Source organism: Piliocolobus tephrosceles, chromosome 9 (genome assembly GCF_002776525.5).
Source record: "Piliocolobus tephrosceles isolate RC106 chromosome 9, ASM277652v3, whole genome shotgun sequence".
In the NCBI taxonomy this organism is placed as follows: domain Eukaryota; kingdom Metazoa; phylum Chordata; class Mammalia; order Primates; family Cercopithecidae; genus Piliocolobus; species Piliocolobus tephrosceles.
Genome location: NC_045442.1, coordinates 103944798 through 104016886, shown reverse-complemented (window position 1 = coordinate 104016886; position 72089 = coordinate 103944798). Strand labels below are relative to the sequence as shown.

The following is a 72089-nucleotide window of genomic DNA, read 5'->3' as shown; positions in this document are numbered from 1 at the left end:
TTAAGCACTTTGGGTGGTTCTAATGTACAGCCAGCATTGAGAACCACTAGGTTGGAGAATGACAAAACACGCTATTTTGGGTGGGAAGGTAGACTGGGTAACATGAGGAGAGGTATGAATGAAGAGAGAGAATGAGCTAAGAGCATATCCCAAGTGCATTCAGCTAGGTGGACCGCACAGACAAGTCCTAGAGTGAGTGGATGCTTGGATTGCCCTGGGAAGAGGAGGGAGGTAAGTTTGGGTAGTGCAGAATGAGTGAGGGAAAGAATGATGTAGCATTAGATTGGAGAGATAGACAAAGGCCAGGTCATTTAGAACGCTGGAAGGCATGGAAAGAACTCAGGTTTATTCTAATGTGAAAGAAGACATAGGGGGATTTTGAGCTGGGCGGTGAAATAATCTAATCTATATTTTGAAAAATTACCCTGACAGATGTATGGAATATAGACTAAATATCAGGTGCAAGAGCAGAAGTAGGAGATCAGTTAGGAACTTACTGCTGTGAATCAGGCTGGAAAGATCAGTGGTTTAGACTACAAGTGTTAGCAAATCAAAGTGTGAAGTGGTTGGATTGGAGAGAATTGGAGGAGGCAGAGCTAAAGGCATTTGCTCTTAAATTGGATGTTGGATATGGGAGAAATAAAGGAGAGGGCTGACTTCTAAGGCTTTGTCTTGAGCAAATATTTTTTGGTAAATGGTGGGTGCCATTTATTAAGTTGGATGACATCAGTGAAAAGGTTTGTGTTGGCAGGAGGGGATCAAGGATTTAGTGTTTTTACGTGTTGATGTTTGAGGTGAAATGATACTGGGTAGTAAATTGTAGATTTTTGTTGTCGTTTTAAATATCTTAAATTAACAAACAGTTGGTAAGGTTGGTCTCTTAATTTTAAAAGTTTTAGTGTTCTGTAAATATTTTAAGACAGTAGCTTTGTGCTATAGAGCATAATCAGGCAATGTATTCATGTTTATAGAAATCTCCTGGTAAAACTTGTCTAAAATACATTGGAGCATTTCCAGCTTTAAGAAATTAATGATCTTTCTTTGACTACACAATTGAAGTCAAGTGTTCTTGGTTTTATTATTTCCCTGAAGTATCTACATTACAGCAAAATCAAAACATTAATATTAGATTTGGGGGATTTACGTAGAAATAAATTCATTAGAGTGACTGGACCTTTTAGTTTCACGCCATTGTCTGTATGTAAAATTAAGGTAACTATGACATTATGAGATAGCTGTGTCCAACGTAAGGTCTCAGAAGATGAAAATCAAGAATTTATGTAAACTAGGGAAAAAAAAAAACCTTCTCTTTCAGCACAGTGGGTGATACCAGAATATAATGAGCTATAAATACTCAGAGATGTTGTTAATATTTAGTAAAGTCATATTGAATGTCTGAAATTTCTCCTGTTATTTGGCCAAAGGAACAATAAAATAATTGCCTATGATGTCAGCGGGCATATTGTGAATTTGAAAGCTTGTGAGCTGGGTTCCCCTGTGGCTCTGAATGTCTGCACAAGGATCAGAATCCAAACTATGCATTACATCATCTTCCAAATGGCAGTGAAATGAAGACTCTTTTCATGTTTCTCTGGAGATAGAAGCAAGAAACTAATTACATTCTTCTTACAGAAAAAAAGAAAGCAGAAAAAGGGAAAATTAAAATTTCCAAGAATCTGGATCTCCTTCACTGAAGCTAATTTCTTAATATCCAATTATCTTGTTTACTGTCACTGGGTATACAGGTCTCTATCTTGAAAATGTACTTGGCAAAATTGTGAAAGCAATAAAAACCACCATTTGGGGACAGAAACCACATTTTGTAATTTCATTTATTGCTAATTTATTTGAAATGAAATTGCAGCTCAGTGTCATATGGACACCAATGAGATTAAAAGCATGCTCAAGTTGTGCCTATTTGAGTCAATGTTTTGGGTTATTTCAAGGATCTCTTCATAAATATAAATACTGTGTAAGTAGCCATGCATTAGTGAAGTCTCTATAATATTTTTTACATCCATAATTTGGTTTTTGATGGATTTCTTTTTGTGGATTTATGACATGTGTTTTCAAAGCAAAGCTCTGTATATTTGTTGAGGAACGTTAGAAAAACACACAAAGCCTGCTCCAAAGAGGCCTCCTAAAGGTGCCTAGTCTGATAAAATCACCTTGAGTGGTGATGGGATCTGAAAAAGACATTGGGAGTGACAATTCCCAGGGATTTCGTTCTTTCTCTGCTGCTTTTTTTTTTTGAGATGAAGTCTTGCTCTGTCACCCAAGCTAGAGTACAGTGATATGTTCTTGGCTCACTGCAACCTCTGCCTCCCGGGTTCAAGCAATTCTCCTGCAGCCTCCTGAGTAACTGGTACTACAGGTGTCTGCCACCACGCCCGGCTAATTTTTGTATTTTTAGTAGAGATGGAGTTTCACCATGTTGCCCAGGCTGGTCTCCAACTCCTGACCTCAAGTGATCTGCCTGCCTTGGCCTCCCAAAGTGCTGGGATTACAAACATGAGCCACTGTGCCTGGCCAGTTCGCTGCTTCTTTTTTTGTGATCTTTTCACAATCATGAGAGAAGTTTAAAAACATGATTTTCCTGACTCAAGCTGGCAATGAAATCCTGCTGGCAAAAGAAAAATAGGTCTTAATGGAGTTACATGAGTCATATACAGACACACAGACGTGCACACACACGTCTGATAAAAATGGCTGACATGTTTAGCATTTACTTTGCTCTCTTTATTTTTAGCATTTAATCCTAAAAATGGCTCTATGATATAGGCATTACTATTAGCCCCATTTTGCAGATGAGGAAGTGGGCCTTAGAGATTAAGTAACTTGTCCCAATCTATCCAGCCACTAAGTGGGGCAGGTGGAAACTCTGTCATAGTTCTCCCAATAGTCACATCTATAAAACCTCCCAAGAGCAGCCAACATAGTCTCCCAGGCTTCTGGGTTCATGAGTCAACCCAGAAAGGTGTACAACACCAACACCTCCTCTTCATCAACTTTAGGAGACCTACCACAGTGCTAGGCCCTTGGGTAGAGAATAATTAATATCTGTTCTTAATAAGCAGTATCCCAGAGGCTTGAGAGTTAAAGATAATTAAAGCTAGAAAGACTCAGCCAACTAACACCATTTACTTACTTGGCAAAATCTGGTCGATGGGGAAAAGGAAAGAACAATAATTGTCTAATAAAACTACTCTTCCTTTTACTGAAAATTAATTTGGAAAATGATTGAACCTACATTTGAAAGGGCTCTCTAGAATCAACAACAGATCAATTCTGGTTTCTTTTTGTTTTAAGTACATTCTTGAACCCGAGTCTATGTTTTAACATTTTACATATTGTCAAGTTTCATCATAGCAAAATCTGGCTTGCTTTCAGGTCTTAAGCTTCTCCAGTAGGAAAAGTGTTGTCTTGAAAGCATTTCTAGCTAAAAGACTTCAGCAAGCTTTGGCAACAGTTTGGAATCATGAGCAACCTTGTTCTTTCTCAAACTGTTCCAATCAAAAGTCATTTCTGCTACTCCTTGCCAAATGGCTGGGCTACTCTAAACGCTGCTGCCTCCCAGAATTCATCTCCAGTCAAATTTGCCTTGTCACCTCTCCCGATTAATCTCGGTTCTCTACACCTGAGAAGGGGACAGATCCAGAGGCTGGAAATATGCTTAGGCAGTATTTTCCCTTTGGACTGCCAGCCTGAGGCAGGCCCAGGTGGGTGGTGATTCAAGTTGAAACTCACTTTGGCTTGGTCCAAGCTTTTGGTTTTGATTTGTAGGAAAACTTCTTTGTAATGCGTGCCAGAGAAATGCAATTAAAAAATAATAGTAATAACAATATGCGGGGAATTGTCGTATAGAAGTAAGATTGCTTTGTGGTCCTTTGGCTGGGATGTTTCAAACGCTATTATAAAGGAAATAATGTAAAGTTTAGGAACATTACATCCAAGGTTTTGCTAACACATACCCTTCTTAAGAAGGCCGGGAATTAAGCAGGCCTTTTAAAGAACTTTGAGGCCATCCTTGGGCTTCGCAAGAAGTAAGTCCATTTGCTGCTGCTACTGTTGTTTTCTCTCAGGTCATGAAAGGACTGGAAAATGACGAATCACAAACCAAGAAGAATCTTCTGATTATTGTCTTCATCATCTGCCATGAGACTATGTGACTATATAGTATCCTTAAAAATTATCAGCCAGGTGCGGTGGTTCATGCCTATAATCCTAGCATTTTGGGAGGCCGAGACGGGTGGATTGCCTGAGCTCAGGAGTTTGAGACCAGCCTGGGCAACACGGTGAAACCCCGTATCTACTAAAATTAAAAAAAAAAAAAAAAATTAAACAGGCATGGTGGTGTGCACCTATAATCCCACTTACTTGGGAGGCTGAGACAGGAAAATCACTTGAACCTGGAAGGCAGAGGTTGCAGTGAGCCGAGATTGTGCCATTGCACTCCAGCCTGGGCGACAGGGTGAGACTCTTGTCTGTAAAAAAAAAAAAAAAAAAATCTACAAAAGAAGATTCCGTGAATTTCAAGACTGATTTATATTTTACCTTTTTTTTTTTTCTTTTTTTTGAGATGGGGTCTTGCTCTGTCACCCAGGCTGGAGTGCAGTGGCATGATCACAGCTCATTGCAGGCTCGACCTCCTGGGATCAATCAATCCTTCCACCTCAGCCTCCTGAGAAGCTGGGATCACAGGTACATGCCACCACGCCTGACTAATTTTTGTGTTTTTTTTAGATACAAGGTTTCACCATGTTGCCCAGGCTGGGCTGGTCTCAAACTCTTGGGCTCAAGCAGTCCTCTTGCCTTGGCCTCCCAAAGTGCTGGGATTACAGGTGTGAGCCACTACAGCTGGTTGATTTTTAGGTGAATTTTTACAGGAAACAATATGTGCCCAAATTAATATTGGGATCACTTTATTTCTCTTTTCAACTCTTATGACCAGTTTTTATCTATGGAACGAGGTGGGTAGTTGTAAAAAATTATTAAACTAACCATCACAAAAATTTTTTAAACAGAAGTTATTAAAATGATTGCTTCAACTCTCTACTTATTAATATAATGCATTTGTAGTGCAATGACATATACATATACATATACATATAAGGCATTTGTAGCTCAATGACATATACTCCAGTTCTTGTTTCTCTAGTTAATTTTTTATAATTAATATTTTAAAGTCTAGCTAAGGCTTATAAGTCCTGAGAATGTGCATGATGAGAATCTGCTTGAATTAAAGTAAAATTTATTATAAAGCAGGTATACAAGTTAAAATTTATTGTTAATAAGTTAAAATAATACTTTAGGTAGAATTATTTGGTGGGTATATGGATGTTCCCTGTAAAATTCTTCCCACTTCCCTGTCTACATGAAAATTTAAATAATAAAAAGTTGTGACGAAAACCAGGCTAGATGTGCCTGATGGAACCTCTCCAACTTTCGCATTAGCTTACCCACGAAGATACACAAAAGGGCAAAAACTGGAAACAAAACTGGAAACTAAGGGAGAGAAAATTCTGCAAAATTGAAGAGAGTTCCCACATTTTCCACTATGCTATAATTGGAAGGGGGGAAAGGGACATGTTCTGGGACTATATGTGCTGTGAACTGTAAACTAGAGCAGCAGGAGTAACAGGGATAAAGAAAGAAAAAGGCCTTGACTCACCTCAGCTGGCTGCACAGAACAAGGAGCTCTCTTGACCTACAGCCTCAAAGAGGCATTTGGCCATCTCCTTGCCGTATATGGCTCTGTTATAAGCTGGCTAGAGTCATGCCCCCTCTCCACTGATCCAACCTTGGCCTTTCCATAACTGCTCTTCTCTGTGTCTATTCCAATTCTAAAACTCCTGATATGCCCAGGTGCAGTGGCTCACGCCTGTAATCCCAGCACTTTGGGAGGCTGAAGGGGGCAGATCACTTGAGGTCAGGAGTTCAAGAACAGCCTGGCCATGTGTGAAACCCCATCTCTACTAAAAGTACAAGAATTAGCTGGACGTCGTGGCACATGCTTATAATCTCAGCTACTTGGGAGGCTGAGGCAGGAGAATTGCTTGAAACCAGGAGACAGAGGTTGTAGTGAGCTAAGATCACACCACTGCACTCCAGCCTGGGTGACAGAGTGAGACTCTGTCTCAAAAAAAAGAAAAAAGAAAAAGAAAGAAATTTCTCAACCATTATTTCTTCCAATTTTTCCCATGTTCCACTCTCTCTCTTTTCCTCCTGGAACTCTAATGACATGTACAATGTTAGGCCACTATTGTTATTGTCCCACAGAACTCAGACTGTTTTTTTTAAACCTTCTTTCCCCACCTCCACTCCTGTTTAGGTTTATCTGGATAATTTCAATTGACTTGTCTGCAAGCTCACCAACTTTTTTTTCTTCTGTTATGTCCAGTCTGCTAAGACCACTGAATGATTCGCATGTCTGTTGTTGTACTTATTATTTCTACATTTTAATTTTTTTATTATTTCCAGCTCTCTTTGGATATTACTCACCTGTTTTATGTCTGTTGTCCATTTTTACTAACTAGATCCTTTAATATATTTATTATAGTTATTTTAAAGTCCCTGTCTGATAAACTCAGTATCTGAGCCATCTCTAGGTTTGCTTTTATAGACTGTTTCTGTTCAACCATAGGCCACATTTCATTACTTTTTACCTTGAAATTAATAATTTCTAAATACATCATAAAATAAGTGAAAACATAGACTAAGTATTGGAGAAGACATCTTCAACTGTATAACCAACAGAGGAGTGGTATTCAGAACATTTAGAGAACATCTATGATGGAAAAAACATAGAGAATGCTAAAAATGGGCAAAAGACCCTGAACAGGCACTTGTCCCAAAAGGGGAAATCTAAATGACCACTAGACATGAAAGGGACTCATTAGCGATCTCATCAGTGATCAGAGAAATGCAAATTAAAATCACTATGAGATACTCCTACAACATCATCATATAGGTGACTTTTGAACTTCACTGCTTATTAGTTTGGCATCTTTTAAATATCTAGACATTTGGTATGTGGAGCTCCACTTGTTGAAAATGGTAGCAGAGATTGACCATCAAAGAGATTTTGATAAATAATTTTGTATTGACAGAAAAGTTGTAAGAATGCTACCTTTCTTTAAACTATTTGATTACAAAAAATTTAATATCTCACCATATCAAGAGTTGGCCAGAATGTGGAACTGCAAGAACTCACATGTAAAATGGATAAGAGTTTAAACTGGTACAAATACTTTGGGAGATGGTTTAACACTGTATGGTAATGTTCAAGATATGCCTACCCTATGACTCAGAAGCTTCACTCCAAGGTATACCCGAGATACATGTACAAGCATGTTCACAGTAGTGTTGATAAAATTGCCCCAAACTGGAAACAACCCACATGGTATATCAGCAGAAAGGACAACTTGTGGTATTTTTATAAAGTAGAATCTAATACAGCAATGAACTTGGATGAATTAAATTTGCACACAATATGGATGCATCTTATTAAAAATTTTAGAAAACAGCTGGGCGTGGTGGCTCACACCTGTAATCCCAGCACTTTGGGAGGCCAAGGTGGGCAGATCATGAGGTCAGGAGATCGAGACCAGCATGATGACCAATGTGGTGAAACCCCCTCTCTACTAAAAATACAAAAATTAGCTGGGTGTGGTGGTGCACACCTGTAGTTCCAGCTACTCAGGAGGTTAAGGCAGGAGAATCGCTTGAACCTGGGAGGCGGAGGTTGCAGTGAGCCAAGATCGTGCCACTGCACTGCAGTGTGGTGACAGAGTGAGACTCTATCTCAAAAAAAAATTTTTAGAAAACAAAGTACATATGATAAAACTATACTTTTAAAAATAAAAGCAGGAAATGATTAGTATAAGTTGGGATAGCAGTGATCTTGAATGGGTAGATGAGTTGGGAGTAGGAAGGACTGCACTGATCAATTGCTGCAGTGCTAGAAAATTTCCAGTTTGTGACCTACATGGTGGTTGCACCAGTGTATGTTTCTTCAACTAACTGTTGAACTATACACGTACATTTTATATGTGAATAATATTTGACAATAAAAAAATGTATGTTTGTGCGTGATTGAAAGAGACTGATTTTTGGTTTGGCATATGTGGTCTCAGTAAACTTGTTCACTGAAGCAGGAATTGCTAACAACAATAAAGTTTTTACTGCTTAAAGAAAAGGAAGTAGGACTACAGGCACACACCACCACGACACCACGACCAGCTAATTTTTGTATTTTTAGTAGAGATGGGGTTTCACCATGTTGGCCAGGATGGTCTTGATTTATCGACCTCATGATCCACCCGCCTTGGCCTCCCAAAGTGCTGGGATTACAGCTTGGGAGGCTGAGGCAGGAGAATCGCTTGAACCCAGAAGGCGAAGGTTGCAGTGAGCCAAGATCACACCACTGCACCACAGCCTGGGCGACAGAGTGAGACTCCGCCTCAAAAAAAAAAGAAAAGAAATTGAAGATGAGAAACTCAACATTCAGTTACAAGAAGAGAAGTCATGATGGTATAGTTCAAAGGTAGACAAGGATTGCAATAGCAAAGGGGTGGTGAGCTCAAGCACTGTCTGTCTCCTCCAGTGACATCCTCACCCTTCTTTATCAGTGCTGAATTTTCCTACGTTCATAGTGACTGCAAAATATAATTAAAAAGTTTTCTCCTAGAGGTAGAAGATACCAGAACAGAATATTTCTGTTTTCGCAGCTGAAGCCTCCCTCGTTATGGAGAAGTGAATGAATCACATCTGTTCACTCATAGTTTTATTCTGCCTTTGAAGTTATGAATTTTCAAAGTACAGTAGCAAAAAGGAATAACAGTATAATTTTGGATTATGTTTACAGAAGTTAGAAGGTATGTATTCTGAATTCAGGGCCCACACACTGCTATAGGAATACTACATTCTTGGTTTTGTTCTTCACGGTTCTAGAGACAAGCTACAATTTTGTGGCTATATATAAAAATTTCTAAGTTTTAATAATATTAAGAGCTGATTGTGAAATTTTTAACTCCTCCAAGAATAAAAAGTAATAATAAAATTATCTCCCTACATTCACACACCTAAAACCCTCATTAAAACTTCCTATAACTGGAACAGGGTGGCTGTACCTTCTCAGAAAGGAAAAAAAACATCCTTATGTTCTGTATGAACACAATTACAGTGAGTATTCAAATAAGAGGAAGTTAAGGGAACTGAAAGATCCTTTCAAGGAAGAATGAATAGCTAAGAGAGTTAATGAAGGGAATAAGTACATTCATTCAGGTCGTAACATTGCTAATTTGGAACAAGCCGTCTTCAAATGTTTTAAGTAATAATCCTGAAGAAAAGCACATTAAGTCACAGTAATATGGTTTAAATTACAGTAATAGGTGAAATTAGGCAAGAACAAATAATGGCTAATTTTGAAAAATCTGTCCAGGATGATTAATTACGTTATGAAAATGAGTTTTTAGGAAATGAATGATTTCCCATAGGCATTTTTGCAGGGCAGATACTTTCTGATTTGGAGAATACCACAGGCTAAGTCAGGGATTTCTGCACCTTTTCTGGAGTCTGCAGGCCAGGTTACAACGGGTCAGTGTCTCCGGTTTTCTTTTGCACTCCTACAGCAGAGAAAAGGGAAGTAAATGCAGACAACTGGAAGGAAAGGAGCACAGACTTTATTTTTGTGTACTCTAAGTGTAAAGAACTCTTAGGAGCTGGAAGGTGTATTAGTCAGGGTTCTCTAAGGGGACAGAACTAATAGGATATACGTATGTATGAAAGGGAGTTTATTCAGGAGAGTTGACTCACGTGATCACAAGGTAAAGTCCCACGATAGGCCGTCTGTAAGTTGAAGAGCAAGGAAGCCAGTGGTGGATCAGTCCACGTCCCAAAACCTCAAAAGTAGAGAAGCAGACAGTGCAGCCTTCAGTCTGTGGCCAAAACCCCGAGAGCCCCTGGCAAACCACTGATGTAAGTCCAAGAGTCTGAAAGCTGAAGAACTTGGAGTCTGGTGTTTGAGGGCAGGAAGCATCCAGCGTAGGAGAAAGATGAAGGCCAGAAGGCTCAGCAAGAAGTCTGCTCTTCTATCTTCTGTCTGCCTACTTTATTCTAGCCATGCTGGCAGCTGATCAGATGGTGCCCACCCAGATTGAGGGTAGGTTTGCCTCTCCTAGTCCTCTGACTGAAATGTTAGTCTCCTTTGGCAACACCCTCACAGATACACTGAGGAACAATACTTGGTATCATTCGTTCCAAACAAGTTGACACTCAATATTTCACAGATACACTGAGGAAAAATACTTGGTATCATTCGTTCCAAACAAGTTGACACTCAATATTAACCATCACAGAAGGCTTGGATCCTAGATGCTTTTTTTTTTTTTTGAGACAGAGTCTTGTTCTATTGCCCAACCTGGAGAGCAGTGGTGCAATCATATAGCTCATGGCAGCCTCGAACTCCAGGGCTCAAGCCACATTTCCATCTCAGCCTCTGAGTAGCTGGAACCAGCTAGTCAAAATTTTTTTTTTTTAATTTTTTTTTTTTTTTTTTTGGTAAAGACAGGGTCTTGCTGTGTTGCTCAGGCTGGTCTTGAACTCCTGGGCTCAAGTGATCCTCCCACCTTGGCCTCCCAAAGAGCTGAGATTACAGGTATGAGCCACTGTACGTGGCTCTCTAGATACTTAATAGTTGTAGGATTTAAGATAAAACATTTACCCTTTATAGGGTTTTTTTTTTTTTTTCTTTTAATCTGGAAAGTAGGGTTAAAGATACTTATTTTATTTACATCATTGGGTTGTTGGAAGGATCAAATAAGTTATATTTTGGGCTGGATGCGTTGTCTCATGTCTATAATCCCAGCACTTTGGGAGGCCGAGGCAAGGGGATCACCTGAGGTCAGGCGTTCAAGAGCGATCAGCCTGGGCAACGTGGTGAAAGCCTGCCTCTACTAAAAATAGAAAAATTAGCCGTTTTGGTGGTGCATGCCTGTAGTCCCAGCTACTAGGGAGGCTGAGGCAGGAGAATTGCTGGAACACGGGAGGCAGAGGTTGCACTGAGCCTAGAACATGTCATTACACTCCAGTCTGGGCCATGGAGTGAGACTCTGTCTCAAAAGTAAAAACAAACAAACAAAAAAAGTAATGTGTTGTGAAAATACAAAGTAAATTATAGAATAATTATTACTGCATTCTAGAACAACTCCATTGCATGTTGCACACAGCTTTCCCAGCATCCTTTGCCCCTGACCCAGCTCTGACTTCGTTGTAGGACCTCTGGCTGCTCTCATGGAGCCAGGGATAAGACGTCAGCAGTAGTAGCAGGGACGGTGGGAGAGGAAGAAGCTGAACAGCACAATATCAATAGCTCCATTGCCCCAGGTTACTAGCTCCACCCTCTGTTAGATTCATAGCCGGGAAGAACATTTACTTAGCAATAACAGAAGTGTTTCTGAACAATCTTTTCACTAGCTGTGAATTATCTCATTCTGATTTCTAAAATTAAGATTCAGGATTGCTATGAAGTCAGGTTCTTACTCTGAAGCAATCATCTTTGCTACCGGAAAGAGCTCCATCCTCATTGTTGAATCATGAAATGTGCTGAGTACCATGGAATTTGATTTACTAAGTATTGCTTGAGACAGGCAGGACTGTACAGGTTTTTTAAAGTGGTGACACTGTACAAAATATAATGCACCTTTTAATGGGATGTGGAGGAGAGTGTCTAGTGAGAGAGTTCTCTAGACTTTTCTGGGGCAGAACACAAGCTTTGCATTGATATTACAGGCTCATGGTTTATATGCCTGAACGTCTAAGAACAGGGTCACCTTAGAAGTGAATTTTCTCATTCCTTTTGAGGGTTCACACGCGAAGAAGGGGATACTTTAAGGTTAAAAGATGTTGATGTGTGTGTGGGCACTCAATACAATTGACATGAAGACAAACCGGACTAACTTGCTTTGCCACCAAAACTGTTTTTCAACAGTGGAGACATTCACATTTTGAGCTGGATAATTCTTTGTTGTGGGAGCCTGTCCTATGCATTGTAAGATATTTAACAGCGTCTCTGGCCTGTCCTCCTTAGATACCAGTAGCATTTCCCTAGCTGTGATGATTGAAAATGTCCCCAGACATTGCCAAATGACCCTCAGGAAGCCAAATTGCTCCCAGTTGAAAATCACTGTATTAAAATCATTCATTGAATTTATGGTATGAAAATACTCTACTTCTTGAAATTAATTGTTAGGAAGGAATATCTTTGCAAATAATCAGTCAACAAATTTTAGTTATCACTAATTTTTTAAACAATTATTGTATGGCACTTTGTAATTTATAAAATATTTCTATATACCATATTATGGATGAACAAAAAGGAAAGGAGTTAATATTTATTGAGTATTTACTATATGCTATCTGGTAAGGGATTTGCTTCAAATACATCCTTTCATTTAGGTCTCACAGAATCTCTGCGTGAGTTATTTTCTCCCATTTTATACAAGAGAAAACAAGCTTAGAAATGTTAAGCAACTGGCTGAGCACGGTGGCTCACGCCTGTCATCCCAACACATTGGGAGGCCGAGGTGGACTGATCACTTGAGGTCAGGAGATCAAGACTAGCCTGGTCAACAAGGCGAAACCCTGTCTCTACTAAAAATATTTTAAAAATTAGCCAGATATGGTGGTGGGTACCTGTAATCCCAGCTACTCGGGAGGTTGAGGCAGGAGAATCGCTTTGACCTGGGAGGTAGAGGTTTCAATGAGCCAAGATCGAGCTACTACACTCCAGTCTGGGCAAGAGAGCGAGACTCCATCTCAAATAATAATAATAATAATAATAATAATAATAATAATAATAAATAAAGAAATGTTAAGTAGCTTTCCCGAAGAATACAACTTATCATCTGACTTCAAGTTTTACCACTCTTTAACCCACATCGCAGCTGGGGCAAGTAGCAATTATGATCTGTGTGTCAGAATTAGCTATATCAGAAGGGCCGAGGTCGTTTTTTCATGGGGGTGTCACATATTTTCATTTTACAATTTAAAGGTCTGGCCCCAAATCAGTAAGTTTCAGGCATGTATCATCGTTAAAAGAAAATTGAGCTAAAATAAACAAATTAACTCAGTCTCTTTGGCTCACTAAGCTACAGTATCCTTCCATCTGTCTGGTTTGTACCTAGGAATATTATAAAGCATGTGGGGGCTGGGCACAGTGGCTCATGCTTGTAATCCCAGCACTTTGGGAGGCTGAGGTGAGTGGATCACCTGAGGTCAGGAGTTCGAGACCTGCCTGGGCAACACAGTGAAACCCTGTCTGTACTAAAAATGCAAAAATTAGCCTGGCGTGGTGATGTCCTCCTATAATCCCAGCTACTCGGGGGGCCAAGGCAGGAGTATCGCTTGAACCCGGGAGGCAGAGGCTTCAGTGAGCCAAGATCACACCACTGCACTCCAGCCTAGGAGACAGAGTGAGATCCTGTCTCTAAATAAACAAATAAAACAAAACAGGTGGGTAGTAGGGTGGCTAAGGTAGCAGATGTTACCAAGGGTCTGAATCAATGGATGAGGTTTTCATTGCAGCCACGTAAACAAATTTGAAATTAAATAATAGATTTCTCTTTTCTTAAGAGTCCTTTAACCATCGCATCTTCAGAATGCATTCCCACTCTGTGTGGGCATCTTTTCCCAAGCTGCAATCTGCCATCACACAGCCTAAGCAATCCTCTCTCTCAGGTATCCCCCTTATTCCCTGATTCCCCAGGTCCCTTCACCTTTAGCTCTCCCCTAAATTAAAATCTATTTAATAACAGGACAGAGCAATGGGCTCTCTGCTTCTTCCTCATGTTGAGGTCTGTTCACCTTCTGCATGTTTGAAAACACATTCATCACTTTGCTAAACAAAAGACCACCTGTTCACCCCTGGGTAGCACTGAAGAACCGGCAAACACTTTGCAATTTCCATCTTTCTTCTGTAACCCTTTCCCTGTGTAACTCCTCCCAAGCTCTGTAAGTGGAAGAATTCAGTGTGGACATTTATTTTTCCCCATTGATAAGAATTATCTAGCATACTCCATATGCATGCTGAAAGGAAGCAGCGGTTAGTCAGTTTTTAATATTTGCTATATACTGTACTGAAGTGTAAAATACACATTGAAAAGTACACAGTTCGTAAGTGTACATACCTATTTTTATAAACTGAACATACCCGTGTCACCAGCATCCAGAACAAGAAACAGAACAGTACAAGCATTCCAGAACCCTCTGTTCCCTCTACCCATCAGTATAATATTTTCTAATGAAAAAGAGTTTGTATATGCCAGCCTTTGCTCTCTGAACAAGAGCTTCACAATGAGTGACTGGTTTTATTACTGTGTTGTATCCAATCAGAAGTGCCTACATGAGGCACAATTGCTTATATTAGTTTGTATACAAGTCATTGAAAATGCAGCGATTGTGCTAATCTTGTGGTGTAAGTTTCACAAGGGAAAGAGAGAAACTTCGCAGGTCCTTGTCCTGGGGTTCCTCAGAGTCCATCAGTCATTCTTAGGTAGGGTTCTCTCCTTATCACCTGAGAACTCCTGATTTTCCTTGGGTACCATGGATATGATTTATTCTAGTAAGTGATGACAGCTCTGCCAGCAGAGCTCACACTAACTGCATGTGATACTTATTGCTCCCAGAATCACCAACACCACCATTTTATACTGTAGTTGTTCCTGTACATATGGGACCCAAAGTCGTGGAATTCTCTACCCAATGGATCTCATCTCTGGCAGCATGTTGGAATTATCTGAATAATTTTTTTAAAGCTCATGCCCCACCCTAACCTAAGGCATGGGACTTTCTTGAGGGATGGCATCCAACATCAATAGCTTTAACTTCCAGGTGTTTCTAAAGTGTGACTCAGGTTGAAAGGCAGTGCAACTTCTCACCCTCTCCATGAAGCTGCCTTCTATCTCAATGTTAGACATATCAGCAACTCTGAGAGAACTACATTCTCAAGATCATCAAATTTAGCTCAAGCTTGATTCTCTACCTCTTAAACATTGGATAGGGCACCATTTTATTTTTTTCACATTAAGAGACTATCCTTAAGTTGTTAGAAACTGGCAGAACCCTTCTATTATATTCCAATTTACTTCTGTTGAGCACTGGGCAGGAATGATCAGGTCACCTTGGATGGAGATCTGATCATTAGAATCCACTCCCAGTCTTCTCCAGCACTAAATTGTGCCTTCTTTGGGTCACCTTTGGTAGAAGAAAAAATATATTTTCTGATAAACCTCTCACCTTTAAACCCTGGCTTTGAACCCAGGTTCTCAAGTCAGCCCTTCATAGTACAACCCCTGGGGGAAATCACTGTCATTGATGTAACTATTATCGATGGGACTGGCTAAATTAATGATAATGATAATAACCATTATCTATTGAAGATGTGCTAGTTTCCAGACATTATGTATTCACTGTGTTAAATAATGCAATGCAATCAACCCTTAAAGGTAGGTATAATTCATTCCATTTTACACGTGAAGAAATCAAGGCTCAAAAACTGGAATGACTTGCCTCAAGATCATACAGACAGCAAATGACTGAATGAAGCTTTGAAATTAAGTCTGTCCGATTAGATGCTGCTACCTTTAATAAACAAAGCTGATATTTCATGTCTCGCCTCTAAGGCAAAAACCATTAACTCTTCGTAAGCGTTTGGTGCTCTTATCTCAACCCTGGATTCCCCAAGTCTTCCCCAGTTACAACAAAGCTCAGGGCTGTCCTCCTCCTTCAAAGTCTCGTATGAAAGTAGCAGCGACTCACGACTGTAATCCCAGCACTTTGGGAGGCTGAGGCAGGCGGATCACGAGGTCAGGAGTTTGAGACAAGCCTGATCAACATGGCGAAACATCGTCTCTACTAAAAATACAAAAATTAGCCAGATGTGGTGGCACGTGCCTGTAATCCCAACTACTCAGGAGGCTGAGGCAGGAGAATCGCTTGAACCTGGGAGGTGGAGGTTGCAGTGAGCCAAGATTGTGCCACTGCACTCCAGCCTGGGTGAAAGAGTGAGACTCTGTCTCCAAAAAAAAAAAAAAAAAGTAGTTACCTATTGTTCTTCACCCAGGGCCCTGTCTTCTTTTAGGAGATAGCTGCCTGGCTCCTAAATAGCAACAGTTCTATGCTCTGTGCAAAATTTGATGAGTTCATCTTTGGTTCTTCCTGGATCATACCTTCACTCTATGAGAGTTTTCCAAATACAGTGCCTCAGCCAGGATTGACTCTAATGTCAAGGATTTTAGGCTCCTTGAAGGGAGAGTAATATTGGGAGTTTTTAGGGATTTTCTGAATGGGCCAGTCAGCACTCTTTGGTTGGCAAGTAAGGGGAACCCAAATGTAATCTGGCTTAAAAGATAAGAGAGTATACTGTCAAAACATTGGAAATGTAGGGGAGGAAGAAAACCTTAATTTTCTTTATCTTCCTAAATTCTCTAACTGGGGACCTGTGAATTAGACTGATGAAAGACAGATGACCAAGAGGAAAACATAGTTTATTACCATATGCAGCATGCAAACATGCAAGAGAAACCCAGTGATAAGTAATTCAAAGGGGTGGTTAGAATCTGGGGTTATATAACAAAGGCAATAAATTTATGCCTTTGCTATATTCTTAACAAAGGGCAATAAATTTATGGAGAAAACAAAGGAAGAGGCTTTAGGCTTTCAAGGTCTGAAAATTGGCCTGGCGCGGTGGCTCAAGCCTGTAATCCCAGCACTTTGGGAGGCCAAGACGGGCGGATCACGAGGTCAGGAGTTCGAGACCATCCTGGCTAACACGGTGAAACCCCGTCTCTACTAAAAAATACAAAAAGCTAGCCGGGCGAGGTGGCTGGCGCCTGTAGTCCCAGCTACTCGGGAGGCTGAGGCAGGAGAATGGCGTAAACCCGGGAGGTGGAGCTTGCAGTGAGCTGAGATCCGGCCACTGCACTCCAGCCCAGGCGACAGAGCAAGACTCTGTCTCAAAAAAAAAAAAAAAAAAAAAAAGTCTGAAAATTATGGAAAGGTAAATATATGGGGGAAGCAAATGGAACAGGATTTGTTTGTGAAGGTCCGTCTTGACACCCACTTTTGATCTTCTTCATGGCGATAAAACTTCTCCAGGAAAGGGGACTTATGGCAATCTTCATTTCTAAAAAGCTTCTGCTTTTAGCTCTGGGAAGGATTCTTTCTGCATCTGTTGCATCTCAAATACTTTCAGCTCAAAATAATCCATATGCCAAAGTGATATATTTTGGGGTTGCGTATTTTGATCACCTACAGAAACACCAGAGAGTGAAAGAACTGATGAATACATAGCTTAATGGAATATAGAATACAGCACTTTATTTTTATTATTTTTATTTTTGTATTTTTAAATTTCCCATAGGTTATTGGGGAACAAGTGGTGTTTGGTTACATGAGTAAGTTCTTTAGTGGTGATTTGTGAGATTTTGGTGTGCTCATCACCTGAGCAGTATACGTTGCACCCTACTTGTAGTCTTTTGTTCCTCAACCCCTTCCCACTCTTTCCCCCTGAGTCCCCAAAGTCATTCTTAAGGCTTTACACCCTCATAGCTTAGCTCCCACTTATGAGTGAGAACATATGATGTTTGATTTTCCATTCCTGAGTTACTCCACTTGGAATAATGGTTTCCAATCTTATCCAGGTCACTGTGAATGCCATTAATTCATTCATTTTTATGACTGAGTAGTATTCCATCATATATATATATATATATATATGCCACAGTTTTCTTATCCACTAGTTGATTGATGGGCACTTGGGTTGGTTCCACATTTTTGCAATTGCAAATTGTCCTGCTATAAACATGTGTGTGCAAGTATCTTTTTCGTATAATTTCTTTTCCTCTAGGTGGATACCCAGTAGTGAGATTGCTGGATCAAATGGTAGTTCTACTTTTAGTTCTTTAAGGAATCTCCACACTGATTTCCATAGTGGTTGTACTAGTTTACATTCCAGCAGTGTAGAAGTGTTCCCTGTTCACCGCATCCATGCCAACATCTACTATTTTTTTAAATTTTTTTTTATTATGGCCATAGAATACAGCACTTTAAATGAACTACAGCTACATCTCTCAACATAGTTAAACCCCCAAAACATAGTTAAACCCCCTGGATGAAAAAGGCAAATTGCAGAAGTATTTGTATAATTTGATAAAACAATAAAATATTAAATTCTGTTAAGTTTGAGGATGCATAAATAAGTAGGTAAAAAATAACATGTATAGGCATGACAAACACTGAATTTATGACAATAATTATTGTATTAGTCCGTTTTCACGCTGAAGACATACCCAAAACTGAGAGGAAAAAGAGGTTTAATTGGACTTACAGCTCCACATGGCTGGGGAGACCTCAGAATCATGGCGAGAGGCTGCCATCGTGATAGCAAGAGAAAATGAGGGAGAAGCAAAAGTGGAAACCCCTGATAAACCCGTCAGATCTTGTGAGACTTATTCACTGTCATGAGAATAACATGGGAAAGACTTGACCCCATGATTCAATTACCTTCCCCTGGGTCCCTCCCATGACACTTTGGAATTCTGGGAGATACAATTCAAGTTGAGATTTGAATGGGGACACAGCCAAACCATATCAATTTTCATATCATATCATATTTTCCTCTGGGTGAGAGGAAAAGAATAGATTGTATCAGGGAGGAGCACACAGGGGGGTCTTGAAATTGTCTTTAATGTTTAGTGCTTCATGTTAATAACATAATGTTTGATGCTTAATACATTTGGTAAAACTGGTTATTCATATTATTCTCTATAGATGTATATGTTTAAAATATTTCATAATTTTCTTTAAAAAGGGAATCCATTGGCTCCTGTCACAGAAAGATCTATGAGTATCTGGCTGTGAGTCTGACTCAATCCAGAGGATCCAGTGGTGGTACCAGGAGCTGTCTCCAGCTTTTGGAGTTACTTTCTTTTCTCTGGGTGCTATTCTTTTTTAGGGTTTTCATTCTCAGTAGCTAGAGGGCTCCTAATACCTCTGGGCCCTATCTTAACCTGTTGGCATCTCTTGCAAAATGGACTTCTCTTTTCTCAAAGTTTCTGCAAGAGTCCTAGAATTTCACCCCATTGAGTAATGTACCCATCCTTGAATTACATCATTTTCATGCGTGGACTGAGCTGATTAGCTGGACCTTTTTAATGGGCACCATCTGGAATTGGTGAGATAGGAGATCAGCTTCTTTCAAAGGACATTAAGTGAGAGGTTTCTCAAGGAAAATACGAGTGTGTTAACTGAATCAGGAGAAACAGATCTGGGGTAATAAGAAACAGTAGATATCTAGTCTTCCATAAAGAATTGCGTGTACACTATATCAATGATTATCTTAGAACAGTGCCTGCTGTGCTCTCCCATACCTAAGTGACAGTAAGTTAAAGGGAAACATGAATTATTGTTACTTGGAAATATGCCTACATATGCAAACTCATAAATGAAATGTCAGAAAATGTAATTGAACAGTATATAAAGGAATAACTTACCAAGATGAATCAAGATGAATCTTAGGATAAAATAATACAACAAAATCCATTACAAGATCCAACATAATACATTGCATTAATAAGTTATGAGAAATGACAAACCATAGGTGAAGCTCTACAGATATTCCCATTAAAATGAAAAATAAGAAAAAAAGTGATGCATGTTATTGTCACTATTATTTTATTTTTTCTAAAATGGTAGTCAATGCATTAAAATAAAAAGCAGATATAAAAAGTATAGTAAATAGAAAGTGGGAGAATTGTCCTATCAACAAAAGATCAAAACTAACAGACATGGACAGATTCAGTTCACTTTATCAGCAAGGAGAACCTAATCTAAAAGACAAACACAAAAGCATGATTTGGAACAGTAGCAGTGGGAGTATTAGACACAGAGCCAGGTTGTTCTAAGAATTATCCCAAAACTAGAGAAAAAGAACAGGACACAGCCCCCAGGCAATGGGGCTGGCAGGAATGAGGCCGGAAGCAGATTCTAGCCAGCTGGCCTGATTCATAGATCAGATTCCAGCCAGCTGGCACTGTCAGTAGAGAAGCTCTGACTCTCCAAGTGCTGTAGGTAGGAGAGTTAGGTAGGGGCCTAGACTTTCCATGGTGTGTATTTGCCAACACCTACTGGTGTTGCACTGGAGCTATAGGCATACTTGCCATGAGTACTCTCACATGAGAACAGCAGGGCAAGAGATTTTGATATGGTGCTGGGCTCGCTCATTGTTCGTTTGGTGGAGAGGCAGTCTATTTCTAAATGGATACTCCTTTGACAATATAATTGGGTTGATGGCAGAGGGCAGAAGGCCACAGTATTACAGCCTTCTTTGTACCTGTATTTATTGGGTACTGAGTTCTTGTCCCATGTCCAAGAAGAATGAGGCTACTTGGACAATCTAAGGGTGAGGAGGGTGGAGAAGAATTTTATTGAGCAATGAAACAGCTCTCAGCAGATGGGGGATGTGAGGGTGATCCTTCACCTGAAGTTTGGCGGTCTCTCAGTGTGACTAGATCTGGGGCTTTTATGGGCTCAGAATGGGGAATGCGTGCTGATTGGTTTGTGAGTATGCAAAAAATAAGGCTAAAACAAAGGCACCACTCAAAGGTGGGCACAACAGTTCAGAAAATCAATTAGGAAAGGGTTGGTATATGTAAAATAGGTGAAGGGTGGGAATCAATCAGAGGAAAGCATGCCAAATGGGAAGAGAGGTTCTCAATCTGGTGCAAGGATTTACACAGGACTGTCTTTGACTTGAAGGTAGGGTTTCATTGGGACCTGCCTCTGTCTGCCATGGATTTGTCTGCCTCCTGCCTCTATCATGACCATGGACATGGGCTCAGTTATGAACATTCATGGCATGGCAAGGGTAACGATCCTGGACTAATTACCAAGATCACAAAATTGGGTCTGATCCTATTCAGCATACCAAAGATGACTGCTCTTATGCCAAATTGGCCATTGGGTAGTGCATACATTGAACAGATCCAATAGCCGTGCAAAATTGTTGGAAATTGAAGAAGGTAGGTTGAAATTTGTTTCCTGAACCCAATGAGGTAGGCTCCTTGCTTAAACAAAATGTAAACATTCTACATAGGATTTAAATAAGATTCAAAGTTTCATAATATAACATGTAAACTGTTCAGAATATAATCCAAAATTATTCAGTTTACAAAGAATCAGGGACAACTCAAAAAGACAATAAGCAGATTCCAGTACTGAGATGATGCAGATTTTGAAATATCAAAGAACAAAAGTAGGACAAGTTTAAATATTTCAATTAGCTTCATTGCAATTATAGAATAGGGCAAAACTTCATTCCATAAAACAGAATAAATGCTCTGATGAGCTGAGCAGAAGAGGTTGACTTTATAGACAGAGAAGAGCTGCAGAAAGCAGAAACAAAGAACACAAAGCATATTAGTAATTTCAAAGCTATTTTTTTCTTGTAAGGCTGGGACAGGGAGAAAGAACAATAGAAAAATAACTGATTAGTTAATATCAGTTTACTTCAGGCTACTTTGTGTGTTTTAATTTTTTTATTGATATATAATATTCACATGTATTTATTGGGTATATGTAATATTTTGTTACATGCATAGAATGTGTGATAATCGAATCAAGATATTTCAGGTGTCCATCACTTTGAATAATTATCATTTCTATATTTTGAGAACATTTCAAATTGTCTCTTCTAGCTATTTTGAAATATATGATACGTTGTTAACTATACTCACCCTACTCCACTATCAATCATTAGACCTTATTCCTTCTATTTAAATGTATGTTTGTTCCATTAACCAATCTGTGTTCATTCCCTTACTCCCAGCACATAGCCTTCCCTGCCTCTGGTATCTATCATTCTACTCTCCCTCCTTGGGATCAACTTTTTTAGCTCCCACATATGGGTGAGAACATTTGATATTTGTCTTTCTGTGCCTGGTGTATTTCACTTAACATCATGACCTCCAGTTCCATCCATGCTGCTGAAAATGACAGGATTTCATTCTTTTTTATAGCTGGTAGTATTCTATTGTGTACATGTACCATGTTTCTTTATTCATTTATCTGTCAAAGGACACTTAATTTGATTCTGTATCTTTGCTATTGTGAATAGTGCTGCAGTAAATACAAGAGTGAAAGCATCCCTTTGATACACTGATTTCTTTTCCTTTGAATAAATACCCAGTAATGGGATTGCAGGAGCATAAAGAAGTTTGATTTTTAGTTTTTCCACTCAAAACTCTGATATCTGACAAAAAAAAAAATTCACTAAAGGTACAGGTTAAAAAATCAACATATACAAATCAGTAGCATTTCTACACACCAATTATGAACTAAGAAAGCAATCAAGAAAACAATCTCGTTTCCAATAGCTACAGAATAAAATAAAACAAAATACTTAGGAATAAATTTAACCAAGGAAGTGAAAGAGCTCTAAAGACAAACTGCAAAACACTGATGACGGAAATTTGAGAGGACACAGACAAGACATCCCATGCTCATGGGATCCATCTTGAGTTGATTTTTGTATATGATGAGAGATGGGTCCAGTTTCATTCCTCTGCATATGGATATACAATTTTCCTAGCACCATTTACTGAAGAGGATGTCTTTTCCATAATGTATGTTTATTTTATTTTATTTTATTTATTTTATTCTGTAGCAATCTACAGATTCAATGCATTCCCTATCAAAATACCAATATCATTTTTCACAGAAATAAAAAAATCTTAAAGTTCATGTCAAGCCAAAAAAAAGCCTGAATAATCAAAACTTTCTTGAGCAAAAAGAACAAAGCTAAAAGCACACTACCTGACTTCAAAATATATTATAAGGTTATAGTAACCAAAACAGCATGGTATTGGTATAAAAACAGACAGTTAGACCAATGGAACAAAATGGAGAACCCAGAAATAAATCCATGTATTTACAGCCAAACTGAATTTTAACATAAGTGCCAAGAACATACATTTATTGAAAAGACACCATTTTCAATAAATAGTGTTAGGAAAATTGTATATCCATAGCAGAGGAATGAAACTGGACCCATCTCTCACTATATACATAAATCAACTCAAGATGAATTAAAGACTAATGCAAGACCCAAAACTATGAAGCTACTAGAAGAAAACATGGGAGAAATAATGCAGGACACTGGTGTAGGGAAAGATATTATGGCTAAGACCTCAAAAGCACAGGCAAAAAACCAAAAATAAACAAATAGGATGATATTAAACTAAAAAGTTTCTGCACAGCAAAGGAAACAATCAACAGAATGAAGAGACAACCTGTTGAATGAAAGAAAATATTCACAAACTACTCCTCCCATGAGGGACTAATACCCAGAATGTACAAGGAACTCAGATAACTCAATAGTAAAAAATCAAATAAGCAAGTGAGAAAAAGACATGAATGGTATTTCTCAAAAGCAGGCATACAAATGACCAACAGGTACATGAAAAAATGCTCAACATCACAAATCATTAGGGAAATGTAAATCAAAACCACAATGAGATATTATCTTACCCCAGTTAAATGGCTATTATTAAGACATACACACACACACAAAACAAAATAAAACAAAACAAACAAACAAAAAACCAGCGACAACAAAACCCAGATACTGGCAAGGATGTGGAGGAAAGGGAAACTAGCAAGGATGTGGTGAAGAAAAGGGAACTCTTATTGTTGGTGGGAAAATAAATTAGCACAGCCACTTTATGGACACAGATATTGCCCACGAAAACACTATCGAGATTTCTTAGGCTACTTCTTTTGTGTAAGGATTTAAGCAGAGGAAACTTCATTATCATATGGATCGAAGGTTGGACTGAAGGTTGCTGTTACGTCTCTCGCGATTTCTCTGAAGGTCAGGTAACAACTTAGTTTGGGTTTGGTGACATGAAACTGTAGCATGGATGACTCCATTTTGACTTTTAGTCTGGTCTTTTGGGGCCTAGAGGAAGAGCTTAGTCCAAAAAAGTGACCTTCTACAGTTTTTCAAGTTTTTATTTAACAGAAATTATTGCTAGGCATGGTGGCAGATGCCTGTAGTCTCAGCTACCCTGGAGGCTGAGGCAGGAGGATTGCTTGGACTCAGGAGTTTGAGGCTGTAGTGTGCGATAATCATGCCTGTGAATAGCTACTGCATTCCAGCCATAAAAACTGAATAGAAATTTAGAACTGAAAAACACAGTAATTGAAACTAAAAAAACCAAAACCAAAAACAAAAACAACTCACTGTATGGGCTTAATGGCAAAATAGAGATGTCAGAGGAAAGACCCAGTATATGTGAACAAAGTTCAATAGAAATGACCTAATCTGAGTAACAGAGAAAAAGATATGAAAACACCCACATGGACTCAGGGACCTGTGGGGCAATAACAAAATACTTAACCTTTATGTCACCGGAAAGAGAGAAGAAAAAGTGGTGCCAAAAAAACTATTTAAAAAATTGGCTAAAAATCCTGAAATCTGGCAGACAACATAAACCTATGGATTTAAGAAAATCAGCAAACCTTGAATAGGATAAAACCAAGGAAACCCATTCCAAGACACATATAACCACGAACTAAAGACAAATAAAAAGTCTTGAAAGCCATCAGACACAAATAGCTCATTACTTATATAGAGAGAATGATGCAAATGACTGTGGAGTTCTCCTCAGAAACCACAGGGGCCAGAAAAAAGTGAGACAGTTTTCAAGTGATGAAAGAAAATAACTGTTAATTCGTAATTGTATGTCTGGTAAAAAATAATATGTTTCAGGAATAAAAGTGGAAGACATTCTTAGATTAAGTATACTTGGAAAACTATTAATTAAGGACAACCAACAGAAATGATAGGTATATAGGCATATATAATAGACTATTATTTTTTCTTTAGTCCTTTAAATATGTTTGAAAGCAAAAATTTTAATAATGTTGAAACTGCCTTTGCAAAATTATGACTGAGACAGTGAAACAGAGCTAATGTAACCTACTCTATCTTGGTTCTAACCTTTAAACTGTCCTTGTTACTTTCTGGGCATAGGCTGAACTAACTTTGGGGGAACTTAGTTTACAGTTTATAGTTTAAAACAAAGTCGATAACAGCCCTTTCCCAAAACAAACCTTCTTCTTGCCTAGGGACTACACTGCCTTTGTAGGACTAACCAATTAACCACAAGATTAGAAATTATGGTTTAGGAGTCATGCAGCTGGAGGCTGCAAGACTCTGACCCTCCCTAAACTGCTCCTAAGATCAGTGCTTGAGATATTTTGCAGACCCTGCACTTGTTGGATCAGCTGGTACCACCCAGATTGATACACCAATCAGCACTCCTGGCTCACTGGCTTCCCCCCACCCACTAAGTTGTCCTTAAAAACTCTGATCCCTGAGTGCTGCTTGGGAAGACTGATTTGATTAATAATAAAACTCTGGTCTCCTGCACAGCTGGCTCTGTGTAAATTACTCTTTCTCTCTTGCAATTCCCCTGTCTTGATAAATTGGATCTGTCTAGGCAGCGGGCAAGGTGAACCCACTGGGTGGTTACAATGTCTGGTGAGGATTTCAATGAATGTAGATGTAATGTACAAGATAGCCATAACAGAAGAGGGGGAAGTTACAGGAATCTATGAAATAAATGAAAATATATAATATTTAAATTTGTAGGATGCAGCTAAATCTGTGCTTAGTGGAAATTTTCTGCCATTAAATACTTTGTTAGAAGAAGGATCTCAAATCAATAACCAAACTTCCTTATGTAAAACTGGAGAAACAAGAACAAAAATCAAGCAGTAAGAAGGAAATAAGAAAGATAAGAATATCAATGAAATTGAAAACAGAAACATGAGAAAAGTCAATAAAACTAAAAGTTGGTTCTTTGAAAAGATCAATAAATTGGATAAATCTCTAGCAAGAGTGACACACACAAAAAGTGTAAAGTCCAAATTACCAATATCAGGAAAGAAATAGGGGAAATCACTATATACCCTGCATACTTTAAAAAGATAATAAACAACTTCCCTCACATAAATTTGACAGCTTAGTTGAACCGGAGTAATTTCTAAAAAACACAAACTCCCCAAACTGACCAAAATAAAATAGATAATTTAATAGTCCTGTGACTATTGTAAATCATTAATTCTCCATTGAAAATTTTCTGAAAAAGAAATCTCCAGGCTCAAATAGTTTTGCTGGTAAATTCTACCAAACATATAAAGACTATATGGAATAAAGTAATAAAACCAATTCCATGCAACTTCTAAAGAAATTAAATCAATAACAAATAACCTTCCAAAAAATAAAGCACCAGACCCAGATGCTTTCACTGGTAAATTTTACAAACACTTAAGGAAGAGTTAAGTTTGAATTTAGGTCAATTTTCCAAAATCTCTTTTAGAAAATAGTGAAGAAAAGACTTCCCAACCAATTTTATGAGGTCAGCATAAAATACCAAAATTAGACAATAGACAGTAGGCCCAGAGCAGTGACTCACCCCTGTAATCCCAGCACTTTGGGAGGCTGAGGTACGTGGACCACAAGGTCAGGAGATCGAGACCATCCTGGCTAACACGATGAAACCCCGAAAATAAAAAAAATCCATAAAAAAAAAAAAAAAAAAAAAAAAAATCCTTCCCCATCAGAGTGTTATATTTGTTATAATTTATGGAGCTACATTGACACATCATTATCACCCAAAGACCACAGTATATATTAGGGCTTACTCTTGCTGTTGTACATTTTATGGGTTGGAATAAATGTATATGGTATGTATCCACTATCATAGTATCATGGAAAGTAGTTTCCCCGACCTAAAAAAATCCTTTATTCTATGCCTATTCATCCCTTCCTCCCTACTAACTTCTACCAACCACTGATCTTTTTACTGTGTCTATAGCTGTATCTTTTCCAGAATGTAATATAATTGGGATTATATAATACGCAGACTTTTCAGATTGGCTTCTTTCACTGAGTAACATGCATTTAAGTTTCCACCATGTCTTTTCATGACTTGTTAGTTCATTTCTTTTCCATGCTGAATAATATTCCATTATCTGGCTCAAACACAGTTAATGTATCCATTTTCCTACTGAAGGATATCTTGGTTGCTTCCAAGTTTTGACAATTGTGAATAAAACTGCTACAAACATATGAGGGCAGGTTTTTGTGTGGACATAAATTTTTAACTTCTTTGGGTAAATACCAAGGAGCACATTTGCTGAATTGCATGGCAAGAGTCTGTATATGTAGTAGTATAAGGAACCATCAAACTGACTTCCAAAGTTGCTGTGCCATTTTGCACTTCCACCAGCAATGAATCAGAGTTCCTGTTGCTCCATATCCTACTCAGCATGTGGCGTTGTTAGTGTTCTGGATGTTGGCCATCCTAATAGGTGTGTAGTGGTATCTCGTGGTTTTCTTAATTTTTATTTCCCCGATGACATATGATTTAGAGCATCTTTTCATAAACATATTTGCCATCTGTGCATCTTTTTTGGTGAGGTATCTCATAAGGTCTTTGGTCCGGTTTTTGGTTAGATTGTTAGTTTTCATATTATTGAGTTTTAAGGTTTCTTTGTACATTTTGGATAGCAGTCTTTTGGCAGAGGCATCTTTTACAAATATTTTCTCCCAGTCTGTAGCTTGTCTTCCGATTCTTTTAACACTGTCTTTCTCAGAGAAAATTTTTAAAGTTTTAATTATGTCCAGCTTATCAGTTTCTTTCACGGATCATGAAACGTCTTCAGTGTTGTATCTAAAAAGTCATTGCCATACTCAAGGTTATCTAGATTTTCTCCTATGATATCTTCTAGGAGCTTTATAGTTCTGTGTCACACATTAGGTCCATAATCCATTTTGAGTTAGTTTTTGTGAAAAGTGTAAGGTCTGTTTCTAGATGCATTTTTTCACATGTGACTCTCCAGTTTTTCCAGCACCATTTGTTGAGAAGATTATTTCCTATCCATTGTATCGCCTTTGCCCCCTTGTCAAAGATCAGTTGACTATTTATGTGGATCCCAGGCTTTTATCATATCGATTCTGCCATCTTTTCCTCCTGTTCATGCTATCATGGGTTGATGTCTCTTGCCCACAAAGCCTTTTAAAGTTGCATAATCATAGCTTGGCATGGTGGCATGCACCTATAGTCCCAGCTCCTGGGGAGGCTAAGGCGGGAGGATCCTTTGAGCCTAGGAATTCGAGGCTGCAGTGCTTTATGATCATACCTGTGAAGAGCCACTGCACCCCAGCCTGGGAACATAGCGAGAAACTGCCTCTTCAAAACGTTTCATCAGCCAGGCACGGTGGCTCATGCCTGTAATCCCAGCACTTTGGGAGGATGAGGCAGGCAGATCATGAGGTCAGGAGATCGAGACCATCCTGGCTAACATGATGAAACCCCGTCTCTACTAAAAATACAAAAAATTAGCCGGGCATGGTAGTGGACGCCCATAGTCCCAGCTACTCGGGAGGCTGAGGCAGGGGAATGGCGTGAACCTGGGAGGCGGAGCTTGCAGTAAGCTGAGATTGTGCCACTGCACTCCAGCCTGGGCGACGGAGCGAGACTGTCTCAAAAAAAAAAAAAAAGTTTCATCATCATTGTTGATGGTAACTTTCCTGAAAACACTGTTTGTGCTGAAGATGCTGTCTCTGAATTCTTCCAAGGAAGTGAGCTTTGGGTGCTTAGGTCAATGAGTAAATGAATAGAATGGTTAGTCAGGGTCCCAGCATGAAACAAAATCTAACTCAGATGTCTCAAGAGAGTATAGAGTAAAACCAAAAGACTGTTTACAGCAGCATGGTCAGGTTAGGGCCACCAGGAAGAGAGGAACCCAGAGATTAATTTCGGTAGGTAGCCTTTTCCACCCTAGATCTGAGGAAGCAAAGGCAGAAAATAGTGTTACCATAGCCCACTGAGTGCTGGGGTCAGGGTGGGGAGTAACATAAGAGGAACATGTAATATAGACCCAGGAGGTCAGATACTCCTCATTGACTCTGAATTTTATTAGGAAAACAGCATCATTTGTAGGTTGCAAGTTTAAAGTTTTTACTACATCCTATAGAGCAGCAGTGCAACCTGACAGAATATTATCTCCCTGCTGGCACCTTAACTGAGTGGGCATTGGACCATCCCATTGTCTATCATAGTAGCTGCTTCCTGAGGTGGGGTCTGGTGATAACACCAGTGAAGTCCAAGGGCATGCCTGAACCCACAGCCACACTTCTGCTATAAAATAAGTTCCTTGGTAGAAGGTGATATTATACAGATTGTAACAGAGAAGGTTGGAAAAGGGTCTGGGGTCAAATGGAAAAAACAGTGCAATGACCTTCTTCTCAGCCCCAGCTATCCTATCCCATGGACCCTCAGACAGCACTGCTTGTGTCAGCCTGCAAGCCTAACGCAGCTACTCCAGCTTTTGACCCTGACCCTTCTAATCATAGGGCTAAAACCCCACCCAAGTGGTCAAAATGACATTTCAACTACCTCTTCCACAGACTTTACTTCTAACCCCTCTCTCTAATCCCCAAGTCTTCACCCAAATAATTAAACAATGAAATGAACTCCTCTTTAAACCAGGTATGGTGGAATGTGCCTGAAGTCCCAACCACTTGGGTGGCTAAGAAAAGAGGATCTTTTGAGCCCAGGAGTTTAGAGTCCAGCCTGGGAAACATAGTGAGACCCTATCTCTAACAACAACAACAACAACAACAAAAGGTAAACTCTTCCATGACTGCACACCAAAGCTCCTGTGCATACCAACCGAGGCAAGGAGAAGCAGTACCTGGAGAGGGTGAGGGTAGTTTTGGAACCTCAGCTCAGCCAGGGACAATGGAGCTGGGGGCGGAGGTGGCAATGCTGTATGACTTCTCTCACTAAACTCCTAAACTGCAGCCACAGACGCCTGTTACACTTGGACCCAAGCAGTCCTACATAAGCCATGAGTCACAGTGCTCATGTTGGTACCTGTTCACAGAATGTGAGTTCTCCAAGCAGCATTTCTCTTCTCTTCATTACTGACTAAGGGTGGAGAAAAGTCAATGGCCTGAATCTGTTTTTACCTGTCATCTGTTGTCTATCTCTGGGGCTGCCCTCTGTAGGAATGTTACTGACAGCAACATGTGATGGACCTTCTCCATCACATCTCCAAGTGGTATCACCATTTCAATTTCTTCCTACGTACTAGGCTTGCTCATTGCTCATCCCAAACTTCAGGTCTTAAGAATATTGCCATAGACATTCCTTTATGAGGTGATCATATATTTGGTGTATGGTAAAAATAATTAATACTAGACGATGGATCCACAGGGGAAAGGGCAGTCAGGTATGTCTGAAACCTAAGAAAAGATTTGGCTGTGTTTTCCAGGGATATAAGGATAATACTATATAGAACAGAACACCTAGGCCAAATTGTTGGTTAGGAATGCCATCTCCTTGGTTCGTTTTTTTAGTGTCTTGCTATCTGCCCTGAATCTTGGAACCACTGCTCTAAAAGAGTTCTGAAAAATTTTGCCTTCAAGGTTCACCTTTACATAAAATTCACCATGGCTGAAAGAAGCTCATATTCCTTCTTGTTTCTATCTTGGGTTTTCTCTCGGATTGGTAGTGCTGAGGCTTGAAACATTTGGAGAAATGTTTGATGCTTTTCTTTCCCTTTTTTTCCCCCTCTTTTTTTCCCTCTCCTTCACTAAGCATGGGACAATTATTCCTTGTGTCTTTTACATACATCTCTTTATTGCCAGCCCCCATGTAGGGATGTCTTGGCAGTTGTGTATGTTGGCCTGAACCTCAGGAGAAAAATCTCAGCCAGAGATATAAACTTGGGGATGAAGAAGCCAAGAAGGCAACTGGGGACAGTGTAAGTAGAGCAAGAAGATAAAACCAGGCTAAAATCCTAAAGACAAAATTGTTTAAAAAATGAGCAAGAAGATCACAGAAAGAAAAACAAACTGAGAAATAGCCAAGAGGTGGTGCATGCCTGTAATTCCAGTAATTTAGGAGGCCGAGGCAGGGGGATTGCTTGAGCCCAGCAGTTTGAGACCAGCAACGTAGCAAGATACCATCACTAAAAATCTTTTTAAATAATTAGTTAGGCGTGGTGATGCATGCCTGCAGTTCCAGCTACTCAAAGGCTGAGATAGGAGGATTACTTCTTGAGCCCAGAAGTTAGAGACCACCCTGGGCAGCATAGCACTATCCCATCTCTTAAAAAAAAGAAAAGAAAAGAAAAGAAAGGTAAAAGAAAAGAGAGAAAATAGCCAAGAGACAGAGGAAATCCAAGAGAAAATGATATTGCCAAAATCTGTCAACAGTATTACAGGTTGCAAGAGATCGCCCTGGATTTATTGATGAAGTTTTTGTTTTTGTATTTATCTTGGTGTGAATAGTACCGTGCAATGGTTCTCAAACTTTTTGGTTGTACAGATTATTGTATATCTTACAAACTATTGAGGACCTGAAAGAGCTTTTGATTATAAGAACCCCAAAGAGATTACATCTCTTATTTATCCTACTAGAAATTAAAACTGAGAAAATTTTAAACATGTTAATTTATGTAAAAACAATAATAAACCTATTACCAGTTAATAGAAATATTTATGAAAATAACTAAAATAAAAAAATTGAGAACAGTGGCAATGTTTTACATTTTAGGAAATCCCTTTAATATCTGGCTTAGTATAATAGAAAACCATTAAGTTCACATATCTTGTTTTGCCTTCAATCTGTTTTGCTATTACATGTTATTAGTATATAGCCTCTGGAAAACTCCATTATATTATCATTAGAGAATGTGCATAAAAAATATTAACTATGAAAGTAGTTTGATCTTGCAACCCCCCTGAAAGGTTTTCAGGAATTTCTAGGGATCTGGGGACCCCACGGCAGGAGAGCTTGACAATACTGTGAACCTCATAAATAAGGTCTTTTTGTCGTAATGAAAAGTAAGCTAGATAGACTTGACTGAAGTTTCAAGGGCTATTTGATGAGAAGGGGAGGTTGTTTCATTGATATTATTCTCTAAGGTTAGGAATGGACTCTACAACATTCATTCGATTAATTCATTCAGGATACATTTATTTAGCACACATTATGTGCCAGGAAGTACTCTAGATACTGAAGACATACCAGTAGACAAAATAAAATATCCTTGCCTTCATGAGACTTCTAATAAAGTAGTAAAATATATAGTGTATCAGAGAGTGGTTAAGTCCTATGCAGAAAAACAATGTAAAGAGGTCTAGAGAATGCTGGAGGGATTTGCATATTTCAGTAGAATGGACAGGGAAGGCCTCTTTAAGAATGCAACAGTTGAGCAAAGACCTGAGGGAGGTGAAGCCATTTGGATATCTTTTGAAAGGGCTTTTCCAGCTATTTAACAAATTAATTTCTTAACATTTGAAATTTTATTTATATGTAGTCTTTAATCAAATATCTATTGTATATGACATTAGCTGCAGGTACAAGGAAATCAGACAAGAGAGCTGAGGTTTATTGAGCACCTGCCATGTACCAGGCACTGTGCTAAGTATTATGAATGAGGTTTGGTGTCTTCACTAAGATTTACAACTTAATGCAGGAGGCAAGGTGTAGACATACACTTCCTGCAGTGTGGGTGTAGCAGTTCTTATGAGGAGGAAGAGATGGCTTGAAGTTGCACTGCCAGAAGTAATGCACTTGACCTACCCGAAGTCTAGGCCTCCATTTCAAGATGAATTAGGGTGTGGAGGGTGCTTTCCACTCTAACAGAGGGGAAGCCAGCAGGTTAATACCTGATCACACCTTTTATAGAGCGCTTTGGTTAACAATATGTCTTCACAAGTTAACTCATATAACCTTCATAACAATAAGAAGCAGATGTTCTAAGAAGTGTTACTGTGTCTCTCAGAGATGGAGAAAGGCTCAGAAAGCCGGGTAGTATGACAGGCAGTTATAAGGTAGAGGTGGACCTAAATTTAAGATAATCTGCTTCAAGCACAGTGCTTTACCCACCGCAGTGCAGCTGTTATGAGCAGCTGCTGAAATAAAATAGCTTGATATTCTCCTGACTCAGTCCTCCCACTGACTCGACAGGAGGGTTAGGTTGAGGTTGGGGCGGAGCTAGACCTCTTGTAGAAGCCAACGAAGTCACACACAGCTCTCCTCACCTGCGCTTGCGCAGGGGAGGAACACGCAGTCCGGAAAAACGCCGGGGATTCTGGGTTGCGCAGCCGTGGAGCTACCTCAAGGCGGAACTGGGGCGTCCAGGGCTTCGGCAGCCTGAACACCCGGTGTGAAAGGAAGGTGGCAGCCGTGGAGCGATGCGCATGCGCAGCAGCTCACTCTGCTGAAGGGCTGAGAGGCGCACCGGGGCGGCCAGCTGGGGTCGGAGCGGAGCGGGGTCAGGATGGACGAGGACGTGCTAACCACCCTGAAGATCCTCATCATTGGCGAGAGTGGGGTGGGCAAGTCCAGGTGAGGCGGGCTTGCGGGTCATGACGAGGGTGACTGGGCTCTTTTCTGTCCCGGTGGCTGCTGTCTCCTGGGCCGCGACTGGGACTGTAAACTGCGGCGGCGGGCGCGGGCCGGGCTCGGGCCGGCTCCACTTGCGCCCTCCTCGGCCTCTGGGCCGCGCTCTCCCGCGGCTTCTGCTCCCCCTCCCCACCCGCGCCTGCCAGGTTCCCGGCCTCTGCCAGGCCCAGGTTCTCTGGGTCGCTCTCCCTCCTGTGGCGCCGAGAAAACACCATTCCAAGGGCCGCCGCTCCGCCGGCCGGTTTGCTGCGCGGAGCTCAGGGCGTGGCGGGCTGGTATTTGCCCGAATCTGGCCGGGGGGCGCCTTGCCTCGAGCTCTTCGGGGTTCAGGTTGCCTGTCACCCCGAGACCCGGGAGACATAACTTTCCCACTTGAGGGTTTCTGTGGGGCCTTCTCTAAATACATAATGTCCTCGGGAAGTTTCGTGACGCCTTAGGTCCTATTCCTGGCCTGTTCGGGCGCAGCTTAATGTCGCTTCTTTTACTTTTTTATTAGTCGGCTGTGAAAGTACTCCTGGATCTTGTGACTGCTGGAAAATTTCGCTTTAGTGTAAGGTCCGAGTGCTTCAGCCGTGGGTCACCTTTGAAAATAAAATGTAATTGTTATTTCTCATTTTGCCACATCCTATGGAGACAGAAAATAAGTGTTGTCTTTTCATTTTTGACTTTTTTCCCTGGGGAAAATAATATTGACAGTGGAGTTGAGTATAAGGTAGACATGAATCTAAGTGGATGTTGCTAGAGGGTTGTGATTTCATCCAGGTCTTGGAACAGAGTTCTCCAGGTGATGTCATTCTTGCCATCTGATTATGAGTAGGTTATGTTCAAGGCCGTCCTGATCCTTAAACCACATTTACACTCCGGGGGCTGGAATCAGTTTCATATTTTAGCTATACCTTCTGATACACATATCTTTCAAATGATTTTTTATATTTCATAAATTGAAGTAGCCTTCATTCTACAAGCTAGAATGAAAGCTCTCCTCAAATAACTTGTAAGTCACTTCGTAAAGTCTTACTTTTTAAAAGCTTCTTCAGAATGTGAAAACTTATGTAATATATTCTGATATTATTTATTTATTTATTTATTGAGACGGAGTCTCGCTCTATTGCCAGGCTGGAGTGCAGTGGCGCGATCTCTGGTCACTGCAGCCTCTGCCTCCCGGGTTCAAGCGATTCTCCTGCTTCAGCCTCCCGAGTAGCTGGGACTACAGGCGGGCACCATTATGCCTAGCTAACTTTTGTACTTTTCGTAGAGATGGATTTTCACCATGTTGGCCAGGCTATGGTCTCGATCTTGACCTCCTGATCCGCCCACTTCGGCCTCCCAAAGTGCTAGGATTACCAGCGTGAGCCACCAGTTTGACAACACATTTTCATAGTGTTCCTCATGTAATGTACTCTGTGTCTACCGGAATGAAGGATTTGCACATACCAAGGAATAGAATAATGAAATACTATGAATTAACAAACCAGCATGATTTGTCGGTGTGTGTGTAAAACGGATGAGTAAAATTATTTACATGATCATCTGTTATTGCACATACATATTTGAGGATTAAAAAGTTAATGTAAACATTGTCTTAATAGGAATTTCATAGCCTTGTGATCTTTCTTTTTCTTTTCTCCTTTTTTCCTTGAGACATGTTTCTCATTTAAGTTCAGTCATATGAAATTAGTTTTTGAAGTCAAGAATGGTTGATTGTCATTTCATCTAGTTCAACCCGATACATGGTCTGTTAGCACTTTTTCTAAATGTATTGCATGGATGACAAGTTAGGGTGTGTTAAAATTTTCTGGAAGCTTAACTGGAGTATATAAACAAAACGCCTCTGCTCTACCAGCTGTTTTTTTGAGACAGGGTCTTGTTCTGTCACCCAGACTGGAGTGCGGTGGCATGATCATAGCTCACTGCAGTCTCAATCTCCTGGGCTCAAGTGATCCTCCCACCTCAGCCTTCTGAGTAGCTGGACTATAGGCACAAGTCACCATGCCTGACTAGTGTTTTTATTTTTTATAGAGAGGAAGACTCACTGTGTTGCCCAGGCTGGTCTCGAACTCCTGAGCTCAACAGATTCTCCTGTCTTGACCTCCCAAAGTGCTAGGAACATAGGCATGAGCCACCACAACCGGCCCTACTTCTAAAATTTTTTTCATAGATGGGATTTTCCTGTGTTGCCCAGGCTGGTCTCAAGTACATGGGCTCAAGCCAATCTCCTGCCTCATATTCCTAAATTGCTGGGATTACAGACAAGAGCCATGACACCCAACCAAGGTTCTCCTTGTAGAGTAAGGCCTGTTAAGTGGATTTATAAGTCTCCCTAGTTCATGTCACCGAAACACATTTACCATGGGCCTAATCTGTTTTAAACTTTTTCCTCAATACGTGGCAATGGATTATCAACTGCTCGCAGCAAGATTTTGACACTTTGTTTCTTTTGTGAAAGGATTACATATAGTGAGAAAGTTGTCTTATTTGTCTAGCTAGATATACATTATTTGCCTATGTGATATGCTATGGAAAGCAATCTTGAACACTTATGTTTCTGGATAAGATGAGAATAAATGGCTCCACTAAAATAGAAGTCTATGCCTTTTAAAGTGAATTAGCACAAAAACGTTTGTCGTGGATATGATCTTAAAGGATTGTTTTAACCAAGTTGGTTTCTATTTCATTACAGAGCTGGAGCTAGTGGAAGTGAGATAGCACTTGTGTTGTTGGGGGAAAACAAAGGATATGTTTAATCCGAATTAGTGGATTACTTTCTAGTGTATTTCATAGTGTGAGAGTCTAAAGGGTATGTGATAGTAGTCAGGAGATCACGATTATGAAACTGGGGCTGCCACTTGTGTGACCTTGTGTGTGTGATACTTGAATGCTGTAGGCCTTCATTTCAAAAGTGAGGGGGTTGGAATAGAAACCTCTCAGACCCTAAATGTTTAAGACTAGGATTCTGTGGCTAGGCCTGGTGAGGTAAAGAGTAGCAGAACGTATCAAGAACTGAAAGGGATTAGAGAGACCTATTATCTAAATTGCTGTCCCTCCTATGCCCCTTGCCTTCACATTTTTTTTTTTTTTTTGGTGAATTTCATTTGTAAATTTAAAAAATGCAGATTAGTCGTAATCACACTGTGTATTATAAATTTGGTCGCATCTAAGTGCCGTGGTGATAGTTACTCCTTCCATCTCTACTTCTGCATGGAAAGCATTTTGCTCCTTTAACTTTGAAAATATGAGGGTGTAACTATACAATACTATAAGAATGGTGCTTCTGCCAGGTGCAGTGGCTCATTCTGTAATCCTAGCTACTCAGGAGGCTGAGACAGGAGGATCTCTTGAGGCCAGGAGTTCGAGACCAGCTTGGGCAACATAACGAGACCATGCCTCTAAAAAAAATAAAAATAAAAAAATTAGCCAGCCATGGTGATGCACACCTGTCGTGCCAGTTACTTGGGGGTCTAAGGTGGGAGGATTAGTGAGCTGCAGTTGTGCTACTGCATTCCAGCCTGGGTGACAGAGTGAGACAAAAAAAAAGGTGCTTCTTAATTATTTTGAGATTGTTAGTTCCTTTCAATATCTAATAGAGAAATGAACTCTCTTCCCCTTTCAAAGTCTGATAGAGAAATGGACTCTCTGCCTAGAAAAAGACATACATAGAATTTAGAATACTTTTTGGGCTACCAGGGTACCCCATCTAAGATCTGATGTGTACCCATAGCCTGTATAAAAATTTGTTGCTTCACACCATGCCACCAATTCCCTGCCTCTCCTGATAAAGTACTGTTATTAACAAAGGCCTTTTAAGGATTAGCAATTATGAGAGAAAAACCTCTGACTTTGTGTCTGCACATTGCCATATGTTCAGTAAATAGTACCCAATATCATAATTATTGTATTATTATGATATTATTACAACTAGTCTACAAGGTAATGTTAAGTTTTTGTGGTAATATTTTCTGTGGTGACCACATGTACATATTATGTATCTTTTCTTAAATTATGGTTAACTGAGTATGTTGGGAGAAAAGAAAAATTTTATAGGTAGTCTTTAAGAGTCTTACTAGTATTGTTACCTACGTTCCAAGTAAGTAAATGTAGTCAAGATGTTAGGTGGATAAATCTAGAATTTGACTCTTCTGTTTTACTTTGATTTTGTGATGCTGGTTTTATGGTAAACAGAAGAAAACAAAACCAGTAAGGGAGAGTTAACCCTTCAAATATAATTAGTGACAGTGGGTTTGGAAACTACCAGGAGGCCATTATGTTTTGCAAAAACTCTATGGACAAAACATACCTCTGCCAGCAGTAATCACAACCTATAGAAAGAGTCATAAGATTTTTCTATAATTTAGATACCTGATGGCTGTTTCTTTGATTTTATTCATGCAAACAGGTCAATTAGGATAGTCTTATACTTCAGAAGTTAACACGAGGGAAGGTTGAATGACTTTAAAATCAAGGGCTTTAACAAAAGCTTAGATTTCATTTTTGAAGAGCTTCTAATAACTGACACTTCTGCTTCATAGTAAGTAAAATAATTCTGGAAGATGTAAAATCTTAGAGTACCCTTCTAATCTGGCGTCTTTAGCTTTTTATCCCTTTTTATCCCTTGGCGTCTTTATCTTTTATCCCTCCTTTCTAGTTTCTTATCATTTCCTAGGTTTAGTCCTTCGTTCTCTCTCACCATAACCTTGGCAGTTGTCCTCTGTTGATTTTCTTCTATTTTTTGTTAGTATTAACATTTTAAAACAAAGAGCAGTACTTGTCATAGCTTTCTTTAAAAGCCTCCAGTAGCCTCCAGTTGCCTACTTGGTTTTATACACTCTACCTAGTGTTTGCCCGAGTCTACCTACTCTGTCCTGTGATCTTTCTTTTTACCTCTCTTTTTACTATATCTTCTGTTAGGTAGTAGCCATACTGCGTGTTACAGAATGCTCGGCTTTGATATGTTTCTGGTTTTGCTGAATCAGAGTGGATTACACAATCAGATTTTTAAAAGCTAGTTTGTTGCATTCTAAGGGACTTTATTTTTTCCCTTTTCATCTATATCAGTTAAAGCATGACATGCTGCTAGTATCATTTTCTCAGAAGGACATACCAGAACAGTTAAAAAACAACAACAACAACAAAAACCCCCACCTTTTGTACTTGGGGGATTGTGTAGGAGACCATGGGGAATATATTTAATAGTAAACTACTTTGCTCTTGGGATTTTTAAATTGCCTTTCTAGTAATTTAATTTTTCTGTGTATACCTGCTCTAGTTAGTAATTTAATTTTTCTGGGTATACCTGCTCTAAGAGCAGGCCTACATCATTTATTATCTGCATCTAATAATGTGTGACCAAATAGTCATGAACACATTTATCATATGATGAGAAAATTCAAGTTCCCAACCTGTCTTTTTAATATCTCTTTCAGCCTGCTCTTGAGGTTCACAGATGATACATTTGATCCAGAACTTGCAGCAACAATAGGTAAGCCTGTGTTTAAAATTTCTGTAGAAATGGCCAGTGTTTTCTTGCCTTTGGCCTTTTTAATCTAAATCTTTCTACTTTCCTCTCACCACCCCACTGCCTCCATGTCTGTTGAAATCTTATTTGTCCTTCAAGACTTATTTTGGTATCATTAAATCTCTGAAGCCTTTCTAGATCTTACCAAGAGAAAATAACTTCCTTATCTGTTGTCTCATGGTACTTTATTAAAACTGCTAATGTGATTATCGGTACACACATTTCTTTCCTATACTAGGGATTGTCTTTTATTTTGTAATATATAACAGTTATATTTGAATACTTATTGTATGCCAGGGACTGCTACTAAGAGGAGGGGTTATAATATTGAATAACAAACTTAGTCTCCGTCATCATGGACCTAACAGAATGTGTTAATTTTGTATGTTCAGCATTTGCTACAGTGTTTGACATGTATTCTTATCTTCACATATGTATTGATACTAGTTATTAAGGATTGTTAGGAGCAATGATCCTTAAATGCCTTTTAAGGATAAAATTTAGATTGCCTGAAAGTGGTTAGTCACACTAACTTATGAGAATATATGAGAAGATAGAGGTAAGTATTTTGGTATCATGTGTTTAGACTGGAGACAACGTAAAGGGATGAAGAGACCACTTGGAATAGTTGAAAGGTAGCTGAGCTGAGTCAGAGCTAGGTAATAGTCTTGGTTGGCTTTGCCTTGAATTATGTGTAATCTTGATGAAGTCACTTGACTTACTAACTTCATCTGTAAATTGGGAGGATTTGGGGAGAGAGAATACTTTTTTTTTCAGCTTTAAAATTTCATGATCTGATGAGGAGAATATAGTAAAGATGATCCTAGCATTATTGTCAGGGAAAATAAAGAGTTTTTCTTAACTGCCTTTATTTGTTTTCATTTATTGTGTGTCTATTTTTAAAATTTTATTGTGAAACAATTTCAGACTCACAGATTTGTAAAAATAGCACAAATAATTCATGTGTATCCTATTAAATTACTCCAAATGTTAATGTTTGTCACATTTGCTTTATCATTCTCTCTCTACATACACACAGTATTCTTTTTTAAAAAAATGAATTGAGAGTAGTTTGTAGACATGATGTCTTCAATGTCTGCATACTTTAATGTGTATTTCTTAAATGAACATAGATACATTTTATTGTCTATTCACAGATTTTATCAGTTATTCCATTAATGTCTCATATACCAAAAGACAAATAATTGTTTCGGGTCCAGGATCATACGTTGAATTTAGTTATTTCTCTTTAGCCTCTTTTATTTCATTTAATTAATGAATTAACTTATTTTTGAGACAGAGTCTTGCTCTGTCACTCAGGCTGGAGTGCAGTGGCACCATCTCAGCTCAGTGCAACCTCCACTTTCCAGGTTCCAGTGATCCTCCTGCCTCAGCCACCCGAGTAGCTGGGACTACAGGCTCATCACGCCTGGCTAATTATTTTTTGTATTTTTGGTAGAGACAGGGTTTGCCATGTTGGCCAGGCTGGTCTCGAGCTCCTGACCTCAAGTGATCTACCCATCTCAGCCTCCCAAAGTACTGTGATTACAGGTTTGAGCCACCGTGTCGAGCCTCTTTAGCCTCTTTTAATCAACAATTCATCAGTCTTTATTTGCCTTTTCAGGGCCTTGACATTTTTGAAGAGTAAATAATTATTTTGTAGAATGTCTCTCAATTTGTGTATGTCCAATGTGTCCTTACAGTTAGATTCAGATTATGCAGTTTTGGCAGGAATTCCACAGAAGTGTTTTTCAGAGCATAGTGTCAGGAGGCACATTGTGTCTATTTATCCCATTTACTAGTGGTGGGACTTTGGTTACTTAAGGTGATATATGCCAGCTTACTCCTCTGTGAAGTTAGTATTTTTCCCTTCATAACTAATATATATATTTATTGTAGAGAGATACATTGAGACTATATAGGTATCCTCCTTCTGACACTTTTTGCCCTCTTGTTGTAGCATCCATTGATAATTCTTGCCTGTGACAAGTGATAAGGACAGTATATGATCTTGTCATTCCAACTGTGATTGTTATCAAATGGGGATTTTAAAAAAAATGCCATCACTCTCTCTACATATCTTGTTTGGAATTCTGTAAGTAAGAGCTCTTTTTTTTTTTTTTTTTTCTTTTTTTATGAGGCAGTGTGTCGCTGTGTTGCCCAGGCTGGCCTCAGACTCCTGGGCTCAAGCGATCCTCCTGCGTCAGCCTCCCAAGTAGGTGGAACTACAGCCATGCACCACCATGCCCAACTCAGGAGGAGCTCATGTTTGTTTGTTTCTTTTTCTTCATATGAACTCATGGTGCCTGTAAATTTTCAATAAATTAGGCATTACTTAGCTTTTGCATGATATTAACATTTACAGATTTACTGTTATTTGTGTCATAGGAAAGGGAATCATTTAAAACACTAATTCAAAATCCATTGTAATTTGGCTTTATTGTTATTATTTAATTAATTATTATTATTATTATTTTGAGACAGAGTCTTGCTCTGTTGTCCAGGCTGGAATGAAGTGGCACAACCTTGACTCACTGTAGCCTCTACCTCTCTGTTCAAGTGATTCTGGTGCCTCAGCCTCCTAAGTAGCCGGGACTACAGGCATGCACCACCACACCTGGCTAATTTTTGTATTTTTAGCAGAGATGGGTTTTGCTATGTTGGCCAGGCTGGTCTTGAACTCCTGGCCTCAAGTGATCCACCCACCTTGGGCCTCCCAAAGTGTTGAGATTATAGGTGTGAGCCACTATGCCCAGACTGGTGTATTATTTACTCCTATAAAAATTACTTAGTAGTAAAACCTTATTTTGGTCAAAACCTGTCTAAGTACATATTGGTAATGGCTAGCCAGGAGGAGAGCAGTAGCAACTGGCAGAAAAATAAACTTGCCTAAAGTTAAAATTTTACTGAAGGAATGAACATACATATAATATTAACTGTCTACATTACAAACTCAAATGGAATTTGGGGACTTGTAGCATGCCAAATCGTGGGTTGTCTTTATTACTAAAAAGGCTTTGTCTTCTGCAAAGACATATATTAAGATTATAGTATGCTGGTGAAAATATATATAATTTGTTCCTCAAATAGGCCCTGGATCTTGAATATGTTGAACAAAGTATCTTTTACATTGAAGCATCAGATTACTTTCTGCCTTAGGTAAAACATGTATATATATATATATGTATATATATGTATTTTTTGTTTTTGTTTTTTTTGAGACGAGAGTCTCTCTGTGTTGCCCAGGCCGGAGTGCAGTGGTGCATGATCTCAGCTCACTGCAGTCTCCACCTCCCAGATTCAAGTGATGTTCCTGCTTCAGCCTCCCAAGAAGCTGGGATTGCAGGCGCGTGCCACCATGCCTTGCTAATTTTTATATTTTTAGTAGAGATGGGGTTTCAGTATATTGGCCAGGCTGGTCTTGAACTCCTGACCTCAAATGATGCACCTGCCTCAGCCTCCCAAAGTGCTAGGATTACAGGCGTGAGCCACCATGCCCAGCCCACACATGAGTTTTAAAAATAAAAACAATTACTTAATGACCTTGTGAAAATTAGTGTTTTATGGAAAATTGCTGTTTTACCCCACAGTAAAATAGTAGTAAGGAAAGTGTATTGTTACCTTTTAGTAACTTAGTGAGACACTTAAGTTTCTGTCTTGTATAAAATACTCTTTTAAGATAATTGTTGGATTTGCGATTTGCAGATGGTACTATAAAGTTAGCATTTTTCTTTGTTGGCAATTAGCTAAAAACAACAAAGAGAGGGAGAAACTGACACACAAACCCAGCATTCCACTAAACTAGAAGACAGTTAAAAACCCCAAGCCACAAAATAGGTGGAATTGTTGCCAGGAGCAGTGGCGATCAGGCTGGCTGCATGTGGGAAGAAGTAGATAGAATGCCACGGCTGTGGAGCTCAGAGACAACAAGAAACATGAAACTGCAAGACCCCCCTGAGGTATAAAACCTAAACCCCTTGTTTACAAAAGTGAAATGGGTTTCTTCAGCTCAAGGCAGGAGCTTTCCTGCATCTAGTTTGATTCTAAGAAGTCGGGAAAATGAAGCCAAACAGGGAGTCACATAAACAAACCATTTTTGCAGGAAGTAATATGTGTCTATCTCTACAGCAGTTGGGGAGGAGATGACTGCATTGTGAAAAACCTCCAGACTGCCTGTCTGCACTGGCTGTTGAGAAGTAAAACGCTAAACTGTCTCTTAGGTAAATCTCTGAATCACGAAAAGGTTGTCAGTTCAGAACTGGAGGCACTCTGGCCTTCTGCATGAACCTCCTACAAATATCAGGTTCCGTACAACCAGCACTTCTTCAAAGATGAATAACCAAAAGGAATTCATTAAGCTTGACTGCCACAAATGTTTGGAAATCAGAAAGGAAGAAAGAAACAGAAAAACAAAGGACAAATGAAGAACAGTAACCTAAAATATTGCCATAAAGAAGATGAACATTGTGACCAAACATTTTGCCATGAGTTTAGAAAGCTTAATGAAGTATTTACTTCATTAGCAGCTCAAAGCAGTTGATATAAGAGGCCAGGGAAGAAATAGAGTGATTGCATGAGAAAATGCAAGGTAAGCTGATTGAGTGGAAAGAAAAATAAATGAAATTAGAAAATAAAACCTTTACTGAAATGAAGATGAAATTGAAAGGATCACATAGATAATAGAGAACTGTGGAAGACACAATAAGAGACAGAGTCTAGAAATGGAAAAAGCAGGTAGAATTTACCAAAATTAATGAAAATGTTAAAATGAATTAGAAAATGATAGATATGGAAATCAGAGAAGGAAATCCAACATATGCATATTGAGACTCAGAAGGAAACATACCGAAACACAAATATTTAAAAATGTAGTACAAGATAACATTTCTGACGTAAAAATAAACAGTCATACACACAAAATTGCAGGTTTTTTTTTTTTTTTTTTTTTTTTTTTTTGAGGCAGGGCCTTGTTCTGTCGCCAGGGTGGAATGCAGTGGCACAAACACAGCTCACTCCAGCCTCGACCACCTGGGCTCAAGTGATCCATCTGAGCCTCCTGAACTGGAACTACAGGCACGTGCCACCATGCCCGGATGATTTTTGTATTTTTTTGGAGATGGGATCTCACCATGTTGCTAAGGCTGGTCTTGAACTCCTGGGTTCAAGCAGTCCTCCTACCTTGGCCTCCCGAAGTGCTGGGATTGCAGGTGTGAGCCACTGCTCTCAGCCTGCAAAAGTATCTTGACCAGTTTTTTTGTTTGTTTGCTTATTACATAGGAGTGTTTGATAAAAGATAGTATTGGGTTTCTTTTTCTGCTATGACAGGGTCACATGATGGTCCTTAATCAGGTACTTATCTAAGTAATTGGTAGCATAGATGGCATTGGTAAGCATGGAAATTAGATCCTGTAGAAATTAGTTCTACTAATTTTATATAATCTGATTAGGCACAATTCGCTTTACGTTGTTTTTTATTTTTTATTTACCTTGTTTTATGTAACTTTTGAATATAAAAAGGGTGCCTTAAAAAACTGTTTTCAAATAAAAACCTAGAAAATGAATGTAAAACCATTTTTCTACTTCAGACTGGCTGACACATATTTCTTAATCTATTTTAAGACTTATAATTGTTAAAATATGTGAAAATGTCTTTTGAGGGTTGGCATATTTCAACTACACTTAGACAAATTGTGGTTGTTATGGGTTGATGTTATTTCCTTAGTGAGCTTTCAAAAATACCTATGACTTCTGCTGGGCGCAGTGGCTCATGCCGATAATCCCAGCACTTTGTGAGGCCAAGGCAGGAGGATCGCTTGAGCCTGGGAGGTTAAGGCTGCAGTGAGCTGTCATCGTACCACTGTATTCTAGCCTGGGTGATAGAGCAAGACCTGTCTCAAAAAATAAAAAAAAGAAAAAAAGAAAAAATTTCATGACAAGCTTAAATAATATTGGAATTATCTGTTCTTTAAGGGTTACATTTTACCTATTGAATCAATCTGATCCTCCTTCCTTCTTTACCATTCCAACCTCTTCAAGTTTTCTATTCTTAGAATAGTCTTGGGAGTGTAACTGGGAAAGTATTCATTTTCTCTTAAGTTAGTTGCACATAGTATTATTTTAAGCTTTTCATTATCTGTGATTGTGGCTCTTCATTTCTAAAATTGTCTATTTTTGTTCGTCTCCTAAGGAATGTATCTATTTTATTGTTTTGAGGATTGCTTTAATTTTTTTCCCTTGTTCTTCCTGCTTTTCTTTTGGCATTTTTTTTTTTTTGGCTTGTTAACATAAATATTAAGTCCCCTTATTTTTAATCCTTATTCTTTGTTAAAGATGTTCTCTAGGAACCAATTCTGTGTTCCATAGGTTTTGGTATGGAGTGTTTCTTTGTCATTGCTCTGGATACTTTGAATTTTCAGTTTTGTTTTCCCCTTTGAACATTTGAAATCTTTGGGCCAGGCACAGTGGCTCACGCCTGTACTCTCAGCACTTTGGGAGGCCGAGGCAGGTGGATCACTGAAGGTTAGGAGTTCGAGACCAGCCTGGTCCACATGGTGAAACCTCAGTCTCCCCTAAAAATATAAAAATTAGCCAGGCATGGTGGCAGGTGTGTGTAATCCCAGGTACCTGGGAGGCTGAGGCAGGAGAATCACTTGAACCCAGGAGGTGGAGGTTGCAGTGAGCCAAGATCGCACCACTGCACTCCAGCCTGGGTGACAGAGACTCCATCTCAAAAAGAAAAAAAAAAAGAAAGAAAGAAATCTTTGATTTCTATACCTTAGTTTATATCCTTAGGCTATACCTTAGTCAGAAGGCTGGGGCTAACTCCAGCCTCCCAACTTCTAATTTGGAATTCTTTTAATTATTTCACAGGATATCAACCACATATTTGACCTGAATGTCAAAGAATGCTAAATATAAGTAAGAGGGAAGCAGTAAAATTTGGGTCCACTTCTCATACTAATTCAGATTATCAGCTAGAGTTGAAAAAGAAGTAAGAAAAGGTTGAAAATAGATGACCCAGGCAAATGCAAAAATGCAAAAGTGATGTGGTAAAATAAAGCCTAAGTTAGGTAGAATTTAAGGTTAATGCACTGGACAGAATCAAGTGGATAGTATGTAATGTTGGCCCAGTAAATTAACTAAGCGGCTATAACAGTCATAAATAAGTAGGCACCAAACTTAGAAGCTCTCTATAAAAACTTCAAAACTCAAGAAAAGAATTCGATGAGGGCCAGGTGCGGTGACTCACGCCTGTAATCCCAGCACTTTGGGATGCTGAGGAGGGCAGATCATCTGATTTCAGGAGTTCGAGACCAGCCTGTCCAACCCAGTGAAACCCTGTCTCTACTGAAAATACAAAAATTAGCCAGGCATGGTGGCTCACACCTGTAGTCCCAGCCACTCGGGAGGCTGAGGCAGGAGTATCACTTGAATCCGGGAGGCAGAAATTGCAGTGAGCCGAGGTTGCGCCACTGCACTGCAGCCTGGATGACAGAGCGAGACTCTGTCTCAAAGAAAAAAAAAAGAATTTGATGAAAACACAGTTGTATTAGATTTGCTGCATTTCTTTTGTAGATAGATAGACCCAAAAGATACAGATAAAGGCATAGGGAATTGGACTAACACAATCAGCAAATCTTTTGAATAAAGATCTCACTACTTTAAAAGCCCATGGAACAGTTACACAGAATCGGTCTCAGACTTGACAACAGCAAAGTAAATCCTAAATTGAAAAGAAGTAGAGGTTTTACAATACATATTCTTGATAATTTATTCTTTCAGAAAATATTTTTGATCTATTGTGTTTCTTACATGAGTTCATAGCAGTATTTTTTAAAATTATACATTAAAGTTGATTTTTTTGATGTACAGTTTGATTTTTAACATACATATTAAAACAAATGTTTATGGTCATATAATTGCCACCACAGTTGGCATACCAAATAGTTCCATCATCCCCAAAACTACATGGTGCTATCGCTTTCTGTTCTATTCTAGTCTGGTCCTCCTGCCTCTAACCTCAGCAGCCACTTATCTGGTCTATAGTTTTATCTTTTTTGAGAATGTCACTTAAGGGGAGTCATATGGTATGTTACTTTTGAGACTGCTTTCACTTAGCTTGATGCCTTGAGCTTCATCCAAGTTCCTGTGAATTGTTTGTTCCTTTTTATTGCTGAGCTATATTCCATTGTGTGGATGTACCACAGTTTTAGTTGGTTTATCTGTTTATCTATTTTAAGACATTTGTGTTGTTTCTAGTTTTTAGTGATTATGAATAGTCCGGTTGTAAACATTCAGGTACAGGATTTTGTATGAATACTAATTTTTATTTCTTTAGAATACATACCCAATAATGGAATTCCTGGGTCATATGGTAAATGCATATTTAACTTTGGAAAACAGTTTGGCCATATTTTTATAAAGTGGTTGTATCATTTTTACATTCCCACTAGCTTCATATGAGAATTCTTATTCTTCTGTACCCCTCACCTTTTATATTTCTACGAGCAGCCTTTTAAATTTTCACCTTATTTTCAAATGGGTAAGTAGGTATGTGTTCGGATCTCATTGTGGTTTTTAATTTGAATTTTGCTAATGACTAATGAGGTTGAGTATCTTTTTAATGTCTATGTACACATTTATATAGACTGTATATATGTATTTTTTTTTGCAGTGTCTGTTCAAGTTTTTCATTAATTTTTAAGTGGGTTTTTTGCTTTTTGTTGGGCTTTGAGAGTTTTTAAAATATATTCTGCATTTAAGTCCCTTATTAGATGATATATGTTTGTCTTTTCATTTGTATAAAAGTATATTTCTAACAGCATATGTTTTTTATTTTGATGAAATCTAATTTCTTAATTTTTCCATTTGTGGATGATGATTTCAGTGTTGTATCTTTTGTCTGATAGAAGGTTGCAGTGATTTTCCCCTGTATTTTCTTCCAGAAGTTTTATAGTTTAAAGTGTTACATTAAGTATAATTTTTTGAATTAAGTTTTGAATACAGTGTAAGGTATGAAGGTCTTTTTTTTTTTTTCCTGGCATATGGATATCCAGTTGTTCTAACACTATTAGTTGAAAAGACTGTCCTTTCTACACTGAATAGCTTTTGTGCTTTTGAAAAATTATCAATTGATATGAAACATATGAAGAACAACACATAATAAACCAACAAAATGAAGTGGGATTTATCCCACAAAGGAAAAGTTGGTTTAACATTGAACAAAAAAATCAGTGCATACTTCACTACTTTAAACTAAAAAAGAAATATCACATAATCATCTCAATAGATGCAGAAAATGCATTTGAAAAAAAAATCCAACATGTATTCTTGATAACATCTCTCAGTAAACTGTGAATAGAAACCTGATAAAAGGATATATATAAAAAACATACAGCTAACATCATACTTAATGATGAAAGAATGTTTTCCCCTTAATATAAGGAATAGAATAAGGATATAAGCTCTCACCACTTCTATTGTACTAGAAATTTTTAGGCAGGGCAGTAAGACAAGAAATGCATCCAGATTGGAAAAGAAGAATGTAAAAATCCACAGGAATACAAAATCCATATTTAAAGTATCAATTGTATTTCTATATATTAGTAATGAATAAAAGGAAGACGAAAAATGTAAGTAAAATTTTAAATAAAAATCTATGGAATACCTAGGGCTAAATTTGCCAAAATTGTCAAAGATGTGTAATACTGAAAATTACAAAATACTTTCAGATTAATTTTTAAAGGCCTAAATGAATGGAAAGATACAACTTTTTCAGTAGCCATAAGATTTAATATTGCTAAGAGGTCAGTTCTCCCCGACGTGATCTATAGATTCAACATAATCCCTATCAAAATCCCAGCAGGCTTTTATTTTTAAATCAACAAGCTGATTCTAAAATTCACTAGGAAATGCAAAGGAAGTAGACTAGCCGAAACAACTTGGAAAAAACCCAAAGCTTTATCACCATTGAGTATGACTTAGCCATGGGTTTTTCATATGTGGTGTATATCATGTTGAGGAAATTCCCTTCTATTCCTAGTTTGTTGAGTGTTTTTATCATGAAAGGGAATTGAATTTTGTCAAATGCGTTTTCTGCATCAAGATGATCATCATGTGTTTAAAACCCTTCATTCTCTTAGTGTGATATATTATTTTGATTCATTTTTCTTGAAGTTCAACTGTTCTTGCATTCTGGGAATAAACTTGATTGGTTACTGATTCAGTCTTCTTACTGGTTATGGGTCTATTAAAGTTTTCTATTCATGAGTAAATTTTGGCAGATTGTATATTTGTTAAAATTTACCGATTTAATTTAGGTTATCCAATTCGTTGACATACAGTTGTTTATAGTATTCTCTTATGATCCTTTTTTTTTTTTCTGTAAAATTGGTAGTAATGGCCCTATTTTCATATCTGAGTTTTGTAATTTGAATCTTTTCTCTCACTCTCTCTCTTTTTTTTTTTTTAAGTTAATCTAGTTTAAAAGTTTGTCTATTTTGTTAATCTTTAAGAAAAAACAACTTTGGTTATCAGTTTTCCTTACTGTGTTTTATTCTCTAATTATCTTTGCTCATATTATTTATTACTTTTGCCCTGCTAGCTTTGCACAGAGTTTACTCTTCTCTTTTAGTTCCTTAAGGTATGAAGTTAGGTTATTAATTTGAAGTTTTATTTCCTTTATAATATATTCATTTACAGCTATAAATTTGTGTGCCGGGTGTGGTGGCTCATGCCTGTAATCCCAGCGCTTTAGGAGTCCAAGGCAGGCAGATTACCTTAGGTCAGGAGGTCGAGGTCTGCCTGGCCAACATACTGAAACCCTGTCTCTACTAAAAATACAAAAATTAGCCAGGCACAGTTTCGGGCACCTGTAGTCCCAACTACTAGGGAGGCTGGGATGGGTAAACCACTTGAACCCAAGAGGCAGAGGTTGCAGTGAGCCAGTATCGCACTACTGCATTCCAGCCTGGGTGACGGAGCAAGACTCAATCTCAAAAAAAAATGTGTGTTAACATTGCTTTCACTGCATTCCCTATGTTTTAATATATTGTATTTTTATTAGTCTCAAGGCATTCTCTAATTTTTCTCTGTGATTTTTATTGGTTGTTTAAAAGGGTATTGTTTCATTTTCATGTATTTGTGAATTTGCCAGTATTCCTTCTGATATTAATTTCCAGGCTTATTCCATTGTAATCAGAAAAGTGGTTTGCATGATTTCATTGTTTTTATATGTATTGGGACTTCTTTTGTAGCCAACATAGGGCCTATCCTGGAGACTGTTTCATGTACACTTGAAAAAAGTTTGTTGTATGGAGTATTCTGTTGGCTCTAACTGGCCTTTAAACCCTTTATTTTCTGTTGATAATATATCTCAGTACCCTATTCATAATTGGAAGTGGTGTATTAAAATCTCTGACTGTTTATCATATGAAAGAGACACTTGCACGTGCATGTTTATAGCAACACAATTCACAATTGCAAAAATATGGAACCAGCCCAAATGCCCAGCAATCAACAAATAGATAAAATGTGGCATATGTATACCATGGAATACCACTTAGCCATAAAAAGGAATAAAATAATGACATTTGCAGCAAACTGGCTGGAATTGGAGACCATTATTCTAAGTGAAGTAATTCAGGAATGGAAAACCAAATATTGTATGTTCTCATTTATAAGTGGGAGCTAAGCTATGAAGACACAGAAGCATGAGAATGATACAGTGGACCTTGGGGACTCAGGGAGAGGGATGAGGGATAAAATAACAGCACACTGGGTACAGTGCACACTGCCCGAGTGATGGGTGCACCAAAATCTCGGAAATTACCCTAAAGAACTTATCCATGTAACCACATACCACCTGTTCCTAAAAACCTATTGAAATAAAAAAAAAGTAAAATAAAGTATATGGGAGGATTAAAAAAAAAAAATGAGGGTGATGTGCTCTGGTTCTGCGGGGAAAGGAGGAGGGAGGCATGAAAGCTCCATGTTTGGGACCCTCCCAGACCTCGTCCTTATGTGTTTCTCTTTTTGGTTGGTCCTGATATTGTATCCTTTGTAATAAAACTGTAATTGTAAAAATCTAAATAAAATGTAATTTGTGAAAAAAAAAAAAAAGGAAAAAAGACGTTTTGGAATTCTGTCAGGCAATAAAAGTAATCAGTATTTTCAGTGGAGGTCTTGTGTTTAGGAAAATAAATAAATAGAATCTCCGACTGTTGTAACACTGTTTTTCCATTTAATTCTATCAGTGTTTGCTTCATATATAGGACTTCTGTTCAATGGTGTATATGTTTATAATTGTTGTATCTTCTTGAGAATTGGCCTTTTTATCAAAATATTTTGTCTTTGGTCTCCTAACAGTTTTTGACTTAAAAGTCTATTTTGTCTGATTTTAGTATAATTACCTTTGTTTTCTTTTGGTTACTATTTGTTTGGAATATCTTTTCCTGTCCTTTCACTCTCAACGTATTTCTAGACCAAAAGTGAATCTCTGATAGAAAGCATGTAGTTGAATTTTTAAAAAGTATTCTGCCAATCTTTTGATAAGAGAGTTTATTCTATTTGCATTTAATATACCAATAAGGAAGGACTTCTGTCATTTTGCTATTTATTTCCTTAAAGAGTTTTTGTTTCTGAATTCTTCCATTACTGCCTTCTTTTATGTTTAGGATTTTTCATAATAATATGCTTTGACTCTTCACATTTCCTTTTTTATCTGTATTCTATAAATATTTTCTTTGTGATCTGTTTCAGTAAATTCTGATAGCTTTTAATCTTTCAAGGAAATTGTCCCTTTTATCTGGGTTGTCAAATTTATTGGCATAAACTTGTTCATAACATTCTGTCATTCCTTTAACCTCTGTACAATCTATGAATGGTGTGATTTTTTTTTTTCATCCTTTATAATGTTTTTTGGCTTCTTTTTCCTGATCAATTTGACTAGACGTTTATCAGTTGTATTGGTTTTCTTATAGAACCAACTTTTGGATTCATGGATTTTTGTTGTTGTTTTTCTGTTTTTAATTTCTGGTTTGAACTTTATTTTCTTTCTTCTACTTCTTTGGATTTAATTTGCTGCTTTTTCTGTTGTCTTAGTTTAGAAGCCTAGGTCATTGATTTTAGGTTACTTTTCTGATGTGGGCATTTAGTGCTATAAATGTTCCCAAAAGTATTGCTTTAGTGGCATCATACAAATTTTGATGTTGTATTTTTCTTTTCATTTAAAATATTTAATTTAAAATACTTAGAACAATTTCATTATGATGTCTCTGAGTTTTTCTTCTTTTTTTTTGTTTTTTGCCGGGGCTTATTGAGCTTTTTTGATCTGTAGATTTATATTTTTCATCAAATTTGAAATTTTTCAGCCATTATTTCTTCAGATATATTTTTCCTCCCTTCTCTCTTGTTTTTCATCAACTCCATTGTTTGCATATTAGGCTGCTTGAAGTTGTCCCACAGAGAATTGATGGTCTCTCATTTTCTTTGAATCTTTTCTTTCTGCTTCCTTTTGGGTAGTTTCTATTGCTGTGTCATCACATTCACTGATGTTTTCTTCTGCAGCATCTAATTTGCTGTTAATCCCATCCCGTGTATTTTTCATCTGAGACATTGCCATTTTTACCTTTTTTTTTTTTTTTGAGACAGGGTGTTGCTCTGTTATCCAGGCTGGAGTGCAGTAGCACAACCATTGCTTATTTCAGCCTCGATCTTTCAGGCTCAAGCCATCCTCGTACCTCAGCCTCCTGAGAAGCTGGGACTACAGGCACAAGCCACCATGCCTGGCTAATTTTAAAATTTTATTTTTGGCCAGGTGTGGTGGCTCACGCCTGTAATCCACTTTGGGAGGCCTAGGTGGGCGGATCACGAAGTCAAGAGATTGAGACCATCCTGGCTAACATGGTGAAGCCTTGTCTCTACTAAAAATACAAAAAATTAGTCAGGCGTGGTGGCGGGCGCTTGTAGTCCCAGCAGCTGGAAAGGCTGAGGCAGGAGAATGGCGTGATCCTGGGAGGCAGAGCTTGCCATGAACCGAGATCGCTGCCACTATACTCCAGCCTGGGCAACACAGCAATACTCTGTCTCAAAAAAGAAAAAAAAAATTTATTTTGTCAAGACAAAGTCTTGCTATTTTGCCAGGGTTGGTCTTGAACTCCTGGCCTCAAGCAATCCTCCCACCTCAGCCTCTCAAAGTGTTGGAATTATAGGCATGAGCCACTGTGCCCAGCCCATTTTCATCTTTAGAAAGTTCTGTTTGATCTTTTTTTATGTCGCTCATGTCTACTTAACTTTTTGAACATGTGGTGTACAGTTGTAACATCTGTGTCAGTTCTGAGGTAGTTTCTATTGATTGATTTTTCTCCTCTTGGACAAGACATATGCTTCTGCTTCCATTAATATTTTCTGGTCTCTCATTCACATATATCTACTGTTGAGTTCATATTTTCTTTGTCCTTTTTCATGAAGGTTGTTTTAGTTAAAACTAGATAATATAATTAATGGAACCTTTGAAATAAGCAGTAAGTGCCACATGAAAATTTACCAGTGTGTCCAAAAAAAGATTCTTGCAAAGAAACTGAATTAAAGATCATATTAAAAATGCAAGCACAAATGGACAAGAAAAAGCTGAGATGACAGTTCTTCTGTTTCTGTTGTGAGCTCCATGTTATCCACATGAAGAGATTGAAAAGACAGTTTAATCAAATTTGGTAAGAAACTGGCAAAATCAAATCTCTCAAAAAGACTCCTGCTGCTGCTACCAATTAAGGCAAATTATCATCCACTTACAAAAGAGAAGCATAGTGAAGAAGCAGTTTTAGCATGTGAGATCTGAACAGCTCAATTGCTGCATGTGAGATTCACCAGAGGAACCTAGGGAAGATGACTGGGGACTTTAGGGGTCTGGATTTAGATTAGGTGCCCCTTCAGGCTACCTGTGTCTGTTAGCTTTGATGGCAGGGCGACAGTGGGCAGTGTCTCCTGTGGATAGTATTGGTAAGTTTCAGATATAATATGTCAAAAGCATAACTTAGACACATTGTTAGTTATTCACATGCAAATTATTCTTATGTCAGAGACAGTCATTAGACTGTTGACAACAAACATGCAAAACCAGGAGATAAGAAAAGAAAGAGGAGATGGGGTATGGGAAGAAAACACATACATTCTGAAAGTGGTGGGTTTCTTTTCTTGGGTAAACAAATTAGCTGATAGTTAGGAAAGATGTTTGTCTGCTCTTGAACATGTACCTGGGATTATTAAGAAAAAAAATTAGTTATTTATATACTTCCTGAAAAACTTTGAGAATTTAACTGTAGAGTGTGCATGACAGAGGCTATCTCTGTGTAATGTCTGTCAGTGGCTATCATTTAGTACCTGCACCAAGTCAGAACCATTTTCCTTTTCTGAATTTTCTCAAGCTTTGTGCTTTTTTTTCCTTTTTTCTTTTTAAAAGCAATAGGAAGAAAATGTAGATAATTTCATGTTTATGTAGATGGTTCCACTTTTAAAATGCACAGTAACTTCTTTATGTAGACCTGGTAAATAAAAGATTATTTAGCGTGTGGCATTTTTTGTTTGTTTGGCTGTGAAGAAATTTTATATTTAGGTTTTTCTTGTGCTGTGTAATCAGCACTGTCCTTTTACTAATGGTTGCCCGTCATTCTAGGCTTTATCAACTCCTTTATCACCCCAGCTCAAAACACCAAACTTAAAAAAATACATATTTGGTATACAGAAAGACCTGGCATAATGCACATTTTGAATGTGCATTTTTATTACCGAATTTGTATTTGTAATGGATCACCACAAGTCTTCCAAGAATTACGAATACATTTCCATATTGGTGACAGGTGTTGTATTAAGCATTTAGTATGTGAGGGTGCTGTTCATCTTAGTTGGGGCTGTTCTGAATTAATTGTGACAAGCTAATAAGATCTTTTGAAAGTTTCTTTCCAAGCTTCTTGAGCTAATGTTTTCCCTCTGGCCAGTGGGGTAGACTGAACTCTTTAAAGACCTGTGGGCAGTTGCTGTTCATTTAAGCCAGATGGCATGTGTCAACTCCTTTTCCTGGAAAGGGAGAGGTTTCTTTTTTGGCTGCTGTAGTAAAGCCTTGTGTGACTTCTTATGAAACTCTTTTCTTTACATAAATTAGTACTTATAGAAGCTTTTCATAGAACTTTGGGCACTCCTCTTTCACTTGTGAAGATTCTTAGATGGTTGTATGTAAATGTTTTCATGTATAAATTCTTTTATTGAAGTTGTGCTGTAGCAGGTTATCATTGATTAGGTTATCACATAAAAATAGTGTTTTTTAAGGATAAAAACAAAATAAAGAAATTATATGACAGAGAATGAGGGACCCTTTTATATTTTTACCGGTTCCCCAAGCTGCTTACAGTCAACATATGAGTTAGTGGTTGGCTGACAGTGGACAGCACTCTTAACAGTAGCATGTGGATGCTTAGGGAGCCCCTGGAAGCTGCCATGATCCACGGTCAGCCATGCATAGTCTTTTTTATATGAGCACTGTAATTGCAGCTCTTGACTTTTAACACGCATAGTGAGTTATCACCTTAAACTGAATTTTGTTTTTCCTTTTTGGAAGAATGGAAGGTAGGTGAGTGAGTGAATTCTACAAGCATTTGATTTTTATTTATCCTGATTAAATCCTAAGATCCTGGATTTTATCTCCACATCCAGAATTCTAAGAATTTGGGGTGTGAACTGGGCATGTGATAAAGGTGACTTTTCTGTTTTCTGGTTTTCTTGGTAATGGATTTTAAAAGTCTGTTTTACTGGGAGACTTATCAAAATTTTCATTTCTTTAAGGTGTTGACTTTAAGGTGAAAACAATTTCAGTGGATGGAAATAAGGCTAAACTTGCAATATGGGTAAGAGTTTTTAAAATGTATTTTGAAAATATTAAACTTTACTTTTTAAGGATGCAGAAATTGATTTGTGTAGTGTTCTAGAGGTGGTGAATGAACAATTTGTATTAAATAACTTTTGGGAGATTTGATACTGATTAAAGGATAAACAGAGTAATATAATTGGGTAATTAGGCAGCTATGTTTTGTTTAAATTTTTACAATGCATAATTCTTTATGAATACTTCAAAACAGAACAGAATATTAAAAAATCATCTCATCTGACAAAGAGAATCATAATTGGATATATTTCTTTAAGTTTTAAAAAGACCGTCTAGACTGAACTAACACTAAAGGTAATTGTTAAGGGGAGGAGGAATGACGTGATGTTTAGGAGAAATTTTATTTTTCTTGTTTGTTAGTATAGATATTTATAAAATTTGAGGTTTCAAACTTTGGGCTTATTTTTAATGTCTCATTTTCCCTTATTGACTTCTTTTCATTTTCCTGTGAATCCAACCATTCTGATCTACATTGCTGTACTAGCTAGACCTCCTCATGCTAGTGTCAAATAAGGTAGCATTAACTGTCAAAAATATCCAAGATGCTTAGTGTCTATGTTTGTGTCTCTGTGTGTCTCCCTTTTATCGGTCTATTTACCCATCTACATACCGATCTATCTATATCTGTCTCTCTAAATATGATCAGTACTATACATACATATATTAATTCTAAATATATACTGTTTTATATATCTAATTTCCACATATGCTGTGATAATTATACATATATGTTTGTAACATAAGAAATCATATTAGAACTGATCAGCAGTCATCAAATCGAGACATATTTCCACATGGTGGTTAAATGGTAAATGCTGTTTGTACATCAGTCACAGATTGAAAACAGCAAGTGTTCATGCATTGTATGATGTCATATTTCTTGGCATTCTCTGAATGGCACACTGTTTCTAATACACATTTATCTCCAAATAACAAATAACTGTGTAAGTGTGTTTAATGTTTTTATGTCAGTTTTTCCTAACATACACTACTTTAAATTTGCTAACCTGTTTGCCCCTTTCCCGCAAATATATTTAATATCAATCAGAACAGTAATGTCTAACAGAGAACAATTTGGAAAATGTTGGACTAGACTATGGTAAAATGTGTTGAACGATGTAAGAATGCTGGCTTTTTCCATACTAAAGTGGGGGCCTGATTTCCATATGCTTTTCGTGGTTGATTTATGATCCCTTTCCGTCCTTGCTGCTGCTTTGTGAAATATATAGATTAGAGTATCTGAGGCTTGTTGGTTGCGGTGAGATTTTTCTCTCATAGTTTTGTTTTGTTTTAAATTTACTTTCTAGTTCCTGCCTAATAAAAAGGCTGGCAGGTATTATTTAAGAGACATTTTTACCATAGGCCTATAAAGATTCTTTAAAGAAGAGAGATTTTCCCCCTGGCTGTAAGAATAATACAGGGTCATTCTAAAAAGGATAATTGAGACAGTAAGACAGTAGTACAGAAGAATGTCCATAAAAGTATACCACCGAGTACATTTTAGTGAGCATTCTTTAAAATATCTAGGGATAGGTATACATACCACTATACATATGAGTATGTGAGTTTTCCAAAACAAAGGGATTATATCTTACATTTTTAAACCTGTTTGTCCTCCTTTCCTACCACCTCACCCCCACACACAGTATGTGCTGTATCCATTTAGATGGCCACCTAGTATTCCATTTCATAGCTGTACTTTAGTCAACCTTCAGTGAGAGATACTTACATTTTTGCCAGCTTTTCACAAAGATTAGAGCTCTTTGAGCATTCTGATTTATACGTCTGTGTGTACTTGTCCAGTTACTTTAAAATGTGTAGCTGGAAGTAGAAATAAATATGAAGTCTTAACATTAATGTACACCAAAAAGCCTTTTTTTCAGTTTATACTCCCACCAATTATATTCATATTCATTCTGCCACATCCTTGTCTGTACTGTTACCATTCTTTGTTTTTGCCTCTGAGTGTTGCTGTTTTACTTATATTTGCATTTCTTTTGATAAGAGATTTTTGCCTGTTTATTGATCATTTTAAAAAACAAGTTTTCTTTTACATATTTTACCCATTTTATATGTTAGCATTCATCTTTTTTGTCATTAAAATCTTTATATAATAAAAGTATTAGCTCTTTGTCATGTGGTACAATTTTCTAATCTATCATTTGCCTTTAAAATCGTGTTTCAGTTGAATATATGTTTGTGTTCTTGTGTGTGTGTAATATTAACTGCCATATGCTACAGATTTTTTTTTCCAGTTTGTCATTTACCTTCCAATATTGTTAAGGATGAATATGGGGATGGGGAGGTGAAGAGGAGGTAAAGGATGTTCTTGTCATACCAAGGTTTTAATATTTATATGGTTAGATCAGCTATTTTCATCATGGCATTTGGGTGTAATGTATTTAGGAAGGCCTTTCCTCTCCATTAGAAATATATGAATCCATATTGCCTAATTCTTCTATAGTTTTATTTATAAAATAAAATGAGTTTCTTTCGTACTTGGAAGCTTTTTGTAGGATGAAATAGAATTGTTAAGCATAGCCCTGCCCCTCCTGCCTCCTGAAAGTACATACGTATCATGACCTTGTTTTCTTCTACTGCCTTTTTCTATGTCCTTACTTCACTTTTACTCCCTCCATCTATTATTAAGCCTTTCTAGATCTTTCCTAGCCCTGAATTTCCTAGCCCTGAATTTCCTAGTCCTGATCTATATATCTTTCAGTAATTTCTTCTTCCCCCATCAGAAAATAAAACCACAGGATAGAGACAAAAAGCTGTACTTCATTTATCTTACAGTTGTTATTTTACCTACCACATATTCCTGTTTTGAAAACAAACACAAGCAGCAATCTAACTTATATTTAAGCATATACACTTTATAGTTACTATAAATCCTGATCCAATGCTATTGCACATGGTTCCCTCCACCCTCTAAATTATAACACCTATTTAAACATTTTTATAAGTGAATCCAAAAATGGCAAGGCTCTAAACATCTGGCCTAATTATTAATAAATATTCACAAGCAAAGTTTCAAAGTCAAGTGTAGTATTTCAACATTAAAACTTTCTTGCTATGGTTTTTACTTTTAAAACATCGGGATTTATGGATATTTTAACTGGAATTGCAGTTCTGATTTTTATGTTGTGTTTCATTAAGGCAGTTTTTGAAGTTGATCTCAATGAAGACCAGAGAGAACAAAGTTCATGTTCACTTGTTTTTCTGCCAGCTCTGGAAGTTATGGACACAGTTTCCTTATGCAAATAGAATAAACTTTTTTCCTGTTATCACAAAGTCTTGGGGCTAAAATATTTCATACTTGGTCTTTGCCCCAAACTATTTGTTATGAATATAGAACAGTGTTCCATATATGGAAAAATAGCTGCTTCTTAAATTTCCAAATTCACTAATTCACTGTTCCAAACCCAAGGCTTGTCTTTTCAATAATGGCTTTTCTTTCCTTTTTTTTTTTCTTTCTCTCTAAAAAAGATAGTCTGTACTACTAAAAGTTAAATGCTTAACGTGGTGCAATTCTCGAAGTTACAGTGTATCTGGATACTGAATAATTTGAATATTGCTAATTTGTCATTTTTTGCATGTAAGCAAATCGCTAGGATGCGTTCTCATAATGATTTGTCATTTTAAAATATACATTTTTTATTGAGTTTTTATGAATCAGATTGTGTGAAATAGGTACTAGTACAAGGCTATAAAGAGCATTTCTAGTTTCTTATTGTATATATTACCAATTGCTTTCTAAAAGCGGTGACACTTTTACTGATATACATAGTAATCATTTTACTATGATATGCATAGTAGTTATATCTTTTGGCTTCTAGTTGATTACTTTTTTTCCCCCTGCAAATTTGGGTTTTGATTACTTGAGCATAGTGATCAAAAAAGATCACTGGGCATCCATGTGCCATTTCATTAATGATTATTAGACTACAATATTGACTTGTCTCATGTTACCAAAGTTATAATCTGCTTTAGATAGCAAGTTCACTTTGCTTTAAGCAGCTTTTAATTCATATTATTGTTCTTGAAAAGTTGAGTAAATATGCAAATTGAATAATTTTAAAATCCAAAGCAGGTTTTGTAAGAAATTTAAGAGGCAGCAAGAATTTTTGTAAAGAGAAAAATAATTTATTTTATAAATTTATCTGTTTAGAACATTTACTTTAAATCTGTTACTTCTTCACTCAAGCATGGCAGGGTGGGGATTAGTTTCTGTGGTGGTGAGAATCTGGAAGGAAAGGCATTCAAATTTATGTAAGTATATCTGTGAAAGAGTGGTGAATGTTCAAAGTGGTTTACATTGAAAAGTTACTTTCCTCTTAAGTTTCTCTTCTGGGGTTATAAATGACCGCAGATCCTCCCTACTGTGTTGCTGAAGCCCCTCAAGCCCCTGGTTGGAATTCCTCTCCAATCTTATAAACCTCTTACAGGTTATTCTAACGCTTTTTATATCTAGAGGAGCTTCTGCTTGTCCCATAGAAAACCCTCATTTACAGCAGTGGGACTGGTAGCTAAGTTGAGGTTTGATACATGTGTTTACTTTTACTTTTCTTTAGGTTACTTTGCATCAGCAGACTGCAAACTTTTTCTTAAAGAGCCAGATAGGAAATAGTCCAATCCTGAAGTGGGCCATGTGGCAATACGTAAGCAAATAGGCCTGCTGTGTTTCAATAAAACTTTATTTAATAAAACAGGTGGTGGGCTGAGCTGCTTTGTATAATCTTAGGTACTTTGAATCCATAGTCCAAGGATAGTGGAAAGACAACAGAGAGAAGGAATTGGGCCCGGAAGTAAAGGCTTATTAAATAGGTTCATTCTTTTTCTTTTTTTCCTCAACAAATTCTGAGCAACTGTCTTTTTTCAAGAATTGCTCTCAGCACAACAGTTAAACTGGTGATTAAACAGATGAGTCCCTGCTTTATGAAATTTACATTTTCTACCTAGTATACATTGTTCATTAACCGTAACATGAGTCAGAAACAACATGTAATAAAGAATGGCTTGGTTATATGCATTCTCTCAAAAGGAGATACATAGAAAACACTTAAAAGAGCCCAGCCTAAAAATCTGTTACCTAAAGTAAGACATCCCCATAATTTTCTTCAAATCAGTGGTTCTCAGCCTTGATTCTACATTAAAAGCACCTGGTAAGATTTTTTGAAAAATTCGTGTCATTACCTTAGACCAATTAAGCAGAAGTGTTTTGGAGGTTAGACTCAAGATTCCCAGAAAATTTCATTGTGCAGCTGGAGTTTAGAACCATGGGTTTCATTTCATATATGATAAAAATCTTAAATTCAAACCAGCAGAAAACCTTTACATAGTTTCATTTTTCTAGAGATCAGTAATTACAAGTAATTTTATTTTGTGACATTTGTCAGTAAGTGAACACATCTTATTTAAGTTCCAGTTTTTTAATGAGCTCATGCATTAATACTATTTTTAATAATGCTGTTTGACTTTCTACTCTTAAACTAGTATATTGAAGGTCTATTTATACTTTGTTTAATTTAATAATAATGATCATTTTTAGGATACTGCTGGTCAAGAGAGGTTTAGAACATTAACTCCCAGCTATTATAGAGGTGCACAGGGTGTTATATTAGGTAAGTGTTTACTTCAACGTACTATTTAAAAATATTTATTGGAGTTTCTGATTTTCCTAGTCTGTGAAAGTTAGTGTGTTTTTGTTTTACTTCTCATTAGAGCTACTTTTATGTAACTTGTAGTTGTATTAACTTCATGTAATATTAATGAATATTAAAACTTTTGATTTTAGTCTTTTGTCTAGCACTTAAAAAATAAAGACAAGACTATTTGGTTTGAAAACACATGTCAATGAGAACGTAATTGATGATTAATCAGCATATGTTGGACTGTCTTGGAGTTTTGCGGAAACTGGGCTTCAGTCATCAGCATATTAATATTTGCTGCAGTTTATAAAGGACGAAAAGTATTTGTTGATTAGTAGAATCTGCTTTATTAGTCCTAAAAATATCACAAAGCACTTAACACTACTGATTTATAATCAAACAAAATTTAGAAACCAAATGTGGCTTCTCAGTGTAATTTGTTGAAAAGTGCTTGTTCTTGATATTCCTGGGAAACAGTTTAAAATGAATATTGATCAGTTGTATTAATAGGTAGAATTCTCTTTTTTAAAATATGATGACTTGATAGTGACAGCCTTTTGGTTCAGCATCTCTTGAGTTTGTAAAACACTTTAATAAGCTTTTTGTAATGCAGAATGACATGAGATGAAAGTGATAACAGGAAGACCATTAGGAACCCATCCACTAACTGTACTACTATTTTTTCAAAGCTGTAAATTTTGGTTCTTGTAAGAAACAAATTAATGGGGTCATAGATGTTTACATTCATGTGTTTTTTTTTTTTTTTTTTTTTGATATTTTGCCACAGATTCGAATCTAAACACTCTGGTTTTTGGATAGACCTCATTCATCATTATGAATGGGAACAGCTGTTATTTTGCTTTAATGGATATTAAATGGGTTTTCACTTACTACACAGGGTATAATTTCATTTCTGTGACAGTATATGTTAATAGGATTGAAATGTGTGTGTATGCTTTAAAACAAAACACTTGTTTCTTCCATTTGGATCAGTAGACACTCATTATTAATTGTTGGAGACAATAAAAAACAGACTTGCCTATATTGCTTAGTAATGCTAACTCCTGGCTACGTATCAGAAATACACCATTGCTTCTTTCTTTAATGCTTATTTAACAAATAACTCCTTTTATTTCAGTTTATGATGTCACAAGAAGAGACACATTTGTTAAACTGGATAATTGGTTAAATGAATTGGAAACATACTGTACAAGAAATGACATAGTAAACATGCTAGTTGGAAATAAAATCGATAAGGTAAGAAGGTAGACACTTGGCATTTTGGTTCTGTATTTTGGTAGCCTTTCTTAATCATTGCATTTATGTTTTAGGAAAATCGTGAAGTCGATAGAAATGAAGGCCTGAAATTTGCACGAAAGCATTCCATGTTATTTATAGGTAGGTGTGTGAATGAATATCTATCCTTTCATTATTAATGAGGAATTTTTAAATGGAATTTTTGCTAAGTTTATTCCTTTATGAACCATAAAATGTATTTAGAGTATTGTTCCTAGTTGCCCTGTGTTACAAAATCTAACTATATAACAAGGTTCTTTATTCTTCTTTCTGTAAAATGTATGATCATATTATGTGAAATCATATTTTTAAAAAGTCAAATCATTCCTCACAGGATACAATGGCATTCAGTAAAGTTTGGCACCCAGTGCTAAAGTTGTGCCTTGCTGATCCATATGCTGATACCATCAGCACCACTTGGGAGCTTGTTAGCAGTGCTTCAGCTCAGGCCTTACCCCAGATTTTCTGAATTGGAATCTGCTTTCTAACAAGCTCTTCATATGGTTCGTATGCACATTAATTTTTGAGAAACATGGTCCAGCAAGGGTTGCCAAACTACAGCCTGGTCCAAATCTGGCCCCACCATTTGTGTTGGTACACAGCCATGTCCATGTGTTTACATGTTGTCTGTGGCTGCTTTTGTGCCATATGGCAGATTTTAGTAGTTACAACAGAGGCCATATGGCCCATGAAGCCTAAATATTTACTATGTGGCCCTTTACAGAAAGAGTTTGCCAACCCCTCATCTAGAAAATTGGATGAGCCCTATCAGAATCACCTGGACCCTGTGCCTTATAAGGCAGTTTATTAAAAAGCACTCTAGTTGATTCTGATGTGAAGCCAGCTTTAGGAATTACTGATTTAACCATTCCATGGTGTTAGAAACTACTAGGAATCTGCAAATGAAGTTGAGAGGACTTCATATATAGATAGAAGAAGAGTGGAATTAGTGGAAAGTATTGAGGTTTTCAGAAAGGAATTGAGTATTTTTACTTGCTGTATATCCCTGATTTCCATACATTAGTTTACCCAGTATTTATTGAACACTTGAGATGTAATAGTGGAAAAAACTGACAAACTTTCTGCCCACATGGAGCTTACATTCTAGTAAGGGAGACAGACTTAAATAAGTAAGTAGTGCTATGAAGGAAATAAAACATTATAAGGGGAGAGAGAATGACTGGAGTGGGGACTGATTAGGGAAAGTTCTTAGAGACTGTCCCATTTGAGCAGAAATCCCTCAGGTGAGGATCTAGAGCAAGCTTGTCCAGCCCACGGGCTGCATGTGGCCCAGGATGGCTTTGAATGTGACCCAACACAAATTTGTAAACTTCCTTAAAACATGAGATTTTGTGAGTTATTGTTTTAAGTTCCAGCTATCATTAGTGTTAGTATATGTTATGTGTGGCCTAAGACTATTCTTCTAATGTGGCCCAGGGAAACCAAAAGACTGGACATCCCTAGTCTAGAGGGAGGTCATCTCAGGCTGAGAGAAGAGCGAATATTTCCTGACGTAGGAACCAGGCTAGTGTGTTAAAGGAACAGGAAGAAAGCGTGTGTACTGGAGCATAGTGTGTGTTAAGGAGAAGGCAGATGGTGAGAGATGGTAAAGATCAGATGGTGAGAGATGGTACCATTCAAATAGTAAAGAGATGAATTGTGTTCCAGTTGTGGTGGAAAGCAGGGAAGCAGCCTGTCACCTGATACTCTAAAAAGATCCTGTTATGTAGAAAATGGACAGGGGAAACAGAAGCAAGAGACTAGTTCTTCTCTTGCAGTGGCCCAGATGAAGGAAGCAGTGGTTTGACTATGTAGCAGTAGAGGGTGGTGGAAAACTGGCAGTTCTGGGAGGTACAGTGAAGGTACAGCTGACAGGATTTGTGGGTGGATTGGGTATGGAGGATAAGAAAAGAGAGCGATCAGGCGGGCACGGTGGCTCATGCCTGTAATCCCAGCACTTTGGGAGGCCGAGGCAGGTGGATTACGAGGTCAGGAGATCAAGACCATCCTGGCTAACATGGTGAAACCCAGTCTCTACTAAAAATACAAAAAATTCACCGGGAGTGGTGGCGGGCGCCTGTAGTCCCAGCTACTGGGGAGGCTGAGGCAGGAGAATCGCTTGAACCTGGGAGGCATAGCTTGCAGTGAGCAAGATCGGGCCACTGCAGTCCAGCCTGGGCAACAGAGCGAGACTTCGTCTCAAAAAAGAAAACAAAACAAAAAAAAAAAAAAAAAAGAGAAAAGAAAAGAAAAGGAAAAGAAAAGAGAGCAATCAGAGATAACTCCGGGTTTTAGGCATGAGCAGTGAGGTAGATTGTGCTGCCAATAATTGGGATGTGAAAGATTGAGATAAGAGCAAGTTTAGGGTAGGGAAGTGAGAAATCAAGAATTTCACTTTGACATAAGAATGAGACATTTTTCTGATAACCGCTGAACGTGGTGGTCATTGGCATTTAGGTGGCATTTAAGATCATGTGATTAGATTGGTGACTTCAGGAAAGAATGTGGATAGAAAAAGGCTGAAGAAGCCTGGGCGACATAGTGAGACCTCATCTCCAAATAAAATCAGCTGTGTGTGGTGGCATGTGCCTGTGATTCCAGTTGCTCTGGAGGCTGAGGTGGGAGGATCACTTGAGCCTGGGAGTCCAGGGCTATAGTGGAGCTCCCACTGCACTCCAGCCTAGGTGACAGAGTGAGACCCTGTCTCAAAAACGAAACAAAACGAAACAAAGAAAATGGCAGAAGATTGAACCCTGGGGGACTCCAGCAATTAGAGGTCAGCAGAAAGAGGAAGTGCCTGCAAGTAAGTCTGCACATGACATGCCAGTGAGATAGAGGATTTCCAGGATGTTCAGTGTCCTGGAAGTCAAGGGAACAACTTGTTTAAAAGAAGAGGAAGTGATTAGCAGTATCAAATACCAAAGATGTCAAATAAAATTAGGATGTTGGATTTGACAAGATAAAGGGTGTTGGTGGTCTTGGAAAAGAATGATTTCAGTGGAGTGGTGGGAATGAAAGCCTAATTAGAGTAGTTTGAAGAAAGAATGTGAGATAAGACGGTAGAAACAGCTTATGTGGATAACTCTTTAGAAGAGGTTTCAAAGAGAGTAGAGAAATGGGTGGCTACAAGAAGGGTATGTGGCGTAGAGAGCAAGTTTGTTTTTTAATAGGATGGAAAATAATTTGGCAGACTTTTAGGCTGATTGGTATGATCCAATAGAGAGAGTGTTTGATCCTTCAGTGAATGAGAAGGGGTGGGACTCCAGGAACAAGAGAAGGCGATGACTTGGATAGCAGCAGGGACAGTTCATCCATTCTCACAGAAGGGAAGGCAGAGCATGAGGATACATATGCAGGTAAGTTGGTAAATTTATTAGTGGGATGATCAGGTAGTTCTTGCCAGATTTCTTCTGATTTTCTCAGCATAATGCAGCTAGATTATTAGCTGTGATAGAGTTTTGAGAGGCAGGAATAAAGTCGTCATCTCAAACAGTGAGAAAGATCACCACTAAGGAAACGTAGGGTTGGAAGCAGTGCTGAGTGTCCACTTAAGTTTCATGAGCAAACATTTGCTGTGGGACCAGTTTTCATGGTGGTTTGTCATTTTGTCCAGCTACCTGGAGCTGCCTGATTATTAACAGAATAATCAGGTTAATTGTTTAACTTGTATGAATTTCCTTATTTTAAAATAGGAATAATATCTGCCTTGGGAGCAAATTGTAAGAAGTAACTCAAAGCTTAAGGAAAAAACTTTCACATGCTAGTTAAGTAGGGCTTTACAAGTTATACTTCTATCACAGTTTTAAGATTATAAACCAGTATTTTTTTGGTATAAATTTATACACTAGTATTCTTAGGGATAGAATTTAAGTAACTCGGTTTTGAGATTTGGAAATTCAGTAGTTATTGACTGTGGGGAAAAATTGCTGATTTGGATCTTAATATATTGTAGGCTGATATTTATGCCCTGATTGTTTCTCAGAAAAACATGAGAATATGGCCAGAAAGGAATATACTATGAATGACCTTTTTCCTTGAATTTCAGAGGCAAGTGCAAAAACCTGTGATGGTGTACAATGTGCCTTTGAAGAACTTGTTGAAAAGATCATTCAGACCCCTGGACTGTGGGAAAGTGAGAACCAGAATAAAGGAGTCAAACTGTCACACAGGGAAGAAGGCCAAGGAGGAGGAGCCTGTGGTGGTTATTGTTCTGTGTTATAAACTCTGGGAAATTCCATCTCTTGCATATTTGATCAGATAGTGACATCTTTCTGTATATAAACTCTTTAACTGCTATTTTAGGGACCTTGCAGTTTGCACATAATTGTTTTATATCATAGCAGTAAATATTTGCAAGAAATCCCACTCATCGACCCTGGGTAAAATGTTATGGTAAGCATGCACAGTTTGCAGTCTACAGTTTTTTTATGTAGCACAAAATAGGTGTACCTTTATAAGTACATTCAATTTTATGATTTACATTTATCATGTAATTTTTTTAAAAATCCAGCTATCTAGTATATGTTGGTACAAAGTCTGCTTTTGCTATTCTTTTTGCTTAAATACTCCTATCATTTTCTGAATTACTTGGTATGTAGAACTCCTAGACCCACGGGGAAGAATAGAGGTATCATCAAACGTGGCAAATTTTCTTTCAGGAATAATAAAGAGCATGATTCCACAGCTTTTCTAGGATGTTTGAGATTCTTTTTTAGTATGAAGCAAAATTCTCATTACAGAACGTAGCCCAGGCCAATTTATAACTAAATCTCTATTTGTTCTGATGATGCTTCTAAAACAGCATTGATAGGTTAAAGAAGCTTGGTACTTTTAATTTACTTCAATGATTAGCTCAGTTGCTTAACTGGAGTTTTAATCCTGTGATATGTACATTGGATTCATGACTCTGTGCAGCATTTTTAGTTATGTGGTGTTTGGCAGAATGACAATAAGGTTTTCCCCCATTTTGGTTTCAGGAGGACATGAATAGTGTGTTTATTGTGACTCCTTGTACTAACCACTTTTAAAACCAACATCTTTTTTCATAAATGTTGGTAGTATTTGTCCAGGTACCTCAATTGTAGCTTGTGTAATGTTGATGAATAACTGTATCTTATGGCTTCCATAATGGCTAGTTGACATTCAAAAACCTATTTCTGTGTTTTGAGGAGTGGGGAAGAAAAACACCAAATGAAAATTTGAGAAAGGCGTATTACTTTCAGATTCTGATGTGTGAGGGAAAATACTGTCACAATGAAAATCTTGACAATTTACCTAACAAGTAACTAATAGTTCATCAAAACCAACTTGTACAGACTAATAAATCTTTTTCATAGTATTCAGTTTTCTCACCTCTTGCTATTGTATATTGTAGATTTTTTTCACTTGTGTTATTTAATTTACACTGATCTCTACTATTTTAACTCCCCATATAAGTTATTTGTCCTTTAAGGTTGGTTACTATAATACCCCTTAGTAAGATTCCAGTATTAATTTCTGGGCAGTTTGTTCTCTGTATACAATTGCAAATGATAAGCATTTTTGTGAGTGACCACCTTTGCAATATGTTTGTTAATTTACTTCATGTTGGGTTCTTTCTGAAATGTACATCTTTACACATAAAAACCTCACGTTCTATTTGATTTACACTTCCTAGTCTACATTACATGTGGTTGAAGGTTTTATACATTCTATATGCTTTTACTAAATATACAAGATTTACTACTAGAAATTTGGAGAAAGAACACTAACACAGGTCCTTGTGATTTGTTCATGTTATATTAAAACTTGAGATTTGTGTATTTATGTAGAGTCTGTATTGACAAGACTGTTGTTTTTTGCTCCTTGAGCTATATAATCATCTGTGTATTGGATTGTTGTCTTGATTTGGTCTAAATTTGAATATATACAAGTTACTTGAATATAACAAAAATGAATTTTGTTTGATAGATTTATATTGTAACCTTTTTCTAGTTCTTGAATAAATATAGCCTGCCTTCCCTAGATGCGTTTGTGCAGGAAGTATGTACATTTCCCTATTACTCTCATCAGCTGAGGAATATGTACTATGGTGTTACTGAAATTGTATTATGTGGCTTTCATTTTATTATTTTGTTGCAAGCTTAGTGTTTTGTAGTGGAGGTTTTGTAAGTGAAACAGTTGTAATATCTAAAGTCAGGCACCTAGTAGCAGGGTTTTGTTAATTCTTTTCAGAATCATTGCAGCAGTCTTAAAGGGTCTTTTGCAGATGGTACAAATTAGAACAATTAGAATGTAGTATTTTGAGTTCTAGGAGTACTGAGATTGACCCAAACAAATAAAGAACTATTCAATTTCTGAGTAGCAGTTAACATTTATTGAAAGCTTCCTTGGTGCCAGGTGCCATTCTAAGTGCTGAATTATCTCATTAAACCTCACAGCAACCTTAAGAGATTGTCCTATTATGCCCATTTTAAAGGTGAGGACAACACTATGTAGGTATGTTGGGTAACCCCTAAAGATAACATAGCTACTCAGTCATTGAGCTGGATTCCAGTCATGGCAGTTTTACTCCTGAGCCCATACTCTTCACCATCACTCCTTTTACAGTGGGTGGTTACCAGCTTTTTGTAACACAACTGAGTTAAGGCAGGTCCACTATTTCTTTATCACTCTTTTGTTATATGTAATAGAAGTATTTCAGACTTTTTGGTTATAGAATAAATCCCATGATGTAAACCTACCTCATAAGTCATGTGACTTAAAAGTTAAGGTAGTGGAGTAGGTGGTCTTATTTCTTTCATCTGCTCAGAGTGGAATGAAAATCCTGACTTAGAAAAGGTATAAAATTAGGGGACTTATGGTACATTCACTTTCTATGTGAGAACAGAAAGTATGGAAACAGTAATTTGCTCAAGACTGAAATCTGGGGGTGATGTTTTCATTTCATGTATTTGATGGCCATCCACAAACTCATACTTGGTGTTGACATTCTAGTTGAGTGTTGTGGAAATAGACTTGATTTTGATTCATCGTAGTTTGCATAGTCAAGAAATAGACATGATTCTCTACTAAGGGTGGGACTAGCACCATAGCTCATGAAAGAATCCTTCTTACACCAGTACTTGTTCTGCCTGTGAGTTGGCACAGACTTATGTAATATTCATAGTCTATCTTTAAGTACAACTTAATACATATTTTTTCTGTGTATTTTTTTCAAATGAACTCAACAATTCTTCAGGTATTACAGATCAGAGATCCTCTCCATATTCAAGCATTATGCTTCTATTTCTTGGAGGTACATTTCACCAGTAATACTTAGGAAGTTATTTTGTCTTTCCTGTATTTCCCTAGTTAGGTATAGGAGTAAAACTGTTATTCAGTTTTCAGAAGACATTGTTCTGACTCCGACCCTGCCTTGTATACTCGACTATATAGACTTCACCCTGGGTTTTGCCTAAACTATTGAAAGACGAGAATAAATAGACAGAGAGAGGCTAGCTAAGTCAAGACTAGGGGCTAAGGAATATAGGATCATCCAGGTCTTTTTTTAAATTTTTAATTTTTCTCTCCCCACATGGGAACATCTGTCATGTTGGAGGACTGCTGTGATGGGGCTTTACATTTTACTGTTTTGTTGCTAGCTTATTGTTTCATATTTAGGAATCAGTCATGTTTCTGATTGTGGTGTAAAGTTTGCTTAAGTGCCCCTTAGTTAAAGCTATTCCATGTACGCAAACACACACACACACATATTTTGAATAGTTGTGTGAGTGCCTGTTCTCAGTCTTGCCCCCTTTACCATTTCTCATACATATACAAGTTATTTCTTGTTTATTTTTTTCCTCTTTTTTAACCGGAGAAGCAACAAATTACATAGTTTTATTTGTGTTTCTTTGATTACTAGTGAGCTTGAGTACTTTTAATATTTTATTGGATATGTTTGTGACTGACTTTAATTTCTTGTTTGTGTGTGCTGTGGCTGCCCAATCCAGCACCTACTTCCTTCTCTCACCATACCGCCCCCACCCCCAGCCCTGCAAAGAATCATGTATGTGGTTTGGGTGGCATTGTCACACCCTTGGCTTTCTAGATTAACCCAGTTACCTTTAAGCAGTGCCCCACTTCCCCAGTAGCAATGGTTCAGGGGTAGGCACCTGACCCAGACCAGACTACTGAGATAAAGATGTTTGCCTAGGCTTTTTCAGGAGCTATTGAAGACATCTCCTTGGAGATAGTGTGCTGGGAGGAGTCACATTCTGAACTTGCTGCAGCTCATTTTTCTAATATAAAGGAACCAGCCTGAGGCAGTACCAAGAGAATGAGAGGGAGTCTGTTGGAGCCCTTGGGGACTTCTGTATCAAATTGGACCTGAATTGAGATCTGTTTCTCAACTTTCACTTATGTGAGCCAATAAATTCCTTTTTTGTTGAAGGCAATTTGACTTGGATTTTCTTTTTTCTTGCAACCAAATATATGTTGTGTGAGAATGTGTGTGTTTTTCTTATTTACAGAGGTGCTTGTACATCAAGTTAGTTACATCAATAATAGATTGATTATTTGCATAAGGAAGGAAAAAGTAAACCACTTGAAAAGCCACTACTCTTAAATAACTATTAACATTTTAGTGAGATTACTTTTACATATTTCTTTATGGATATATACATAGAAAACTGTAAATGAATTAACTTTATACATGCTATTTTAAGGACCTCTTGATTTATATGATGTGGTTTCTTTTCATTTCCTCTGTCACCCAAGCACACCCTCTCATTCCTCTCCTCCCTGAAGTATCTGTTGCATCCTAGCACATGTGCTCTTTCTGCATTTCTCGATGTTTATATTCATATGCAAATACATATAGATACATATATATTTATATATAGTTACAATTTTCTTAAATTTAAATATATATTATAAATTGGAACCATCTGTATATTCATCTCTGGATGTTGTTTTTCTTTGTTTTTTTCTTTATTTTTTAGAGACAGGTGTTCGCTCTGTCTCCCAGGCAGGAGTGCAGTGGCATCATCACAGCTCACTGCAGCCTCGACCTTCCAGGCCCAAATGATCTTCTCACCTCAGCTTCCCAAGTAGCTGGACTACAGGTGTGCACCACCATGCCTGGTTAATTTTTTTAAACATCTTTTTGTACAGACAAGGTCTCCCTG

The 72089-nt window shown here is 37.8% G+C and overlaps 1 protein-coding gene across 2 annotated transcripts; it reads left to right on the top strand.

Moving 5' to 3' along the window:
* The first annotated feature begins 33158 nt into the window (after nt 1-33158).
* On the top strand, nt 33159-69282 carry RAB18 (RAB18, member RAS oncogene family). Of its 2 annotated transcripts, XM_023194626.3 has the most exons (8): nt 33291-33491; nt 38969-39024; nt 55894-55955; nt 60568-60654; nt 61545-61617; nt 62783-62901; nt 62976-63042; nt 66986-69279. In XM_023194626.3, exons 1-8 carry the CDS (start codon nt 33424-33426, stop codon nt 67159-67161), a joined length of 708 nt encoding a protein of 235 aa, XP_023050394.1. In that variant the 5' UTR covers nt 33291-33423; the 3' UTR covers nt 67162-69279. The 2 variants fall into 2 exon arrangements, with proteins under 2 accessions (XP_023050393.1, XP_023050394.1); XM_023194625.2 differs by lacking the exon at nt 60568-60654 and having other exon boundaries at nt 33159-33491; nt 66986-69282.
* Nucleotides 69283-72089: the final 2807 nt, after the last annotated feature.

Bases quoted from the DNA above. Each gene is read 5' to 3' on its own strand.
- RAB18 (XM_023194626.3), top strand. From the start codon at position 33,424: ATGGACGAGGACGTGCTAACCACCCTGAAGATCCTCATCATTGGCGAG. The intron at 61,618-62,782 runs GTAAGTGTTTAC...CTTTTATTTCAG, and splicing joins TGCACAGGGTGTTATATTAG to TTTATGATGTCACAAGAAGA. The intron at 63,043-66,985 runs GTAGGTGTGTGA...CTTGAATTTCAG, and splicing joins GCATTCCATGTTATTTATAG to AGGCAAGTGCAAAAACCTGT.